The sequence below is a fragment of the Zalophus californianus genome, chromosome 9 (assembly GCF_009762305.2).
Source record: "Zalophus californianus isolate mZalCal1 chromosome 9, mZalCal1.pri.v2, whole genome shotgun sequence".
Taxonomy (NCBI): Eukaryota; Metazoa; Chordata; class Mammalia; order Carnivora; family Otariidae; genus Zalophus; species Zalophus californianus.
The window spans coordinates 5,096,186-5,167,619 of record NC_045603.1 but is presented as its reverse complement, the minus strand read 5'-3'; the positions used below and the strand labels follow the sequence as shown (position 1 = coordinate 5,167,619).

The following is a 71,434-nucleotide window of genomic DNA, read 5'->3' as shown; positions in this document are numbered from 1 at the left end:
CACCCGGGGCTAAGTCAGGGTTTCGACTCCTGGGTCTCCCTTGCCCGGAGGGAGAGCGAGGTGCTGACCTCGCCTACCCGCAGGTGGGCAAGCTTCTCCTGAGGATGCTTGGGGACACTTGGGGCCTGGTGGCCGAGGGGTCGGGGGGAAGGGCCCCCTGACCCTCTCTGTGGGTGGAACAGGGGGCTGCAGACCCTGCTCTCTGCGGCAAGACCACAGCAGAATGCCTGCGGGACACCTGTGCCCAACCTCGACAGCCCTGCCCGCGATGATCCCGCCCTGCCCGCCACCGCGAGCTCAGCAGCGAACACGATGCTTGGCACGCGCCAAGTGCTCAGTGCTGTTTGCTGCTAATCTAATCTGGGGGGACGGGGGACAGACAGCCCCGGGGTTCTAGAAGGTGACCCCTCTCCTGGCTCCTGGACCCCTGGCCCTGCTCAGGTGGCTCCTTCCAATGGCGGACGGCGTGGCTGGATCCTGCTGCCTTCCTCTACCGGTGCTTCCCGCTTCCGCCGGCAGATAAATGAGCAGCAGACCACCTTGAACTCCTGCGGGCCTGGTTTATCTTTTGTTCGCAGGGGCGTCAGGCCTTACCTCCAACTCGGTTTTCCCTGTAGAGCTGGCAGGGGGCTTGGTTTTAGGCTTTCTTAGGGGGCGTCCAGTGTTAACTCTTACCCTGAGCCATGCTCTGGGGGCTCCGCTGGATGCCGGGGTACTAACAAAGCTTTCAGATTTCTCCCTTCTGGCCACGCTGGATCTCCCCCCAGTTCAGCTCAGACCTCTCCTGTTTCCGTTTTCCTTTCAACCCCGTGGAGTCCACTCTCCGCAAGTCTTGGGTGGTCTTGCTCTGAGCGCATATGGCTCATCCCTCTGCCGTGGGCTCCACGGGGGACCCCCCCGTGGACTTCTGGGTCCCTCTGCACACTGCTCTGAGACCTTGCTCTGCTGGTCCCGGTCACACCTGCTGCCCTGACCTCCGACGGTGTCTCCCTGTCTCACGGCAGCCGCTGAGCTCTGCTGGGGCCCCAGGTCCCTGTGCTGCGCTCAGGAGGTCACCCCTGGAGGAGCACCGGGGATCGTGGGCTCCCCTGGTGGGCTCTCCTCTCAAGGGTCACAGTCTCACATGGCCTTTGCCCACTGCCTCCCATATATTGAACCCAACCTCATAATTGTTGACCGCGGAAGGGGTAGCTTGCTGCCAGATAGAGTTATCTTGGCAAAATGCAGAAGTCCCAAGTGGCTTCATTCCCTCTTTTTAATCATTCCTGGCCTCTGGTTTTACTTCGAATCATATTCAAATTCCTTATTTGGTCTTCAAGGCTCTGTAACCCCTACTCCCCATCCCGATCCCCCCTTCCACTCCCCACCTTCATTTAACCCCAGCCACAAAGACCTTCCTCTCATACATCAAGCTCCATGCCGCCTCAGGGACTTTGCACTTGTCCCCTCTGCCGTGTTCCCACCCCAGATCTGCGTGACCGGTTCCACCTTGTTATTCCCAGCACAGTTTAAAAATCGCCTCCTGGGAAAATGCTTCTGGACCTGCTTCTGTAACAAAACCCACCCCCACCCCCCCGCAGCCTCCCATCATTTATTTTCCTTATCACATGGATCGCCACCTGAAATTATCAACAGGTTTCCTTGCTTACTTCTCTGTCTGCCCAAACAGAGCATCCTGCCAGGAGCGAGAGCAGGTCTGTCCTCGGGCCCGGCACAGCCCTGGTACTTGGCTCTCGAAGAATTTGAATGGACTCCTCCCCAACCTCTGACACCTGCCAGCACCCTTGGGCTCTTGGTAACTATTTCCTGAATGGAGAGTCATTTTCCTTGAAAGAGAAGGTAGGAATCCCTCCAGCACCTCACGCCTTCTGCCTGCCTTTTGCCATCTGCCCGGCTCCCTCCTTCCACTAACGCCCCCCCCCCCACCCTCTCCTCCCTTTTACTCCAGATGGAACTAAGTAAACACCCTTCCCTGAGGCCTTAATAACGCTCCCACCGTGGGCCCAGGACAGAGGAACCGCCCCAGGTCCCACAGTCAGGCCTGAAGCAGGAAAGACCCAGAGCAGGACTGGGGTCCAGGCTTGGAGCCGGATTCAGAGTCCCCGATCCCAGGGGCGTGGGTGAGCAAGGGGAAGCCCACGCGGGGGGTGCAGCCTCAAGGAGGGGCCCTCAGGGGGGAAAGGATAGGAAGGAGGGGGTGGGAGGGGAAGCGGGCTGGCCTGGCGCCGGTGGGCAGAGGCTACATCTTCAGTCCACAGGGTTCCCTTCAGTGGCTGCCCCTTTCTCCGCACAGGGAGATCCCCAGAAGGTTAACAATAGGCTGCTGCCTGGGTCCTCCCCACTGGCCCCCGACCAATTACATAAAAGTCAGCCTGAGCGTGGCCTCGGTCTTGCAAAGAGAGGCCCAGGGGCCTGGAAAGTGTGCCTGGGGCTTGAGACCCGGAATGTGCTGGAGCCTCTGGAGTATTCTGCAGCCCCCTGCTCTGCTCGCTGGCACCTTCCCTTCCCCCCCACCCCCCGGGCCTGCAGGCTGGTGGGGGTGCTCCTCGGTGCGGGCTTAATGAACTGTTTGTAAATTTTAAATGGAGAGCAACAGTTTTCTTCCCACTGACAATTCTGCACATAACTGATATTTGTTTTCCTCTGTTCCCAGAGGCAGTCAGGAAATAAGAAATCTCACTCACTATTAAGTCTGATCCTGACCTGGATCTGGGGTCGGGGGACCGAGAGGCTGCCCGTGCCCCCCCCCCCCATCCTGCCCCTCTGTCTTCGGCTGTGGTCCCTAGAGGGGGCCAGGCCCGGGCATCCAGGACTGGCTGACAGAACCCTGGAAGGTCTGCCCGTCCTCAAAACATAGCAGCATCTCCCTAAAGATGAAAACGTGTCTCCTAAAAGCCATTCTCTACAATGTCCTAGAGAGCCAGCTTCAGCAACAACCACCTCCTGGGCCCTTGTCCCGGAGGAGTGTGAGGCAGTGGGTGGCCCAAGGATGGGGGGCTGTAGTTGTGTGTCGGTCCTGGGTTCGAATCCCACTTCTGCTTCTCTCTGAGCCGGATTCTTCCCGTCAGGCTGTGAGGGCAACAGCAAGGACACTCACCTCCTGGGGCGCAGCAGGGATGACGGGCTGTTCGTCACGACGCCCGGGACCATGCCAGTGGCCACTGAAACGCTGTTTGGAGCCACCGGCCACGTCGGCACACGTGGGCAGCTCATGCAGGACCGGGAAGGGAGCCCGCTCCCTGTGGTGGGAAATTTCTGGGGTGTGAGTCAAACTTTCAGTCACACTGCTTCACCCTCACACCCCACATTGTTCTCATTGGCTGCAGGGAACTTGGGGCTAATTATAGAAGTAGAATAATTACCAGGCCGGGCCGATTCCATGGAATGTAATCTGTGAAAAACGAGCCGGCACACTGCAGGGCGCCTACCCCTCCCTGAGGGTTCTGGAAGCCCTGGACCGTGGCTTCTTCCGGGGGGGGGGGCCCTGACCGCTCTGGATGGCCCCGTCCTCACCTCCTCCCAATGTCTTGGCTCACCTGAGCCTCAGAGAGGCCCAGGGCATGAGCGTGATCCTGGGGAGGTCATTCTACTTTTGGGGGGGGGTCATGTTGGGGGGTCTCGGGTGGTCCCCGCTTTTCTCCAGCCAGGCCTGGTCTGTGTCTCCCCTTTGCTCCGCTGATGCCCTTGAAGACCTTGCCAGCAAGCTTTCCCACCGGGTGCCCACTGGCCCTCAGGATCCTTCTCAACACGGTCCCAGCAGCCTGTTGCTCGATTTGGGTTGGGGTCTGTGACGAACGCCAAGGCTGTACACAGGGACCCCCTGGGGACCTGTCCTTAGAGAAGTTTGGGGCCCTCAGTGGAGGCAGGAACGGCGTCGCCCTCAGACTCTCCGCCCACTGCCCGGGTTCCTAGGTCGCCACTGACCCCCTAGTCCCCAATCGATCCCACTCAGGCAGGGGCTCAGGTTCTCACCTGTACCCTGGCGGTAGTGCTTCCTGCCTTACAAGACTATTCTCAAGAGTAGATGAGGAAGTAGATGATGGTGGACAGGTTCTAGGATCCATCCTGTAACACCTTGGAAATCAGAGCGTCCCTCACCATCAACGGAACGTTTCCAGCTTGTCTGTATTTTAAAAACTCCTAGTGGTGGGTAAAACACAGGTGCTCATGACTGGCGGGGTCCTCCATCACTGAACTAGGGCGTTGGGATCCTTGGAACCGGGTCACGCGTAAACGCTCATATTTCCGAAATCCGCTCTTGTTCGGTGGCCCTCTCCCCGTCCCCGCTCAACTACAGCAGGTAAACAACACTGAGAACAAAAGGCCCTGTTCTGGGGCTCCCAAGCATGTGGCCACACCGGGGGCGTCCTGGTGGGTCGGTGCCTGCCTCCCGTCCCCAGTGGGGTGCTCCCGACAGGGACCCCGTGCTCCCTGTCTTATGTCTTTTTCTCCCAACAGTGATATTTCTCTAGAGGATGATTTTTATTGGTTACATCATATTCTGTCATGTAAATGGTCTACACTTTTCCTAACAAGCCCCTATAGACCGTGGTTAGGGTTGGTTCCAAGTTTCCATAGTACGGAGTACTACCTTGTTCATAACACTATGCATATCATCAATGAGGCCCCCGGCTAAGAGTCCTTATGATTAACTGCTGAAGAGAAGTGATCAGATTTTTCAAAGCACAAGTCTTGAGTCCTTACCATCGACTTGCAATTTCTTTCTTTCTTTCTTTCTTTCTTTCTTTCTTTCTTTCTTTCTTTCTTTCTTTCTTTTTTTTAAGATTTTATTTATTTATTTGTCAGAGAGAGAGAGAGAGAGAGAGCACAAGCAGGGGGAGGGGGAGCCTGATGCGGGACTCGATCCCAGGACCCCGGGGTCATGACCTGAGCCGAAAGCAGACGCTTAATAGACTGAGCCACCTGGGTGTCCCCAACGTGCAATTTCTTATCCCCCCTTTAGGGAAGAGGAAAACGACCTTCAGCATACCTTGTTCAAGGTCACCTAGAAAGCCAGCTGCAAGGCAGAACTCTACAACCACTCAGCTGCTCTATCCCACCGCCCAGAAAAGTCTCACCGCCACTCCTGGCTTGAAACATTTGTCTCGAGGCCTCCGGGAGGCCTGAGAAATCGCAGGAAAGCTTAAAAGCTTCCCTTTGGTCAGACTTATTCTGGTCTCTGCGCTGATGTGCATTAAGCAGGTCGGAGCCTTGGGGACGTCCGCTTCTGCTGCCAGCAAGGCCAAGTTCCCGGCAAGCCGGGGTTTGTTAAGTATTTATTCCGGTCCTCGAGCTGCGGCGGGTCCGGGCGACGGGGCGAACTCATTCTCAGCCCTAACGGTGCCTTTCTGCTTCTCTCTAGAGCTTTCTCTCCCAGCCTGAGTGGCTGACTTGCCGTTCGCCAGGCAGTGAATTAATTACGGGCAGGCACCACAGACTCTGTCAGAGAAGACAGAAAAGCAATTTTAGAAAAGAAACTCCTTTTTTACCTCGCTTGGTGGCTTTCACTGTGGGAGAGAAGGACAATTATGAATTACATTAGAGCTGTTCTGGGGCATTGGGGTGGGGGTGGGGGTGCTGGGAGGAGCCCGGTCTCAGCTCTCCGAGCAGGTCCCAGGCCTCTGGGCATTTGCCCTCCTCTCGCTCCCAGGAGTCACTCAAGACCCAAGAGTCAAGAGTCAATGATACTGGTATGTGAGTACTGTGAGATCCCAGGATGCCAACCAACAACAAACAACAACAAACCCCTGAGGAGCATCTAACACAATTCCTTCATTAAAAGGCAGGAACCTGGGGCCTCTGAGAGGGGAGGGCCCTTACCGAATTCACATCGCCAGACAGGTGTAGGCCTGGGGCCTGGCCCCTCCTCTCCACAGTGTCCCTTAGTCCCAAAGGTTTGGGGGAGGAGCAGTATCTCAGGTTGCGATTTAGCACAGAAGGCTGGAGCGGAGTGGAGTGGAGTGGGCAGGGGCTCTTGGTAGATGCCTCTAGCCGGTTGAATGGTGGCCCCCCAAAAATGTGTCCAAACCCAAATGTGTCCACGCCCCCAGAACCTGTGAATGTGACCTTATTTGGAAAAGGGATCTTTGCAGATGTGATCAAGTTAAGGATCTCATGATGAGATCATCCTGGATTATCTGGGCGGGAGCTAAATCCAATGACAAGTGTCTTCATGGAAGAGAGGAGAGACGGCCACGGAGCCGAAGGTAGAGCCTGGGGGGATGCCCCCCCAAGCCTGGAAGCGCCGGCAGCCACCCGAGGCTGGAGGAGGCAGAAGGATCCTCCCCTAGAGCATGGGGTGGGGGCACAACCCGCAGACACCTTGGTCTTGGACTTCCGGCCTCTGCACACTGAGAGAATGCATTTCTGTCGTTTCGGGCAGCTAAGTTGGTGGTACTTAGTACCACCAAGTACCACTAAGTGGTACTTAGTACTTTATAGCAGCCACAGGGCACAAAGGGACAAGCCACGGGCAGAAGGCAAAGCTAGCTCTGCTGGTCCTGTGGGGAGCTATGTGGCTGCGGACCCCTTCAGAGGCAGCCTGACCTGGGGCAAGAAGCCGGGGGCCCTGTCTGTCTGCATGAGCCGGCGGGTCACGGGGCCGTGGACAGGCAGTCCTCCGGATGGACGGCAGGGGGGTCTCATCGCAGGGACAACGGGGACGCGCTTTTCTCCGCACAGAGGCCGACAAGATCATCTGCCCCAAAGTAGGAAACTCCTATGTGGTAGAAGAATGAAGCCAAAGTAAAAAGACCTCTGTCGGGGGAAGGAACGGCGCTGTGAGCAACGCAAGAAGCTGAACGGCCTCCTTCCGCAGAGCGTGCGCTCCAAGGCAGTGAGGAAAACACCAACAGCACAATAGGAAAGGAGTAAAATATTGAAGGAGAAAAAAAATAAAACATGTTCAGCTTCACGAGTGATGAGGGAACTGAAAATTCAAACGGCACTGCGTTAGTCCTCACTCACCAGCACGCCGGCGGAGCCCGGCGGTGGCCTGGGCGGAGGGGGGGGGGGGCGGGGGGGGACCGTACTGGCTCCGCACCAGCAGGCGGGGGCGCACACAGTCTCTGCCTCTAGGGAGGCCGGCCTATCAGTACTGGGAATGCGCACCCACCCTTCTGAACCAGCAGGGCCCCTTGTGAGGGCCCCTCGGATAAGATGCTCGGCAGGTACGCAGAGAACAACGTGCATTTCTCCCGAGTGCGGCTGGTGGTGAAGGGACGTGGGACACCATCAGAGTGCCCCCCACCCAGGGGTGAGGGGCTGCTCAGATCAGCTGCACTCACTCCATGGCACGCGTGCAGAAATCCTAGATCGGTTTATCCTGCTCGGGAAAGAGGCCCCTGAGATATTACATGGAGACGATCCAGAATGTATAGAGCTTCGTTATGTATAAAGGAAAGCACCAGCTCCGTCGGTGCGCGTGGGAGTGAGAACACGTGATGGAAACCGCATCCCCACCCTCCAAAAGGCCTGCTTCACACCTCCCCGCTCCCGCAGCCTCCCACACCCGCGCTCAGCCGGTGACCTGGCTTCATCCTTCGCTGAGGAGCTAGAAGCCACCGAGTTAGGCTGGCCCTTGCTGCCCACACGCGCGGTCCCGAGCCCCCGGTGCAGGCAAGCCCTCTCTCGAGTGCTGTGCCCCCATTCGGCGTCGCTCACACCCCCGTTCCTGGGTCTCCATCAGCACCCGCATGCTGTGCTTCTGCCACCAGAAAGGGCCATAGTATCCGGCTGCTCTCTGGTGGCTTGAAGGACATGTTCCGGAAGGTGCTGTCCCTGACCACTGCCCCCCGCGGAGGTTCTCAGCCCACGTGGTGGCCGTCCCGGCCCCCAGTCCTCTCCTGGCACCCCCCCCCCCGCCATGATGCAGACACGTCTGCACTCATGCCTGGCTGGGCCCCTCAGAAGCTCGGCTGGGCTCTCCCTCATCTTTCGCCCCCAGGCCTCCCGCCTGCCTGCCTCTCAGCTACCTCCCTGGCTGCCCCCTCTGTCTCCTCGGCTGGTGCCCCCCCATCACCCCAGCATCCAAGCAGCCGGTCCCAGCGCCTGGTCTTGGGATGTCTTCTCTGTTCGTCGCACACGCTCCCTGGGCACCTGGTCCCTCCCGGGGCCCTCTCTCCATCCTGACTCCTCCAACCGCCCACTCGGCACCTGCACCTGCATGTCTGCTTGGCTTCTACGTGCACACGTCCCAGACCCTAATCCCATCCCGCCCCCTGCCATCCCCTGGTTGTCACGTGGGTGGCCCCCCTCCCCTCTCCACCCACATTCATGACTGGGGAGGTGGTTACTAGAACAGTCCAAACTCCTGACCCTGGATGACAGCTCCTTTGTTGCTCTGACCCCGGTGGACCTCTGGTGGGCCCATCATGCTCCCACGGTCCTGGACCCTTTCCAACCTTCCAGCATGAACGCAACAGACTAGTTAAATTCTGGGAGTAGCACTCAGCAGCATCTTACCAAGGCTGGTTACCACAGCTCCCTCCCCGGGAGGGCTTTGGCAGGCCCCTTCTCTCCTTTGGGCCTTGGTTTCCCCACCTGTAAAGTGGGGCTGGACTCTGTGATGCCCGTGGGCATCCGGCTCTGATGCTTCTGTGTCTACACGGATGCAGCAGTCAGTGGTCGCACGCCTGGGTTTGCGTTCAAACCCACCCAAATAGAATCTTGGCTCTGCCGCCCCTCCGCCCCGATCTCGGGGGCTGAGATCTGCCATCTGTGGCCTGGACGTCCCAGACCACGTGACAGCACGACAGTCCTCTGCCCCTTGGGCTTTGTGCCGTCTAATGACTCACAGACTGTTCACGGTCCGGCCTGTGTTCCACTCCCGGGCCCATTCCATCTCTGCGTGAAGAGCCTGGGAGGTGGCCTTTGACAGCCCAGTGTCCCCTCTGCCTCATGGGGGGCTGGTCAGAGACACCCCCCCCACCAAGCTTCTGCTGGTAACTAGTGCAGAATTGACAGCTGGGAGAGAGGGTTCTCTGTTGAGCGGGGGCGCCCAGCAGAGCTGCCCGGGCTACAGGGCCAAACGCGTGAGCTGAGCTCCAGAAACGGTGGCCCGCTGGGGGAGGGTGACAGGCAGCCCTCTACGTGTGCACGTAGAAGCCAAGCAGACATGCAGGCGACAGAGCTGGTGGGGCCCGGTGCCCCCGGACTGCCTCACGCAACACTCGGGGACTCACATGGCCTCGGAGCCTGGAGGCGGCTGCGTGGGGGGTGTGCAGGCAGCCTGTGATCCCTGCCCCCACCCCGGTGCTGCGCCCCACACTCTGCGCTTCAGTGGACCCTCCCAGCGGGGGCCCCATTCTCAGCCACTTTCACACGGAGAGAGTGGGGCTCCGGGCAGTGGCCTGGCTGGGCTGTAGCCCGAATGTAGGACTCGGGGTGCCCAACCCTCCCGCTGCCCTGGGCTGCCCGCATCTCACTCCTCACGGGCGGGCCGGCGGCACCCCCTGGATCCTGTTCCTGAGACTCGCTCATTCATTTATTCCATCTGGGTTCGTTGTGCTTTGTTTTTGTTTCTTACCATTTTTAACTGAGGTATAATGTGCCCACAGAGAAGCTTACAAATCATCGGGAACCAGCCCCCTAAAGCTGGTGAGTGTGCCCCATGGACCACCCCAAGGTGGAGAAACAGAACACTCTGGAGACCGCTCGTACTCCTTCCAGTGACCACCTTCCCCCTCCTGTTTCTCTGAAGTTCACCGGCTCCCTGTCGTGCCTGTTTTTGAACCTCACGGAAGGAGACAACACTGTGTGAAGGGCGCCTATGTCTCCTCTCAGCCCAGTGTCCGCAGACCCCGCAGCCGGCCCGGGGAGGCACGCTCGGCTCGTCCCGGTTGACGGGTATTTGGGTGTGTGCCACACTTGAGCACCTTATCTTGTGGGTGGTTTTTTTTTTTTTTTTTTTTTTTACCATTTCAACCTGTCCTTTATTAAAGTGCATCGTTCAAGCGCTTTGCCCAATTTTCTATTGATCTGTCTCTCGTTTCCTTGTTGGCTTCATCCAACAGCTCTTTAAGTTGCGGTGGCTCTCTGGCATGGCATTTGTCCTCAGGGAGTGGGCAGTCTTCTGGGGGAGCAGCACCCCGCCTCAGGACTCAGGAATGGCTGACACAGCCGTTTGGTGAGTCTCGGGGACCTGGACGCACTGTCTTCCGGACACGATTCTGCCCTCCTTAACTGTGGGTGCCAGGCAGGGAGAGATCAGCTGCGCCTTCAGGCCCTGAGACCCTCGGGCATGTGAATTTTTCTGAATCTTTCAGAACGGCACTGGGATGACTTCGAACTCATTCACTCACCATTCATTCATCCATTCGCTACTGAACCAACGTTCCCTGACGTTCCTCTGTTCTGGGCCCTCTGCTGGCCCAGAGCTGAATGGGCTATTGAGCCTGTCCACTGCTGGTTCCAGTGGCCGAACGGGGATCCGGACCAGTACACAGAAGACAATGACCAGCAGGACAGTGGGGAGCGCACGGGGCTGCAAGGGCCACAGGGAACAACTCATCCTGCTCAGGCAGAGAGGGCTTCCTGGAGGAAGCAATATTTGGAGAGAGGACTTGAAGGAGGCAAAGAAGGGCTGGAAGAAGCTGTCAGGCCACATGAGCAGCTTGTATGGACACAAGGAAGGTAGGAGGGGCCTGGAGAAGTGGGGAATGGCCAGGTGTTCACAGAAGCAGAAAGTGGGGGGAGTGGAGGAAGGCAGATGATGGGGGTTGAGACAGGGAGGCAGCCTGGACGACTGATGAGGGAAACCACACACACACACAGTATCACTGGAAACAGAAACAGGACAATGAAATCACATGGAGGGAGAAGCAGAAGCGCACTCCAATCCCAGGTCATACAGCAACTGAGGGTGAGGATGAAATTTTACCCCAAGCCTCCTAGCAGCCAAGGCAAAAAGGGAAAGAGGAACCGCAGGCTCCTCACTGTCCAATCCAAGGAAGAGGAGTGCTCCAGTGGGACCTGGAAGGGAAGGAGGGAAAGAAGATGCATGTAATGGCTTTAGTGTTGAAAGCTGCCCTGTAGTTTGGCCTAATGGTCTAGAGTCTACACTCCAGAAGCATCTAAAAATGAACCCATTTCCTGTTTGTCCCCAGGTTATCAAGCTGTGGTGCCTGGGTCTGACCCTGGCTCAGTGCCTGGCACTCAGTAGATGCTCTAGAAATGTCCTCATCCCTCCTTGTGCCCTGTGCAGCCCTGGTCCCGTTTTGTTCTCTTTTTAAAAATTAATTTATTTCTAATTGTGGTAAAATACACATAACATAAACATTGAGACTTGTAACCATTTTAAGTGTACGGTTCAGCAGCATGAAGTACGTTCACCTGCTGTACAGCCATCACACCCACTCGTCTCCAGAACTTTCTCATCTTTCTAAACTGAAGCTCTGTCCACATGAAACGCTAACTGCCCGTCCCCTCCTGCAGCCCCTGGCGGTCACCATCTCCTTTCTGTACCTGTGAATTTGACGACTCTAAGGACCTCATATGAGTGGAATCCTACAGCATCTGTCCTTTTGTGGCTGGCTTATTTCACTGAGCACAATGTCCTCAAGGTCCATCCACGTTGTGGCAGGTGTCAGAATTCCCGTCCCTCTTAAGGCTCCATAATACTCCATCCCAATTTGTTCTTGGACAAAGATGCTACTCAGCCATTACATTACCCACAAGCCCCGATGAGCCCCAGGGAATGTGCCAGACGCCACAGCAGCAGCATGGGGTCCCAGCAGAAGCAGACCCTGTGTTCCTCTGGGAATTGGGGAAGAGAGTGGTCACTGCCATAGGCTCTGGGTCAGGAGGTGACTTATACAGGAGGACTGTGAGCAGCAGGTGCTCAGTAAGGGTCCATAGTTAACGGTACTTTCTGCATGTCCCGGCAGGGGACCCGGCCCCCGGCCAAGAGCTTGGCATTGACTGGATGCTCACTAAATGCCCATGGTCAGCTGCATGCCGAGTGACCCAGTGGAAAGTCAGCCAGAGCCTTCCTTCTTGTCCCTCATTTGACCCCTACCGTTTCTGCAGGGGGGCACTCCAAACCCCATTTGACAGGTGAGGTCGCTGGGGCGGGGAGCAGAAGTGGGCTGCTGGGGTCTGTGCCGGCCTGGCTCTTGCCTCCCGCCCCCGTGTCCCTACCCCAGGGGCAGCCAGGGCTTGTGGGAGCAGACGTAGGGCACACTGCAGATGGGGACGAGCTACAGGAGGGGATGAGCTACAAAAAGGGACAATCTTCAGGAGGGGATGAGCTGCAGGAGGGGTAAATTACAGGAAGGGACAAGCTACAGGAGAGGGAAAAGCTGCCTGAGGGGATGAGCTGCAGGAGGAGACAAGTTATAGGAGGGGATGAGCTGTAGGAAGGGACAAGCTGCCCAAGGGGATGAGCTGCAGGAGGGGACCACCCACCCACCCACGCACCCAGATTTGCTACCACCCCTTCTATCAATGTTGGAAGATGATATTCAAGGGAGCGGAGGCCCGGGGAGGGCACCCTGGCTGGGGGGTCACAGAGCATGTGAGAAGCAGAGCTGTAGCCCCGGGTCAGGCCTGCCAGCCCCCAGAGACCCGGCCCCTCGGGACAGCACCCGGTGTTCTGGGGGCCCGGCCGGCAGAGACAGATGGGGAAAGAAAGGGAGCTTGGCATGCAGGTGCACAGTGGGCTGGCTGTGGCGTCACCTGGGGGCTTGTTAAACTGGAAGTGACAAGCCCGAGTGAAGGAGCAGATGGTAATTCATCCAGCTCCCACAGAGAGGAAATCTATCCAGCGAAGGATGGTCCCTCCTGCTTTCGAGGCTCAAACTACACAGGGAGAAATACGGAAGGAACCACCTGAACTCCTCCACCACAGGGCCTGGGGGCCACGGACCAAACACGGGGGTGGCAGGGGTCACAGGAGGGTCTGCAGGGGCGGGAGCAAGGAGACCATCCCCCGCGAAAGGTTTTGGGAGCCGAGGCCGGCCCGGAACCCGCAGAGTCCGGCGGACCCTCAGCCCGTGGATTGCCTTCCCCTCCCGGCCGGTGTCCCTCCGCCCCTGGCCTGGGAGGCAGCGTCAGGAATCAATGGTAATGATTCTGGTGATCATATGCAGGCTGGTGGATGCTGACCTCTCCAGGTCGATGGCTTGAGGGCTGTCCACAGCTGTGTCTGGGCTCAGGGAGGGAGTGATGGATTCCTCGTGGGGGAGACGGTGGCCGGTGGGGCCCTCAGGTCTGGCCAACCTGGCGCTGGGTGTGCGAAAGGAGTTAAAGCCAGGAGTCTCCCAAGCTCTGTGTCTCCCCAGGGAAAGGTCTCCTTGGAGAGCTGAGCACGACTCACCTGCTTCAACCTCCCAACGGGCACAGCACGTGGGGTCTGACCCCATGGACCCCATGCAGCCCCCAGCTTCCTGTCTGCCCCCACAGGCCTCTGCACCTTCGCCCTGCCCTTCCACCCACTGCTGCCCCTTCCCCACAGCTCTGCCCGCCCGTCTTCCTTGTCCTTCCCTCTGGGCAGAAGCACTACCTCCTCCGTCTGGTCCTCACTGACGGATCCATCTGTCTTATCTCTTGATTTGCTTATCTGTCCTGTGTCCCTCCACCCCCAGCTCCTGCACGGAAATTCCCTGGAGGCAGCATTTGTCTACTGCGCGGGCCTGGGTCCCGAGCACAGGGTCCGGCCCAGAGCAGGTGCTCAAGAAACGCCGGCTGAGTGAGTGAGTGAAGGATCTTTAAGGGCACTGACCTCTGACCCCGACTTTGGAGATCTCCTTTTTGACTCCGTTGTGCCCGCAGAACACCCAAAGGGGAAGGCCGGGCTGTGCGACAGCTTGGAACGTGGGTGCGAGATCCCAGCGCCACGTTTGTTGGCTGAGTGGCCTCAGTCTCTCCCTCTGTGCTATGGCGACAACCAGGGCAGCAGGCGCTGGGCCCTTCTCCGTGCCAGGCCCAGTTCTCAGTCCCAAGCACCTTCGTTTAATCCACACGCCGACCCGTTGCTACGCTTACCCCCATTCTTCAGGTCGGAGAGCTGAGCCCAGGGGAGTCCTCAGGCTGCCCCAGGCGACATGACTTGTAAGCAGACCCAGAATGTCCACGTGGGGACCCAGCAAGAACCCGGGACGGTGCGGGCTCGGGGTGTCCCAGGCTCTCCCACAAAGCACGGGACGCCCTCCCCGCAGCAGTCAGGCAGGGCCCCGCCCGGCTGGCCCCTGACATGCAGTCGATGCCTGGCTCATAGAAGGCTGGTGTTTGGAGGAGGAAGTAATGGACACGACAACCTCCCCACCGTGGCCGTTCCCCCGGGGCTCAGACGCTCCCCGTGGACGCGGCGCTCCAGCTTGTGCGGTCACGTCGTGAGTCCACGCACCGAGACCCCTAGAGCCTGGGCTGAGGGTCCTACAAGGTGTGCCCGGAAGAAAGCATCCTGAGGCCCAAGCAGACGGGGTACCTGCCCCCACGCCTCACTTAGGGGTCCACAGTGCACCCTCGGGCACGCCCCTGCCCCAGCTGGCATGTGGGCTCACAAGGCGCAGACTTCGAGTGATGACGACAGGCTCAGGAGACCATCGTGAGGGACACAGACTCGGGGCTGACTGAGCCCTGCGGCCAGGGCCTCCAACGCATTAGGTGCCCTCAGAGGACTCGCTGAATGAAGCCCTGAAAGAAGGAGGTCCGTGCTTCCAAACTCACGTGCCCCAGAAGCCACTTCGCAATGAATGGCCGTTCAATCACCATCAGAACGGGGTTCTGGAAGCACATTCTTTTCCCGAGCCTGTCGGTTGGGATACAGAGGCCCAGGCAAGTCACACCCCTCGGCTGGATTATCAGGAGCCAGGTTGAGCTGAGTCATCTTTTGAAGATGCAGACCAGAGCACGCTGCTTCTGCTCCGAATCCATCCGTGGCTCCCCAGCCCCTCCCAGGAAAGCCAAGCACCCCCACCTGTCCCTCCCACCGCCCCATCACCCAATCAAGCCACTTGTTTCCCCGCAGGTCTATGGGGACCCAGGTTGGAGTCCTAGATCTGGGCTTGGAGAGGTGAAGGGGAGCTGGCCAGGTGAAGAAGGGGTGACTCTTTCCAGGTGGAGGGAAGAGCAGAAGCACTGACTGGAGGGAGTATGTCTCCTCTCACTGGCATATGAGGCACCGTGGGGCAGGCACGGGGCTTTACTCCTGCTGCAAGCAGCCCCCAGCCCCAGCCGGGCACCCGGGAGGCCCTCACAGTGTGACTGGCCCGTGCTAGAATGAATGGATGGAAGAAATGCACTAATGGCCCAAAGTAGCCCAGACAGAAGCAGCCGGCCCAGTGCCGGGGGAATGCCCCGGACCTGGATGCAAATCTCACATCCAGCTCTCACCGTGCAACATCGAGAGCCTTCTGAGAGCCTCCGTTCCTTCACCTGTAAAATGGGATTGACCGTCCCTGCCCGGCCTGCCTCCCTGGGATGTCAGGAGGTTTGGATGACTGGCTGAGAAAGCACAGGGCCAGCCGTGGAGCGCTGTGCTGCGGGGTGAGGGGCTTTGTCCGGGCAGCTGACCTTCGGGGCTTTGATTGCCAGACGCCCGTTGCAGAGGGGTCTTGGGTCTGATACCTGCAGAGGGGGTGCATGCCCACCTGCTTCGCACGCTGGGCCTACAATCTAGCAGGACTTTCAAGCTCAATTAGGATCAGCTGGGAGTGGTTACGCTCCCTGAGACTCTTGCAAACGGATCCTGAAGAGCATTTGGCCAGGGTTTTGTGCAGAGAAGCTTTTAGAGCCTTCCTTCTCCCCTTTTCTGCTCCTAGAGCTCGGGTGAGACCAGGGTCCCCAAAACCTCAGAATTGTTGGTTCTGTGGGAAGGCAGGGCAAGGCACGCAGGGGGGCACCTCACCACTCCTGGCACTCCAGTACGTGGGCAGCTGGGTAGGCTTACCGGGCAGAAGAATCAGAATTTCTCAAGACCAGACTCTTCCCATACCTGCTTTATATACTTCCCCCACTGAGTCTCTGGAACCCCCAGGGCCCCTCGCTGTGGCAGACAGGCCAATCCGCACAGGCCTGGGCGGTCCTAGGAGCCAGCTGCCACAGGCTGGGCCCTGGGAGTTCTCACTGCCTCCACAGGGACACAGGGGGCCAAAGGGTGGGGTAGGAACACAGCCAGCTCTGGGCAGCCCCTGCTCACCTCACTCAGCCCCCTTCCTTCCAGCCTCAGCTTTGGGGGGCTGGGTGGGCAAGAAGGCCGGGGTTCTGGTTTCCAGAGCAACCACAACACACGGGAAGACTGGCTCGGGCTCCGAGGGGGTAGGGGCTGCCCCTTGGGGCCCAGCAGCTGGGCTGCCCATTTCAAACCCTCTGGGCCTTGGTCCTCCCGCCCTATGCTCCTGCCCGCCATTCGGACTCCTGGGACAGTGCTCTGTGGTGGGACAGGTGCGGGAGCCCGGGCTTGCCTCTGTTCCAGCCCTAGGCCCTGAACACCTGGGGACAGGCTCTGGGGACAGCCGCGCCCGCCTCAGGGTACGCAGATGCAGCAGATAGAGCCTGAGGTAGAGGTAGGATCAGCCCAGGGGCTACCGTGTGCCCGGAGTTGTCTGGGCAGCCACCTTGGATCCCCAGTCTGGTGCCTGAGCCCCCAGCCCACTGCTCCCACAGCCTGAGGGGTGAGGCAGTGTGGACGGTGAGTGTAGACGATATTCCCAGGGGTCTGGCTGAAGGAGGGGGAAGAGAGACACAGGGGAGACTGGGGATGTGCAGGTTCCTATAATTGAGGCTCCTGAGCATGATCGTGTGGGGACTGAACAGAGCTAGAATGTGAGTGGCTGGGGGTCCGGGGTGTGTGGGCCCCGGGGCCCCCTCCTATAGTCCAGCAGCTCACATCGTGGGTGGGAGAGACTATGCATGGGGTGGAGGCTGGGAAGACAGAACCTGCTGGATTCAGCCCTATTGCTCTTGAATTTAAGAAGGGGAAGCAAAATGAAACAGAGCCCCATGGGGGAGGCGAGTCTCACCAAAGCTCAGGGGGCATGACTGAGAGTCCAGCACTGCCCGTGTGCACAGGCCTGCGGGGCCTGGGGTGCCCTACGCCCTTCCGGACTCAGACTCCAGCCCGAAGCCCCCCCAAAGCCAACAGCCCCTGCTTCCAGGGCCCCAGGCCTGCCCCCCGCCCCCACCCCTGCCCCGCAGCCCTGCCACCCGGAGGAGTAATTTTTCTAATAAACTTGTCTAATAGACGGTGTCTCTGACTTGTAGCATCCAGCAGTGGCTTCCAAGATTTACTGGGATTTCCCCCGACACGGTTGGACGGTTTCTTTGAGGAACTGGGCAGTTGAGCTGCAGAACACAATTTATCCGCAAGCAGCGTGTTCCAGCCAAGCCACCAGGCACCTCTTCCCGCCAGCTCTTGGGACGGGACGAGTCACACGCGGGCTCTGCTGTTGACACGCTAAGTAGCGCCCAGAGTGGGGAGCCCGCCAGGCAGGCCTGCGCGCAGTCGGAGGCTTCTCTGGGGACGCCCGGGAGGCACGCAGTGGACGACTGTGCTCCCCGTGAGGAGGGTTTGGGGAAAAGTAATCCTGGAGCGGACCCAAGGAAACAGAGATAATTTCGCAGGGAGGGGAGAGCTGAAACGCGGCCTGCAGCATGCGGAACCTCTCCGGGGAGGAGCCTCTTCCCGTCTCTCCCGCAGACGGGCACCAGCGGCCTTTGTGAAACAGGGACGGGGCTGGGTTTTAGAGGAGCAGAGAGATTAAAATCCTGGCCATGCTGTTCGGTAGTGATGAAGCCTGTGCTCGTATCGGCAGCTGCTTCCTGCTGGATCCTGGGGCCGGAGGTGACCTGGGTCCTGTCCTCCTGCAGCCCAAAGTCTGCTGGTGGGAGTGACGGTAACCACGTAACCCCATTGCTCTCAGGGACTACAAAGGAGTGGGGCCCGGAGGGTCACCTGTCGCAGGGGATTGCCAAGTGGGTGATATCAGGACAGGCTTCCTGGTGCTTGAACTGAGGCTCAGAGGAGAGAGAACATACCCATTCTACTCATCCTACTCATGTTTTAAGGCCCAGACTACCTCCTCCAGGAAGCCCTCCTTGCCCTCTCCCGGGCTGGGCTACCGCCCTTTAGCTTCACATCTCTATCTGGGGGTGGCAGGTGGTGTGGGCTGAGGCCAGAGGGCAGCACAGCAGGGACGCAGTGGGCTCCAGGCATTCTCACCCCCTCCCCTGTCCCTGCCTCTAACTCAGAGCAAAGACAGCCTGACAGGACGCCGCCATGTTGAGGGACAAGTCCACTCCACCGGGGCATCTGAGCAGGGAGCCTACGCGGACGATTGTGCGTCGGGGGGGGGTGGGTCCCTGACACCTCTGTCAATAACAGCAGGAACAAATCCTGAACTCACCAAAGCTCAGGGGGCATGACTGAGAGTCCAGCACTGCCCGTGTACACAGGCCCGCCAGCTGGGGACTCGGGTCTGGTGCTCAGTGCCTTTGACCTCGGTCTTTCCATCCTCAAAAGGGGTGAGGCGATCCTAGTGCCTACCTCACAGGGCTGTGGGAACAAAGAAGTCAGATAGAGCATGTCCGGCACCCCCATGGTGCTTGGCACACAGTGGTGCTCGGTAAATGCTGAGCCCTGCTTTTCTTGGTGCTCATACTCGGAATGTTGCCGATGGGTCTGTCACCAACTAGCCATGGTGACCTGGGATGAGCCTCTGAAACTCTGGATGGCAAGAAAAGGGTCTAGACTGTGACATTACAGATGACATATGATTATTTTGTGACTGGAGGGGGAAAATCACCCCTGAAACCTTGAAACCACAAGCCGGGCCAATTCACACTTTTGGGCCCTGTCTGCAAAAACCTTCAGGCAGAGAATTTACATTCAGATGGCTTCTTCCACACTTCTCACAAATAAATGCAAATCCCCTCCGGAGGAATTCACCTTGAAGCCTACATGAAGGTAAAATGCCACGAAAAATGAGGGTCTTACGGAAGAAAGTCTCCAAACACACAAGGAATCGGGGCACCATGAACAAGAACCAGCAGAAACCGTGCAGGCGAGTCAACGCCGCGGCTTCGGGCCCCAGAATTATTAAAGGAGGATACCAAACAAGTTTGTTTCATATGACCGGGGAAACAAAAAAGGAGAAGCCTGAAAATGTGAGTTAGGAGCAAGAGGTTCTAAAAATGTCTTGAGCAGATTTGAAAGAGAACCAAATGGAATTTCTAGAAATGAATAAAACAGCAATTGTGTAACTTGGTGCAATCTCTCTGGAAAGCAACTTGGCATTATCTAGTAAATGTGAAGATGAGCAGGCCGGGAAATTTCACTTCAACATTTTTTTTAGAGAATCTCTTGTCCATGTGCACCAGGAGATTGTGCCAGAATGTTTCTGGGAGGATGGTTTGTAATAGCAAAATAAACAGACAACAAAACTGAAAAAAGAAAAAAAAGAAAGAAAGAACTTTTTGACAGACAGAGATGTTCAGTTCCGGGAAGACCTGGCTTGTGAGGTAGTGAGCTCCCCGTCACTTGCAGGAGGCTGAGCTGAAACTGTTGACCACCCGTGAGGAGGTCTCGTTTTGTTCTAAGGTCCTAGGAGCTGCCTGATCACAGGGCCCCCATCTGATTTCTCTCCCAAGACCCCAGCTTTGGGCCAGACACAGCAGCCAGGCTCAGCGGGATGTTGAATGAACAAATTAATGAAATAATGAATGAACAAATGAATTGAATGAATAAAATAACAAAGTGACTGCAGTCATCTTACTTTCGTGCAGACGGCCCTGCCACCAGCGCGGCGGGGAGCGCTGGCCTGTGCTCACGTCTCCCAGGAGATCTGACTCACACATTCCCGGGGACATGGAAGGCATCCAAGTCATGGAGGTGGCTAGCCCTGCAGACTGAGCAGCCTCCCTGGAGAAGGAGAGTGCCGCCACCCTGCTTCCTCTGGTCACGTGTGCCCTGCCCTCCCCTCTCTGTGCCCGCAGCTTGGGGGGACCGTCCGCTCTCCGGGGTGGGTGTCCAGGCCTGGGGGGGTTGCAGCTGGGCCACATCATGGTGGCAAGCGGTTGGAGCTCTCTGAGCCGCAACCCCCTCATTTGTAAAACGGAGAGAAGACAGCTCCCTCAGAAGGCTGCTGGGGGCGTCAGTGCAATGTTCTGGATAAGAAGGTTCTATGTGAAGATTAAGGCCAGGACCCGGGGTGCGGGGGTGGGGTGGGCGGGGTGGGGGGACATTGGGGTGATTACACTTGGCAGCAGGGCAGACCCTCTCATCCCACTCATTTCTCACCCAACCCAATAACCCCGGTACTGCTGTGCCTTACAGATGAGCGGACTGAGGTTCACGGAGGTGAGAAGCAAGGTCACCTGGCGGGGGAGGGGCGCGGCCCAGGCAGTCACACTGGGCCACTCCCGAAGGTGCTGTCTATGCGCTCGAGGCCAAGCACCTTGTGTTCCGATGCTCTCACCTCTACGAGGCGTGGGGAGGAACCATGTGCTTCACACAGGATTTCCAATGAGAGGCCGGTGGTGGCTGAGGGTTGTCTGCCAAGTCAGACAGGCTTGGGTTCAAATCCCAGCCCTCTGCTGGGCCGTGTTGCTTGGGTCGAGCCACAGACCCTCCTGTCCACACAGATGGAGCATAATTGCCAACCCCCAATTCCCTAACCACAGCACCTGCCTTGGCCAGTGCGACGGAGTGAACACCGCGTGAGCAGAGGTCTTGAGTGCCTGGGGTTTGTGCTCCAGGGATCTGCCCGTGAGAACATTGGCCTGGGCAGCCAGGGCCGGGAGCCAACCCAAAGCTGACCGCAGCCTGGCGCGGAGTCGCCGGCGAAGCTGGCCTCGATCACCCCAACCACGGTTGACCTGCAGACCTGGGGCGCGAGAGTCCGCATTCACTTGTGTATGCGCCCAGTCAGTTAAACCAGCTCATTTTGGAAATAGCTGACTGATTCATTCTCTGTGCTTCAGATTCTTCATCTGTAGGACAGAGATGAGGCCGCCCACATCATAGGGCTGGTGGAGAATGAGAGAACGCACCCGAGCTGGCCTCGCCTCCTCTGGTCCCCCGGGGTTCCCTGTGGGAACAGACCACTGACAGCACCTGCCAGCCAGGATGTCCTCGGGGCAGAGCTGGCCTGACCCCCATCTCAGTGCCCAGTGCCCAGCACAGAGCCTGGCATAGAGAAAGTGCCCAGAAAATGATGCTTTCCCTCCCTGGCTGGGTGCGAGGTGTGACACTCTCCTTGCTGGAGAGACAGCCTCTGCACGACCTCTCCTGGGCGGCAGGGAGGGGCGTGGGCACCTTCCCAGACCCAGGACGTTCACGCACAGAGGCAATTACTCCATGTCTGGGAGCTGGATGCCGTGTGATTCCAGTCCGGGAGCATCTCTTAGGATTCGGTCCCTGAACGTCGCCACCAAACCCATCACCGAATCTGAGCGAGGAAACCAAACCCTTAAGGGTAAATTCAAGTAGAGAAACACCTGGTGTGCCTATCATGTGCTGGGCTCTCGGCTAGGCCTGCTCCATCGAAACAAATGTGTTCTTGCAAGACATGTATTGTTACCCCCATTTCACTGATAAGGACTCTGAGTCCCAAAGAGGTGACTAATTTGCCCAGGAACAGATAGTAGTCAATGAATGCCAGGACCTGTCCCGTTCACTTGCTCATTTATTCATGCATTGAATCATTCATTCAATATTTAGTGAGTGTCTGGTCTATGCCAGACACTGGTGGGACCTGAAGGCCCATGCCCTTGGCCTCCGACCGTGCTGCCTCCCAGCCTATGGGCTGCTTGGTCACACATTTGCTGCATGCTTGCCGAGCACCTGCTATGAGCCAGAGTCCAGACTAGATCCACAGGTGCAGAGCCCGGGAGCTGCAGCCCTGCCCTGGAGGACACCGAGGCTGCAGCAGGAAGGCTAGATCCACGGGGCCCCTGCAGCAGGAGAGCATGGTGGTGGCCTGGCTGGGGTGGAGAAGGTGCTCTGCCGGTGTTTGAAGGCCAGAGCGGTGGCGAAGTCCTCTTTGGCATCCTGGTCATCAGAGCCACCAGCCTCAGCTTGCAGAGCTCATCACCTCCCCGGGGAGCCACGCCCTTGCTGACCGGGTCAGACCTCTTCCGTAAGGGCTCCGGCCCCCCCTCCCGGACCCCCACCCCTGCTCTTCAACCTGCTGCCCACAGCCCCTAGCCGAGATGGGGGCTTCTCTGTGCACGCAGGAGTCCCTAGGGGATCGCACAGGCCACGTCCCTACAACCTGAGCCCTGCCCCGGTCCCTCCACCTATCTCTCTAGGGCCCGTGTCATCTGACTTCGGGGTCAGGCTCCCTCGGCCCACTCCTGGTCCTACTGCTACCTGGCTGGATGAGGCCGCTCATCTCCCTGGGCCTCAGTGTTCCCCATCTGTGGACTGGGGATGCAAATGCCCAGTTTGCATTAGGATTGTGGGAGCACGTGCTCCTGGCCGCCACATCCATTCAATAGGATCCCACAAACACTCATGGCACCCGTGCAGGCAAGACCCTGAGCAGCAGGGTCAGCGACACGGACCTGACTCATGAACGATGCCGCTCTGTCTCCCATTCCTCCCTGTGTGGCTTCCAGGCCTTCTCCAGCTCTGAACTTCCTGAGTTCTTAACCACTGCCTGGCCCAGGGCACGTACCGCACACGACGTGGGGACTGCAGGCGAGGAGCTGGGGCGGGGGCTGCTCTCAGCACTGGATGCCTATCTTGTCTCCCCCCCACAAGATCCTGCTCTGCCCCTGACTTCTGCCTCGCCCCAAGGAGGGCCCCGGGGAAAGGGGGAGCCAGTATGTTCGACATGCAAGCTTTGTTAAATACACCAAGTCCTGCAAACATGAGTTAACGGTAAAGTATGAGTAACTCAGGCGTCAGCAGGCATCTCCTGCCCCTTAGCACCCAGCTGAACCTGGCCTGAGCCCCCCCCACTTCCTATGGGATGTCCAGCGCCCTCCCCATCCCAGCCACCTGGGCTCCCAATACATATTCTCTTTTCCCCTAAGCTGATCTGAGTTGGGTTTCTGTTACTCGCCATACAGAGTCTGAGGCTGGCTTATCTACACTGACAATCAAAACTGCCGATTGCTTTCCTTCTACCATTGTGCACGGACACACATAACCCTGGGAGCTGCTGGCAACCGTGTGGCTCGTTTGAGGAAAACCCACTGAGGATAAAGCCCACACCTGGGGGAGGAAAGACAAGGAGAGTGACAGAGAAAGATCTGGGGCACCGATGACACTGAGAACATCTCACACTAAACCGCACCGGAGGCCTGCTCTCCCGCGGGAAGCTTCGGTCCCGTGACTTAGTTTCCCTCTGTCGTCCTGTCCTTGTACCATGATGAGCTCCCTCCAGACTCGATGGAAGAGCTGTGGGTTTCCCTGGCACCCGAACCAGGGGGTGGGGGTGGCTCTCTGGGGGGAGATCATGGTCACCTGGCTTTCAGGACAGAACAGGTGCGTTTATGCAGGTGTAGGCAGCACACACAGATGGAAGAAGGACCTGTCTGTGGAGGAGGACCGATCACTGTTGGGTAGCTCCTAACACCTGTCCCCCTTCCACAAGCCCCTGTGCATTTGCATGTGCAGGTGAGCTGCCTTTCCTCCCAGAGCACCTGATCTGAGCTAAGTCATTCTGGGCAGTCCAATCCCCTGACCTTGTGATTGGTTCAGGGCTGGGGGTATGACTGAGGCTGGTCTGAACAGTAATACCAAGGCCATTTCCAGGAGCGCTGGCACAGAGACTCTGTCTCTCTCCAAGGATATGAATGAGGAAACGTAGAGCCCCCACGCTGCTGGAAGTCCTCTTAGGACTGTGAAGGGAGTCAACTTCAAAATGAATCTGCTACCAAGGAGATTGGGGAGACTGCAAGAAACTAGAAATTCCATTACATCACTGAGCAACTGACACCAACTTCACCCGAGCCTTTCAGTCTGATGAAGGCATAAGTTCTCTTTACATTAAAAGCCCATTTGGGAGGCGCCTGGGTGGAGCTCAGGTGGTTGGGCGTCCAACTCTTGATTTTGGCTCAGCTCATGGTCTCAAGGTCCCTGGGACTGGGCCCCGCGTGGTGCTCCCAGCTCAGCTCAGAGTCTGCTTGTCCCTCTTCCTCTGCTCCTCCCCACACGCTCACTCTCTCTGTCTCTCTCTCTCAAATAAGTAAAAATCTTAAAAAAAAAAAAAATAAAAGCCCATTCTTTTTCTTTCTTTCTTTGGAACTGAAAACCTCCTCACTGATACATTATCCACGTTCTGAAGATAAGAAGCTGAGGCAAAAGGGTAGTAAACGATGTGCCCAAGGCCACAGAGCGGGTAAGTGGGCGTGGGCAGCTTTGAATCCAGAAAACACGATGAGAGCCTGAGCTCATTGCCCCGATGGCCACTTGCTATTTCCTTTTGCCTTTTAGGAGGCGAATGCTCCCTGCTTCTGGCTTCCTCTTAACATCCCAGAGGTTGTACCATCAAACCCCAGGAGCCACTGGCCGATGTTTCAGCCACAACGGCCTCTGCGAGGCAGGCGAGCTAGCCATCTTTGTATGTGTGCGCACCACCGCACCCTCACAGGGGAACGTTGCTCCTAGAGTTCCTCATGCACGAGTATCATTTGGAAGCTTCTACCAGCCTCTTAGACTCGGGGTCATGAAGACCTGTACCCATTGCAAACTGCTTTCTTGATTTATCTTTATGTAAACAAGCTCATTGAATGTTCCCACTCTACAAGATGAGCAAACCGAGGCTCCACTGTTCACTGAGTTAGAAGTCAAGTCTAGACAGCTGGTCCAGCACTTTCAACTCATTCACTTGATTGTTGGCTGTTCGTCCCAAGGCCACCTTGGCGCACAATGAGGGCGGCGAGCGAGCTGGCGGGAGAGAACTGGGATCAAGTCTCGGTTAGGAAACAAACAGCGCTCCCTTCCAGGGGGAGGACCATGGCTTCTGGATGCCCCGGACATTCTTTACCTAGACAGAGGGACCGCTCAGGAGGCTGGAGCGTCAGTCTCCCCTTGACGCTGTTAACTTCCTCCTAAAGATAGAGACGTGTTTCTTTCCAGAGGCCCAGAGGGAGCATATGAACCACTCATTCCTGGAAACTGGGTTTCAGGAGGCCTTCTGGAAAAGAAGACCGGAGCAAAGCATGATGGGGAAGGTACAGGTGTTGGTCAGGACCCCTCCAGATATTCTCGCAGGTGGGTGCCCTCCAGAAGGGAAGGGGCGGGGCCTGGGGCCCCAGGGCAGACCCCCCCCCCCAGTGGGCGGAGACTCCCAGAGAGGGGCTGGAAGTCTGTCCTCAGACTGTGCTGGAGAACCCTACCATCTAGTTCCCATGAACCCCCAGCAACTGGGTAAAACCCATTGTGAAAATACCAAGCTTCTTTTGCTCACTTGATGTTATTGACAGCATCCCAAAAGATGAAATTATTGATTTTGATCTGAGGCCATATAGAAATATTATCATTATGCACTGAGGTTTGGAGCAGCCTAAATTATCGTTGTGAAGAAAACTGCTGAGAAGATTTTCACGTTTCATTTAAAAATAACAAAATGCATGAAAGAAAAACAAGCAAAATGAGCAAAAAAAAAATCCTTATCCTTTCCAAAAGGAGAGGCAGAAGAAAGGGCACCTATGAAACGTTCATTGAATTTAATGAACACTCAGTGAGACCCTGCCATGAGTCCAGTACCGGGTATCCAGTGGAAAAGCTTCCGTTTTTAGAACGAGTTTACGTTCTAGGCGCGCATTCAGCTGCTGCATATGTGTATATGGGGTCTGGTAAGGGGACCCCATGGTTTCCCAGCTGGAAGGGTTTCAGGGACGGCCTTTCTGATCAAACTGACATTTAAGATGGGACCTTTGGGGTTTGCTGGACAAAGCAGACGGGGGTGTAAATAAACCCGGTGTGCACACGTGTGTGTGTGTGTACTCAGGCCCTGTGTGTGTCTGTTCTCCTGTGTGTGTGTGTATCCAGGTGAGTGTGCCTATGTCTCCCTATGTCTGTGTCCTGTGTGTGAATGTGTGCATGCACGTGAACCCCGTGTGTGCCCGTGTGTGCACAGTAGTGTGTGTTGGCACACGGGGAGATTACCAGAGTGGCCCGGTGAGCCCTGTCCAGCTGACATCCGCGGACGTCCTTCCCGTGGTGGTAGTGTCTGTTTTCCTGGGCGCATCTTCGTCACCCACGGTCCTCCCGGGCTGCATCCGGAAGGAGGACCCGACAATGCTCTGTCAGTGCTTGGTCTGAGGTCTGGGCTGTGTCAGGGCTGAGTCCCCGTGGTCCTGTCTGTGGGATCTGGACTCCTGCTCCCCTAAAGCCTTACACGGCCTCTGGGGATTTGGGTCTCTGAAGACTCCGTGGGCCAGGGAAGAAAGCTGGGGTTCTTACTGGGTCTTAGCCTTACATTTGGACATCGGCCTTTAGATGTCGGTTTCTTAGCAACCGCCTTCCGAGCTGGGCCGCCTCCATGCCTGGGGTTATCTGTGGGCCCTGGGGCAGCCCCTGCAATGGGCTCCCAGGCAGGCTGCACGTGGGGGGGCCTTTCCAGGGGGGTTCAGGGTCACCGCTGTTGGCTCAGCCAGGAGCGCGGTGCAGGGGTATCCGGAGGGCCCCAAGCTTCCTTCCCCTACTGCCGCTCTCACCTCCCACCTCCCTCCCAGAAGCCCTAGCTGGGGGGCGGAGATTGGCTTTTGCAGCCCTGCTAAGCACTTGGTTTTCTCAGCCCCAGGCAGAGGGAGCCCCTTGGACGAAGCTGTACTTTCTTCCCCCTGGCTTTGCAGGGGCTGACGGACGTCGTAAGGAGCAGCCATCGCGTTCTCAAGTCCAGACGTCTAGATGTTTCTCCACGGAACACCCACGGGCTCCAGTACTGCCAGATGCCAGGGGACAGGTCAGGTGTGCTCCCACGGGACAAGGGCTGGTGGCCCCCCACCCTGCCCAGGGTGCACAGCAAACCTCCGTCGAGCAGGGCAGTCTGTGGAAGCTCGGAAGACGGTCCACTTGGCCTGAGCCCCTGCAGGTGCCCCAAACGGCACCCCGCTGTGCTGCCTCTCCTCTCTCCGACGCTTGCTCCGTGGCTTGGCCTTACTCTGCACCCACGGCTTCCATGCCTGGGAAGCTGGTCCAGGAGGCCAGGGGAAGTCCCAGAGAAGACGCTGACTGGCCAGCTGGGGTCACGCCCACCCCCAAAATCACCTCTGGGGGCCAGCTGTCGGCGGGATTAGCGAGACCATGACTCACAATCCTCCCAGGAGCACCACCGTGTCAGCTTATTCCTGCTCCTTCCAGATGCTTCCCCGGGTCCTTTCTCAGATGTTATAAGTGGTCTTGCTCTCAGCCTTCTGCTCATGCCTCCACCCACGGCACCCGGGACTCCAAACCAACCCCTGCCTTCCTTCCCAGCCCCAACCCCCTGGCCCTCTGCACTGGTGTCTGCCCGTCTTCATTCTGCTTATCCTCCCAGTTCATAGCCACCTCCTCCAGGAAGCCTTCCCGAGCGCCCATCTGGAACTCTCGCCTCACCCAGGTCTTACTCCTCTGACCGTCCCGCCCCCACCCCCACGTGCTCGGAGGCTTGAAAATACAGCGTGTGACCCACTGCCAGAATTCCAGATGCTTGAGGGGAGACCTTGTTCCCCATCTGGCCCTGAACTGGCCTTGAGTTCGCTCATCCCCTTCTGTGCCACCTCTGTTCCCACGTGATCCTGGAGAGACCATGTGAGAAAACCAAAGGTGCCCCGGGCTGGGTGGGAGGCATCCCGGAGCCTGATCCGAGCCGCTACCACACATCTGTGGCAGTTCCAGACTCTGAGAACGTGGTCGTCCACAGAGCAGTCTCTGTCCTCATGGGGCTGACATTTTAGTTTGGAAAGATGGACAATAAATCATAAATAAAGGTTTAGGATGCAGAAGGCGCTAAGTGTTATGGAGACAAATAAGGCAGGGGAATGCGTGCATCCAGCGATCCGTCCCCCTGTCTTTCTACGCATCCATCATTGACTTACCAAGTGCCATGCAGAGCCTGGGGCTGGTGCTTTAACTCAGACATGACATCAAGGAGCTCACATGCTAGTGGGGGGCCTACGCACAGACGAGATTCACTGTGGCACAGTTTGCTGAGCTCTGCGACTCCCCTGGATCCAGCAGAGTGCCACAGATGGAAGCGAAACTGCAGATGACTCTGACCCCAGAAGCTGGATCTCCCAGAGGACGAGCTTGGTGGGGCTCCCAGGGGATGAGTAGGAGCTCACCCCCCAAGGCCAGGGGAAAGGCACTGGAGGAAGACGGAAGAGCAAAGCCCCTAAACCTGGGAGAATGTGACTTGCTCAGGTCATGGAGCATCATCTGAAATGCCTGCAGTGCTGGCTAAGACCGGCATGGGGAGGTAGGCAGGGACCAGATCATAAAGGGTCTTGCGGCCAATGCCAAGGAGGTTGGGCTTCATAGAAGGGTAGTGGGGGAGGCACTGAGGGTTTAAGCCGAGGAGCAGTGTGCAGACTTTGGAAAACCATCTGTCAGCGTGCAGAGCAAGGCTGCATGGGGGCAGGGCGGGGGCCGTAGGAGGAGTCTGCAGTGGGCCAGGCAGGACCCCATGGCAGCTTAGACTAAGGCAGTGCCAGAGGGGTAGAGGAGATGGAGAGAGAAGAGCCGCAGAAGGGAAATGATTTGAGGAGCCCAGACCAGTTGTTGAGATGGGGGCAGAGGGGGAAGAAGAGGTCAGAGGGTAGAGGGTGAATTCCAGCCCCTGGCTATGGAGAGTGACGCCCCTATCATTTATTCAGGAAGAGATGCCAGGAGTGGCCAAAACAATAGAAGACCCCTGGCTTCTGCAATATCTTCTTCCCCAAACTCTTCGTCCATCTTCCCCCACTCTCTGAAGGGATCTGCTCCCTCGAAGTGCCCTTCTCTAAGGCCCACATTGGGCTTTCTTCTGGGCCCTCTTCCCTCATCCCCAGGAGGCCTCACTCATTGCAGATAGGTGAGTGCTGATGAGCCCAGACTGCCAGGTGTCTCACCTGAACTCCAGACAGATGGAACATCCTGCTGTACCAGTTAGTGCTGCCTGGGACGGAGCCCTTAGCCCAACTAAACAAGTGAGGGGCTTGTTTTGTCTTGTGGAGAAGTCCAGAGGTTAGGTTCAGCTGATTCAGTCCAACAATGTCGTCAATGCTCAGGCTCCTACTGTCCTTCTGCTCTGTCCTCCTCAGCCTGTGACTATGATCCTCATGGTCACAAAATGGCTGCTGAGATCAAGACATTACCTCTGCATTCCAGTTTGGAGGAAGGACACACACACACACACACACACACACACACACACACACACACCACACAAAAACAGAAAATGGCAGCAAACTCTGGTACTTTTTCAAAGCTTTCCCAGAAGCATGCCCCAGTGACTCGCTCACACCTTTATAACCAGAATGGTGCCACCAGGCCATCCTTGCCTGACTGCAAGAGAGGCTTGGAGATCAGGTGCTTTGTGGGCTATTGTGGCTCTGACCAGAGGTGGCTATTGGCTCAGCAACCAGCAGCATCTACTAGCACCTCTAAGATTTTATTCTATGTTTGATCACCTCAAAGGTGGGGAGCTTATTCTCTCCCAGAGTTGGCAGACAGCAGCCGGGACACCAGGGAGGAGGCAGCAGAAACCCCAGGCGTGGGCCCCAGAACCCACTGAGTCCTGCTTCTAGGGTGAACTCGGTGTCTGGCTATTTCAAGGACACATCAGGGTTCTCAGACTCTTATCAAGAGCACTCAGTGCCAGTCATCAAACCGGACACATTCATTTTGCACAACATGTCTGAGTAACGATGCTTCCTTAACCATAACCGTAGGGATTGTCTCCAAGACAAATCACCTCCAGAACCACACAACAGCTTCTCCGTTATCTCTGTGTAACCGGCCTCCACGGGGTGATAAAGAGCCTGGATTGAAATGTTGCTTCTGCAAATTGATCTGTGTGGGGCTGAAGGACTACCATTACGTTAATTAAATTCCAAAAATTTTCCATTTATCTCTGGCCTACCGCTCCAGTTCCCGGGTGGATGCGTTTGTGTGCGTTTGTGAATGCACAGTGCTGGCCCAGCCCGCACAGCCTCCGGAACCTCTGCTCTTCCTCCCTCCAAGCGACAGTGAGCACTGTGCAGGAAGGCTGGCTTTGCCCAGGTGCGAACGCTTTGCTTTAGATACTTGCCGGTTTGACTGCTGGAGGCTCCAACCTGGGGACACAGCTCAAAGGCAAGGGGCCTGATCTGGCCTCAGAGCCAATTACCATATTATGCTAATCCGGGCCTTAACATATTACGTGCATAATGGCTGGTCTATTTTTAAAGCCACCAAAGGGATCAACTGGAGCCTGAAGTTCTCCAGCCTCAGCATGCTCTTTGATTCAGGGCTATTCATAGAGAAGCGACCTCTTTGGACAGAGGGGAGTCGGGGCTGGAGAAATGCCTGTGTGGGCCATCCCCCCCACCCCCGCCCTGGGTCCCTGGGGCATGCAGTTGGTGTGGGGCAGTGAGGAGGGTCCCAGGAGTCAAGGGCAGTCTGCAAACACCTTCGGCTCAGCATGCAGTCTGCAAACACCTTCGGCTCAGCATGGATGTGCAGTCAGGCTCCTCTCTCTCCAGGCCTTGGAGGCAGATAGAAACCTCTCCAAGATGCTCAGAGAGCTCAGACTGGGAGGGGACGTCAATTCTGTATTTGCATGTAAATGTGTATGAACGTTCATAGCAGCACTATTTGTAATGGTCAGAAAGGGAAAGTAACCCAAATGGCCATCCACCGATAAACAAACAGAATGTGCTGACACATGCTGGCACACAGATGACCCTGGTAACCATTATGCTAATGAAAGAAGCCACAAGAGACTGCCTACCGTGTGATTCCTTCTGTAGGAGCTGCCCAGGACAGGCAGATTTGTAGAGATGGAGTGCAGATTAGTTGTTTCCTTGTGGTGGGTGTATTAGAAGGTCATAGCGAAAGGGTGTGAGGTTTCTTTTCTGGGATGATGAAATGTTCTAAAATTGATTGCAGTGATGGTTGCACACCTTGTTGAAATGCTAAAAACCACTGAACTCTTTACATAGGTAAATTGGAGTGTATGAATCTATCTCACAGCTGTTACCAAAAAAAATTCCCCGACAGAGACAGCAATCTTCCAGGGAAATAAAATTGATGGTGTGGGTCCTCCTAAACGACACTGCGGCATGGACAGATAATAAACGGAGTTTCCAAGGGTGGCTTTACAGAGGGACGGGAGGGTATGGGCCAAAGGACAGAAACAGCCCAAATGCCCATTAGCTGATGAATGGATACACAAAATGTAGTTTTCCTGTACAATGACATATAGTAGCCATGATCAGCTATACAATTTGCAAAATCTGTCTCCATTCTGTGGCTTGTCTTTTCATTTTCTTGGTGGTATCCTTTGAAGCACAAGTTTTGAATCTTGATGAAGTCCCGATTTCCCTGTTTGTTTCTTTGATTGCCTGTGCTTTTGGGGTCAGAGCAAAGAAACTATTGCTGAACTGAAGGTCATGAAGATTTACCTGTATGTCTTCTCTTTAGGTCTTACATTTAGGTCTCTGATCCATTTTGAATTAATTTTTTTAGTTATAAGGTGTGAGGTAGGGGTCCAGCTTCATTCTTTTGCATGTGGATAAACCAGTTGTGGTGGCATTGTTCATCAGAGAGACAATTCTTTCCCATTTATTGGTCTTGGCACCCTTGCGAAAAATAGATTGACCACCATTGTGAAGGTTCATTTCTGGACTCTCAATACTATTCCATTAATCTGTATGCCTATACTTACACCAAGACCACACTGTCTTTGATCACTGTAGTTTTGTGATAAATTTGGAAACCTGGAAGTGTAAGTCCAACTTTTTTCTTCATTTCCAAAATTGTTTTGGATATCTGGGTTCCTTGAACGTTCATACAGATTTTGGATCAGACACCAAAGAAGCCAGCTGGGATTCTGATACGGATTACACAGAATCTATAGATAAGTTTGAGTACTGCCATCTTAATAATATTAATTATTCTGATCCCTGAACATGGGATGTATTTCCATTTATTTAGATATTCATTAATTTCCCTCAGCAACGCTTTACAGTTTTCAGAGCATACGCTTTGCACTTCTTTTGTTAAATATATTCCTAAGTGTTTTTTCTTTTCAGTGCTATTATAAATGAATTTTTTCCTCACTTTATTTTCAGATTATTCATTGCCAGTGTATAGAAATACAACTGATTGTTGTATAGTGATGGATTTTTGTATCCTGAAACCTTAATGAACTCATTTCTTAGTTCTAAAAATTAATTTAACTAATAACGTAGTTCAGTGCGTAGTAGATTGCTCAGGATTTTCTATATATAAGATCAAGTCATCTGTGAATAGAAATCATTTCACTTCTTCCTTTTCAAGCTGGACAACTCTTTTTCTTGCCTAATTGCCTGGGCCAGTCCCTCCGCCCCCAGTACAATATTGGATAGAAGTCGTGAGGGTAGGCATCTTCATCTTGTTCCTGATCTTCAGGGGGAATCGTCCTGTCTTTCACCATTACATACGGTGTTAGCTGTGGGTTTCTCACTGACGCTCTTTATCAGGCTGAAGAAGAAGTTCCCTGAAATTATTAGCTTGCTGAGCATTTTTGTCATGAAAAGGCATCACATTTTATCAAAAGTGTTTTCTTTATCTATTGAGATGATCATGTGGTTTTTGTTTATTATTTTATTGGTATGGCATATTCTATTAATTAATTTCTGGATGGTAAGCCAACTTTGCATTATTGGGATAAACCCCACTTGGTCACGGTGGGTAATCCTTTTCATATGTTATTGGAGTTTATTTGCTAATATTCTATTGAGGATTTTTGCTTGCATATTCTATAAGCGATATATCTTGTGACATCCTTGTCTTGTTTTGGTGTCAGGGGTAATAATAGCCTCAGAATGACCTGTGAAGTGTTCCCTCCTCTTTGATATTTTGAAGAGTTTATAAAGAATTGCCAGTAATTCTTTAAACATTTGATAGAGTTCACCAGTAAAGCCATCTGGACCTTGTGGAAAGTTTTTTGGTTACGAGTTCACTATTTTCACATTTTTATTCAGATTTTCTATTTCTTCTTGAGTCGGTTTAGATAGTGTGTATCTTTCTACACATTGTCCATTTCTCCTGTTGTCTCATTTATTAGCATACAATTGTTGCCAGCGTTTAAGTGGCATCTTTTAAAATGTTCGCTTTCTGTTTGTTTCGGGCATATAGAAATCCAACTGATTTTTGTATACTGACTTCCTAAACGGTCCTATTCGTTCTGATAATGTACCTACAGCATCCCTCTATGTTGCCACCTACAAAATCATATTCTCGGTGAGCGACGACAAATTTGTTTCTTCATTTCCAGTTCCTGAGTTCATTCCTTTTGCTGCCATATTATACCGCCTGGGACCCCCCCCCCCGCCCCCCCCAGCCAGCGTCGGACAGAAGTGGGTCGAGTGGGCTTTTTGGCTTTGCTGCCAATCTTAAAAGGAACGCTTTCAACATTTCCCCAATAAATACAGGTTTTCTATAGATTTGGGGGTAGGGTTCTTTTACCAGGTTAAGGCAATTATTTATATTCCAAGTTGTCCAAAAGGTCCTTTATTTCCTGAACAGATATTGAACTCCATCAGATGCTTTGTGCCCACCTATTAAAATAATAGCATGATTGCTCTCCTTTAATCTGTTAATATGGCAAATGACATTGGAGTTCCTACTGTTAAATCTACTTTGCAGTTTGGTTGTGTTTTGCTACTTTTAATGTTTTGTTCAGAATTTTTGCATCACATCCATAAGTGAGATCTGCCTGTAATTTTTCCTTCTATTGCCCTCTTTTCTTTCTGTGTCAAGGTAAACTGGTCTAACGAAGTGAGCTGGGCAATCTCTTTTCCTCTTTCTCTGCAGGGGCTGGTGTAAAGCAAGCAGTCTTGTTCCTTAAATGTGCGGTAGAATTCTCTGTTGAAGCCATCTGGACCTGGAGTTTTCTTTGTGGGAAGGTTCTTAGTTACAGATTCAATGGTTATAAGATTGCTTAGATTTTCCCCTTCTTCTTTGTGCCAATTTTGGAGCATTGTATTTTTCTAGTAATGTATTCATTTCATGTTAAATTACACAGTTTTTTTCCACAGCAGCCCCTATTTGGTTTCCTACAGCTGCTGTGACAAGTCATGACAAAGTTGGTGGCTTAACCAAACACAGATTTGTTCTCTGACAGCCTAGAGGCCAGAAGACCAAAACGGGTCACACTGGGCTGTAACTGATGTGTCCCCAGGGCCATGCTCCCTCTAGAGGCTCCAGGGAAGATCCTTTTCCACCTTCTAGCGGCCCCCTTTATTCTTCACCTTCTGGACACTTCTCTCATCCTCAAAGAGCATCATCGGGGCTCTGCCTCTGTCATCAGCCTCCCCTCGCTGTCCAATCCCCTCTTATAAGGACGCTTGTAATCACAGTTCGGGCCCACCCCCTAATTCAGGAGACTCTCCCCATCTCAAGATCCTCAATCCCATCTGCAAAGTCCCTTTGCCATATAAGGTGACAGGTTCCAGAGAGTAGGACCTGATGTCGCTGCAGGTCATTATCCAGCCTACCGCTCCCTCTTTCCGTCTCGCAAGATCGGCGGTGTCTGCTTTCCTGTTGCCTATTTCGTATCTGTGCTTTCTCTTTTTCTGGGCCCGTCTTTTCAGGGTTCTCTCCAACAGTCTTGTCATATGAACAAGGGGGAGTGGCCAGACCAGGCTGGCTGGAGCAGCTTGTACGAAGGGAAATTCAGAGACAGGAACCATCACCAATGGGTAGGCCGCCTGCTGCTCAATCTGCGCATGTGCACAACCATCTAACCTGGGTGGATGTCAGGTTCTGGGATAGGGAACCTCAACCCCTGGGCTGTGAACTTTGACACTACAGAATTAGAAAAGCATCTTCCTTGGGCCGGTCACAGGGCAGGATCGACAGCAGTGTGCTGGGCAGACCTTGGGCTCCTGCTCTGTTCTGCCCGCTCAGCATTCGTGTCCGAGCCCCTCCCAGGGGTGCTGGCATTGGGATCCTCGCCGGGAACACCTGTCTTAAGCACCTGGCTCTGTCTAGCTGTAATGGAGCTGTCGAAAGGCCTACATTTTCCTTGGAGGCCAGTTTCTGGTGAAGCAGGCTCAGACAAGTTAACCCTTTTGCATCAAGTATTTTCAAAGAATTGATAACTGTTTTTGTGAATTTTCTTGTACTTTTCTATTTCATTCATGTCAGAGCTCGTTTTTATTATTCCCTCCTATTTGTTTTGGTTTTAGTCTTGCTTTTTTTCCTTTAGGTCCTTGAGATGAATGCTTAGCTCATCAATTTTCAGCCTGGTTACTTTCTAAATCATATACGGACAACTATAACTCTCTCCCTGAGCCCTGTGCCCCTGCTTCACTCATATTTTGATGCACCTGTTTTTCTTTCTGTTCAGCTCAAGTATTATCTAATTTGCATGATTTTTTTCCTTGACCAGTGGGTTACTTGGATGAGCATTTCTTAATTCATAGCTATCTTTTTGTTACTGATTTATAACTTAATTACCTTGTGTCCGTAGGTCGTGCGTGACTTTAATCTTCTGAAATTTTATTAAGATTTGTTTTATGGCCCAAAATATGGTCAAGTCTTTAAAAAAAAGTCTCATCTGTGTCTGAAAATAATGTGTACTCTGCAGTTGGACACAGTCCTCCTTATGTGTCAATTAGATCAAGTCGATTGCATATTTCAAGTCCTCTGTATCCATAATGATGTCCTTTCTGCTTATTCTATCAGTTACTGAGATCTCACACATGACTGAGTTTTTCTGCTGCTCCATGTACTTCTGTTTATATATTGAGGGTATGATACAAGGTGCATACAAACCTTGAATTGTTATATTGTCCTGGTGAATATAAACTTTATCATTATAAAGTATTTCTATCCACCAATGATTTCTCCTTTCTTGCTATTTTGTCTACTATTGATCAAGTTCTACTCACTTTCTTTTGGTGAATGTTCACCCGATAAATGTTTTTCTTTCTGTCTCCTTTCTACTTTTCTGCATCCTTAATTTTAGATAGATCTCTTGTAATTTTTGTTTTTTATTAGAGTTTTGAAAAATCATGCTGACAATCTTTGCCTTTCAACTGGAAAATTTGGCCCATTTAAGTTTAGTTTCATTTCTGGTATGTCTGATTTAAATCATTGTCTTACTATGTGTTTTTATTTGTCTAACCTCTTCTACACTTTTTTTGCTCTCAGGGCTTATCTTTTGGAGTTGATTGAGGTTTTTTAGAGTCTATTTTTGCCTTCTGTTAGTTTGAATATTCTTTTGTGGTTTTTGTAGTAACGTCAGTACCTCTCCTTTACTTATTAGAACAAAATATTAACTGCTACTTTTCCACCTTCTCAGACGATGCCTGAGGTCTTTTTAACTTTTTTTTACCACCTTCCCAATTTACATGCTCTGTGTTCGCGTGCTATTTCCATACATACATTAAGTTCTATAAGAATGTATATAGAGTCTATAGTCATTTCAATTTTTAAACAAATTTATTTGAGACACAACAAAACATAAAACAAATTTATTCAGATATAATTTGCACACCATAAAGCTCTCCTATTTAAAGTGTACAAGCCAATGTTTCTATTTATGGAGTTGTGTAACCATCACAATAATCAATTTTAGAACATTTGTATTGTCCCCCAAAGACACCTGGTACCCATTAACAGCGACTTCCCATTATTCCCACCATAATTTGAGACACAGATAACTTTATCTGCCTCCAGAGAGAATTTCCCTTACTTCTGCAGGCGCCTGGGGACACCAGTGTTCTAGATTTACTTTACTCCAAATTCAGAGATTGGGATTTTTGACACCATACTGACGACTTGAAGAAAGCTATAGGGCATGTAAATTTACTCTTTACACTAAGACATACCCCAACCCCAAATGCAGGATGAGGGATGTTTGGATGTTTGTCAGGACTCCCGGCCTTGGCCAGCCACAGACCCCGATTCTCGTCCCCCTAGCCCTGTGAGGCTTGCACCGTGCACCTGGGTCTCTTGCTGTTCTCTTTCATACCCCTGATGCTCTTGGTGGGAGAGAAGCCCTAAGTGCAGGCTTTGCTTTCTGGATTTCCTTCTTCTCTCAGATTTTCCTCACCATCTTGTTACTCTTTGGTGCTTCTAGGAAGATGTTTAAAACCTTCCCTCCAGCTGTTTCCCTATCTTTGGTGGGAAGGAGGGTTTCCATGACCTTGTCCACTATTATTTGCAGGGCCAGGAAGCCTTATCTTGTCAGATGCAAGCATCTGCTGTAGCTCTGCTGGGTGACAAAGCACAGGCCCCCCTCTGCTCTCGGGGATGTCTCTTTTCAGGATACAGCGTTGCCTTCTCCCTTCTTGTGCTTCCGAATCACACTGGGATTACCTGGAGAACTCTCTTCTTTATCTGGACTAGGGTTGAGGAACAAAAGCCCGAAAGTGTTGCTGGCAAATTCCTGCTTCCTGCCAGGTATAAAGGCCTCTTCCACCCTACAGCCCGAACAGAAGCCTGACTGCTTGGTTCTTACCTGAGGAACAGGGGAAAAAATACCAAAGAATGTCTTCAGTATTCTCCAGCCACATGTATTCAACTTGCGTGGAATTTCACTTAAGGAAAGACAAAAGGTAAAATACTATGACTCTTTTAAAAATTATGAAGGCAAAATTCTGGAGCCAGCCTTGCCAGGGCTTGAGTCTGGGCCCCACCACTGGCCAGTGGTGGGCTGGGAACCTGATCCCGAACCACTTTACGAGTCTCCTCCCCCTAAATCCTCCAGGTAAACGTCTGAATTAGGCGCTGTGATTATCCCCCAATTTACAGGTGTGAAGGGCCGGGTCCAGGTATTACCAATCCCTCAGGACACCATTCCTGCTGCAGAGAGAACAAAAGAGAAGTGGAAAGTGAGATGCTCTGTAACCCGGCAGGGCGTATGGGCGTGACGTCAAGAGCATCCCTCCACCGGGGAGAAGGGGCCGTCCTCAAACACCCGCTGGCATGCGCAGATGGCAGATAGGGATCCCCGGCTGATCTGGGGCGGGGGAAGCAGAGCGAGACTAGGCACTTTAAATGACAGACACGAGGGAGCGTCTCCCAGAGCAGATGCTGGGACACCTCAAGCCTCAGAAGACCGAAGGGAGAGAAAAGATGCTTTATTCTAATAAGTCAGTGGGGGAGAGCTTAAACTAAATGTTCTTGGACATTCCGGATGAGTACTGGCCCTTCTAAGGTTCTGAGAAGAATTGTGGGGAAGAAAGGAGTGAACTTTTTTTTCATCCTCAATTTCCTGGATAAAAGTGCGTGGGAACCCTGTTTCTTCCCGATGTCTCTACAGCCTGCACTATTCTTAATGTGCAGGCCGGACAGTGGGCTCTTTCTCACCTATTAGGAAGTGCTGGTGTGGGAGGAAGGAAATGAGAAAAATATAAGCAGAAATCAATGACTGAGAAGCAGAAAAACAACAGGATGTGTTAAATCAGTAGCTGATTCTTTAAAGATAAGCGAGTAGGATAGTCAACCTCCAAGCTATCAGTTTAAAAAAAAAAGGAAAATAGATTAATTTAAGAAGAAGGAAAGGGACATAACATACGGAGAGAGGTTCTTAAAGCCTAAGAGAACACAATGCACGATTTGATGCTGGTAGATTTGAATATGTCTCTGAAATGGACAATTTTCTATCAAAGTCTCCAAAATGATGAAAGTAGAAGTAGCTGATCTGGGATCAAAATGCCATTTATCGTCCCTGTTACCTCTTACCAGAAATCATAGCCAATTAAATTTAACGAGAATATAATCAGTAGATGGATATTCTCAGCAAGGAGACAGACGTTGGTTCTCATCCGCCCAGGAAATGTTGCTCTAACTGGAAACCCAACAGGAAGCTACTTGAAACCATGGCTAATTGGGAGTTGTGGCCAGTAGAAAGAGAGAAGCACCTTGCAATCATCAGAGAATAGGAGGTAAATGGGACGCAGTTAAACCAAGGAAACATAAGAAAGGCACAGGTCCCGAGTGAAGGAAAATCCAGAACCTGACTGAGGAGCAGGGCTGGGATTTGCACGTGGGGTACGCGGGAGCCGTGGCATCACAGAAGTGTCCACACAACAGAAGCTCTGAAAGCTGGGCACGAAATTCCAGCAGTGACGCACTTACCTTGTATTTTTCTGCCTTGCTTACATTCCTGTAAGCGTACATTACTTTCTGCTTAAGCAATTATGTGTAAAACGAAAATGAGAGGAACATATATAAAATGTTAGAGCTCTTTCTCTAAGTAGGTGGAAAATGCCAGGTTCTTTTATTGTTTCCTTTATGCTCCATTTTACTGTTAGAAAATAGAACAAATCAATAAACGATTTATGAAAAGTGAAATTCGTGAGAAATAATAAGTGGGTATAAGTAGCCCGCCATCTTTTGAAGGGGGACAGTGATGAGGAGTACCTCGCTCTGTCAACTATTTAAAATCAAAAGCTGGGGGCGCCTGGGTGGCTCAGTTGATTAAGCATCTGACTCTTGATCTCGGCTCCGTTCATGATCTTGGGGCCATGAGTTCAAGTCCCACATTGGGTTCCAGGTTGGGCTTGGAGCCTACTTAAAAAAATTAAAATCAAATCAAAAGCCATATGAATCATGAACATAAAAAGGTATTTTTCTTTCTCTTCTTTGTTGTCTTTAAAAAGTCAATTCATGTTTTAGGTTGTAGAAAGCTGCAAGAGAACACCACTCCAAATCTAGCGAAGAGAAAAAGCAGCATAATCTGCAAACCAGTTTTTCTTGAGCCCGTGAGAGAGCTAAGGCCAGAAGGAAATGAAGGGAAGCGAATTTGAATTGAAGCCAGCCCTTCCACAGAGAGACGGGACTCGGAGACTACTGACCCTTTCGCAGAGCACAGAGAAAAGAGCCATACAGACAGGTAAGGAGGAAACAGCTAACGTTTTAATAAATTCTTAAAGGCCACCCATGGGGTAGCATGACGGTTTAGCATAACCGGGAGCCCCAGACTCAAAGAAGCCCCCCGCCCCCACAGTGCTCACGAGCGACCCTTTCTCTCGTACTCGACCATGCGGAGCAGCTCCCTTCCCCAGACCCAGCCACAGAAGACCCACTGGTTCCAGGGAAGAGAACAAAAGATCTCTTCCATCTGATGACACTGGAGGAAGATCAAATTTAACCCAAAGTAAGCAGAAGGAAGGAAAGAATCAAGGCAAGAGCAGAAATCAATGACGTGGGGAACAGAAGCACGGACTGAATCAATGAAATTTAAAAAAAAAATGGGACTTTGCAAAGATAATACAATTGACAAACCTCTAATTAGGATGACCAAAAAAAGAAGACACAAACCAGGAATAGGGTGCACCAATAGTGTACAGACTTCAAAAAGATAATAAAGGGATATTAGGAAGAACTCCGTGCAAACAAATTTGCTAATTTCCATAAAGTAGATAAATTCCTTGAAAGACGCGCATGACCAAAGCTCATTAAAGAAGAAATTGATGACCAAGTAGTCCAATCGACCCACTAAAGCAACAGAACCTATCAAACACCTTTTGACTATGAAGACAACTTCAGGCCCAGATGGTTTCACTTCAACTTTCTATCAAACCGTTAAGGAGGAAGGAATCCAATCTTACACAAATGCTTTCAGAAAACAGAGAGGGAAACAGCCCCCAGCCTGTTTGATGAGGTGAGCATAACCCCATTTAGAGACATTGCAGAGAAGACAATCACAGACCAATATCTTTGCTGATAAAAAACACAAAAGATACTTAAAAAAAATATTAGCAAGTCAGATGCAACATTTTACAAAAAAGATAATTCTCAATTACCAGGTTGTATTTAACCCAAAATGTAGGGTCAGTTTATCACCGGAAATTCACTCAGTTTAATTCACCATGTTACCAGAAGAAAAGAGAAAAAAATGATTGTCTAAATCACAGAGAAAGCATTTAACATTCCTTCAAGATCCATTCCTGATTAAAAAAAAAAAAAAAAACTCTTGCAAATTTAAAAAAGTTTCTCTTACAAAGGGAGAGATGGAAATTTCATGAGTCTGACAAAGAGTACATATGAGAAACCTTCTACTTAACGTCATCACACCTAGTGGTAAAATACCAACCACGTGACCCCAAAGATCAGCAATCAGGCAAGGCTATCCACTCTCATGACTCAGGTATAACACTGTACTAGAATTCCCCACAGTGCAAAATGGACAGAAAAAGAAATAAAAATCACACAGAATGAAAAGATGGACTGAAACTCTTTATTCACAGACGACATGATCATGTATGTAGAAAATCCTAAGGAGTTTGGGGAAATACCTACCAGAACTACTAAATGAATTTAACAGAGTCACAGAATAAAAGCAAATACAAAACTCAGTTTTGGTCGTATGCATTAGCAACAAACAATTGCAAAATGAAATTTTTCAAAAGATTCCATTTGCAAGAGCATCAAGAATCGTAAAATCCTTAGGAATACATGTGTAAGGGCCACTGACTAAAAACCACAAAACTGCTGGGAAAAAAGAAAGAAGTCTTGAATTAAGTGGGAGAGAAACCACATTCCTGTATCAAACTCAATATTAGTAAAATGTCAGTCCTTGAGCACTTTCCTCTGCAATTCAATTCCTCGCCAATCATTGTCCCAGAAGGCTTTGTTAATAGAAATTGACGAAATGATTCTAAAATGTATATGGAATTGAAAAGGACATAGAAATGTTCTACTGAGCATTGTAAATGTGATTATTGTATCTGAGGAACGAATCTTTCATTTTGCTTAATTTCAATAATTTATTTTTTTTAAGATTTTATTCATTTGACAGAGAAAGAGAGAGAGAGAATGAGAGAGAGCACCAGCAGGGGGGAGCAGCAGACAGAGGGAGAGGGAGAAGCAGGCTCCCTGCTGAGCAGGGAGCTCAACATGGGGCTCAGTCCCAGGACCCCGGGATCATGACCTGAGCCGAAGGCAGACACTTAACCGACTGAGCCACGCAGGCACCCCTAATTTCAATAATTTCAATAGCCCCGCATGTCTGGTGACCTGTCGCACGGCACAGCACAGACCTAGAATATCCAAAGCAATCTGGAAAAGTGAGAACAGAATTCACACTCCCTTGCTTCAAAGCTTACTACAAAGTCACAGTAATCGAGAGAGCATGGAACAGACAAATAGATTTTTGGAATAGAACAAAGAGTCCAGAAGCAGACCAACTGTATTTGCTCCCTGGATTTAGATAAAGTCACTAAACCAACCCGATGGAGAAACGAAGTTTTCCAACAAGTGGTTCTAAAAACCACTGGATATCCATATGGAATAAAACAAATTTCAACCCTCATATCATCCACAAAATATTTACTTGAGATGAATCAGAAATCTATGTGTAAAAGTCAAAACTGTATTTTTTTAGATGAAATCACAGAATATCTTTGTGCCCTCGGATTGACAAAAGTTTTTAGAACTGGGGAGGGAGAAGACCTAGGGAAATTTCTGGACGGTGATGTTCTGCATCTTGTGAGGGGCTTGACTGGCAGCTGTTTATTCATTTTCCAAAACTCACCAAATACTGTACTTAAGACTGATGGTTTCATTGCGAATTAATCCCCCTACCTCAATAAAAAAAAAAAAAAAGAACTGTAAACAAACATCAATAGCTAGTCGGTGATGGATCTGCTGAAGTCCTTCCAAGCGAAGTGTCCTCATATCTTGAACCTACATTACTACACATAAAAAGTGAGATATGTTAAGGATGGGTAGAAGGATGGATGGATATGTGATAAAGGAAATGTAGCAAAGTGTTAATTATAGAATTTAGTTGGTGGATACATGGGTGTTTACTCTCCAGTTTTCTTTCCAACTTTTATGTATGTCAGAAATTTTTAAATACTGAGAAAATATGGGGGAAAAAAGAAGGTATACTGATGGTTGGGGGAAAAAAAGCTCAGCATCATTAGAAATCAAGGAAATGTAAACTAAAGCCACTATGACATGCTATTACAAGTCCACCAGAATTAGAAATTAGAATGACTGGCAGTACCAAATGAAGAACGAAAGTACATCAACATGAACTCTCACACACAGTTAACACCAGCATTAAATGGTGCAGCCACACTGGAAAACAGGTTGGCAGTTTCTTATAAGTGGCACACCTCACCTATGACCCAGCAATTTGGCTCCTAGGTATTTACCCAAAAGAAATGCAAGCATAGGTGCCCAAAAAGACTTCTGTGGAACTGCTCATAGCAACTTGATTCATGTTTGCTCAACCTGGAAATGACCTAGATATCCATCACCATGGTCTACCCGTAGAAACACTGATCAGCAGCAATAAAGCGAGAATGAATGACTAAGGCATGTGCCAATGTGGAAGAATCTCAAATACATCATAATGAGCAGAAGACACCTGAGTACAAGAGTGCAGGCTCTAGGATTCCATGTATATTAAGTGGCAGAACAGCCAAAGCTAATCTATGGGTCTAGGAATTGAAACAGCGGTTGTAGGGACGAGGAGAGGCTGCCTGGCAGGAGACACAGGGAACTCTCTGGAGTCAAGGAAATGTTCTATTTCTTGATTCTGGTGGCGGTTACATGGGTGATATATTTGTCAAAACATATCAAAGAATGAATTTGTGTTCTGTTTGCTTCACTGTAGGCAAATTATATCTTGATTTAAAAAAAATGAACACTATATATCTCTATTTATATACATATGTGATTATTGTATCTGAGGAACTAAATCTTTCATCAATAATTTATTTTTCATTTTTTCAATAATAATTTATTCCATTCCATATATATATATATATATCTCACAAGCCAGGGAAGAGTAGCTATGAAAGTTACATACTTCCATATTATGATATATTATGAAATCATTAGCTTATTTTTAACGTTAAATAACATTTTTAACAGCATGGTAAAACGTGCATCATAGTAGGTCAGTCTTATGAAGGACATAAAATCGTATATTCAGTATAATCCCAAATTGGAAAAAAATAGCTATTTCCTTGAGTCTAAGATGCTATTGATTTTAAGACTAAACACAGATTTTAATAACTTTTCCTCTTTAGAGCCTCAACCAAGTTTGAGTCCAAACCCCCTTTCACCTCCTTGGGCCTTTGCTCGGGTATCAAGCCCTTGGAGGCCACATCTACCCTCCCTCCCTAATATGACATGCAGGTGGCTTTATTGTTCTTCCCTAACGAGAATGAGTATTCCATGAGGACAACGTCTCTGGCTTACCACTATCTCTTCAGTTCTAGAACAGCGTCTGGCATATAGCGGGTGCCCAGTCAATGTGTGTTATCCTGGTTGTTTTTCTCATTCAGATTCTGAAGTTTCTTTGGAACCACTCCAGGGAGTTGGCATGCTCAGGGTAGCATCCCTTTGACATGCTGTTTTTCATGCCCTCAAAGCTCCTGTAGGATTGAGAACACCAGTGTTTTCTCTGCTTTCCCTACTTTGTTATTTTATAGCTTTGTGAGGTTTTTTCATGATTTAAGTAGATTATGTGTAACGGGTTTATTGAGGAGTCTCATCTTGTCAGGAATGTAAATAGAAACAATTTTATTTCTTCCAAACCCCAATCCAAGTGGGATTTGCTGAACCCCTTCCCCGCTAGGTAGGAGGTCCCTTAATGACATCTTGGCCAGACTCCAAGGTTTTCTTGTCATTTTTGTCTGTAGAACAGTCTCTTGGTGTTTAAGACTAAGTTCTGTTTATTTCTAAAGAATGTTCAGCTCACACACAATGGGGCTTGTCCCCTTCCTTCTCCCCAGGGCTGGTTAGAGCTTTCTGGGGGGCCTGGTGACTTGGGAGGAGCTGTCGAGACCTTCTCTCGACTGGACCTCACTCAGCCTCGCCAGGCCACGTTCACCCAAGTGTCAGGGCAGCTCAGGGGAAGAGGGCACAGGGGAGTGACAGCTCCCTCCACCTGGGCTGGCCACCCCCTCCCTGCCCCCACCTACCCACCTCTGCTGGCTGATGCCCACAGGGGCATCAGTCACACTCACTGCTCCGATGCATGCTTTCTTCTATGCCTGAGAACACCAGGTGGCTCGCCCCCAAAATAGTGACTCAGGGCCCAGGTCCCCTCCATTGTGTGCATCTGCCATCTGCACTACGGGATTTTCAAGGTCACCTTGACTATGACCACTGATCAAACTGGCAGAAGGGGAAAGAGCATGGAGGACCCCTCTCACCCAGCGGGAAAGGAAGCTTTTTTGTCCAGAAAGAAGAGAAAACAGGTTTGATAAATACCCAGCCAGTCTACACAACCTGTTGGTCGTGGTAGAATGGCTTATCTAAGAAATGCCTTCAGGTGTGGGTGCTGATGGCTTGTCCGCTGCTGTCTGAGTTCAGAACATATAGTTTATTCATTGCCTTTTATTCTCATATTTGGGTCTTGGCTACAACAGGAAAAGTCCAGCTCAATATCCTGCTACAGTGTATACCTAGAAATTAAATGGCTTTCCTTGACAGGTGGAGGCTTTAGCAGGTGTCCTGAACCTGAGATGGCCATTGGAGACGCATGGTCAAATCGCTCGAATCTTGCCTATCATTGAAAACGCTGAGATATGACGTGAGAGAGTGGGCAGTTTCTATCAGTTTTAACTGTGGTGCCTGGTGTGTGACGATCAGGTTTCTGGGGACACGTTACTACTTGGAATCTAGAAGACTCCACAGCTAAATCCAGAAGCCATGGAACTTAGGGAAGGACCACTGAAAGAGGGGCAAGAGTTGCCAAGTCCACGGAGCCGTTTGTGATGAGGACGTTAGTCAGTGGCCCCGGGGTCCAGGGAGGCTGTGGAAGATAGCCAGGCTCACAGGCTGCTTCCTAATCCCAGGAGGTCCCCCAGTGGGGTGGGGGGAGGTCTCAGGAGCGGAGGCTCGGGTAGACGAATGACTGGGGAACGGGGAGAGAGCCACACTGCCCTGGAGCCAGCCACAGGAGACAGTGATGGGTTTCCAACGGCGTCTGATGCAGACCAGCAACCAGACAGAGGAGCGTGGGATGCTGAGCTGCAGGGTCCGACTGCCCGGGGGGCCCCAGCAAGCCACACCCTGTGGTTCGCCAGCTGGAGCAGCAGCACAGGGACCAGAGTTTAATCTCGGTTCCAGGCTCTGCCCTCCCAGAGCAGTGTGAAGTCAAGCATGCAGAGGGGCTCCTCCCGGCCTCTGCTCATCGGCTAAGAAGATAAAGTTACAAAATGTTAGAAAGTCATGGATAATGCTCTCATTTGGAAGAGATGAGATTATATGAAAACCCAAGAAGATCAACTTTAAAACTTATAAAAACATGAAGATTTCACTAAGATGACAGCATAAAGAATAGTACAGTATCAGTATCTCTAATATATACCACACATAACCCATTTGAAAAAAGAAAAAAAAGTCTTCCGCCTGTAGCTATGGCGGAGGTGGAGGCCGGCGAGCAGACGGGGCGGGCCTCTGAGCCCACGAGCCAGGGGCGCCCAGCCCTCTGGGGCTCTGGGCCGCTGTGGGCCGGGCGAGGCACCTCCCGGACCGCGGGCGCCGCGCCTCCGCCCCGGCCACAGGGGGCCGCGCGCCCCCAGCCACACGCGCAGACACGAGGCTGGAGGTCTTCCATGCCCTGCTCACCGGCAGGCGCGCGCGGTTCCCAGTTCTCACTGCCTTTCGCAGTTGTGAGGTATCTTCATTTCTGGTCCAAAGAAATGTCCTTTCGTTATTTTCACATGTTTCTATACACACATCCAGTGGTGTGTGGGTAGGTGTGTGGTGTGTGTGGTGTGTGGTATGTGTGTAGTGTGTGTATGTGTGTGGTGTGTGGGTGATGTGTGGTGTGTGGTGTGGGTGTATGTGTGCTGTGGTATGGGTGTATGTGGTGTGTGTAGTGTAGCTGCATGTGTGGTGTGTGAGTGGTGTGGGTATGTTTGTGGTGTATGTAGTATGTGTGTGTGGTGTGCAGGTGGTGTGTATCTATGTGTGTGGTGTGGGTGTATGTAGTGTAGGTGTGTGGTATGTGTGTCATGTATGTGTGTGTACGTATGGTTTATGGATGGTGTTTGGTGTGTGTGTGTGTGGTGTGCAGGTGGTGTGTATATGTGGTGTGTGTGTGTGATGTATGGTGTGTGGTATGTGCGGTGTGGGTGTGATATGTGGTATGTGTGTGGTGTGGGGCGTGTGTGTGTGGTGTGTGGTATGTGTGTGGTGTGTTGTGTGTGTGTGTGGTGTGGATGTGTGGTGTGCAGGTGGTGTATATATGTGGTGTGGGTGTGTGTGTGTGGGGGGTGTGTGGTGTGGGGGGTGTGGGGGGTGTGTATATGGTGTGTGGTATGTGTGTGTGGGGTGTGTGTGTGTGTGTGTGTGTGTGTGTGTGGTGTGGGGGGTGTGTATATGGTGTGTGGTATGTGTGTGGTGTGTGTGTGTGTGTGTGTGTGTGTGTGTGTGTGTGTGCTGGCGGCAGGGGTCTCACCTCATGAGCTTGGAACTGAAGGGAGAGGGTCCAGTACAAACCAGGTCGTGACCCAGCACAGGGCCCACCTCGCAGCAGAGTGATGTCTGCAGGTACAGGGAGAGACTAGACGGACAGTGGTTAAGAAGCAGATAAGAGGAACCCAGGGACCCGGTTCAGGTCCCAGAAATGGCCCTACCGGCCGTGTGACAGTGGACCAGTCGCTTACCCACTCCGGCTGTTTCCTGGCCTGTCGGGCGGCATGGTGACACACCCAGTCCGAGCGGGCGGCGGGAGGATGAAATGAGATGGAGACACGTGCTGTCATAGGGAAGGAGGCATGGCCCCAGGTGAGGCAGTGCCTTCATCTGAAGGCAAGTCTGGGGAAGAACCGCGGCTGAGAGGATCGGCCAGCAACACTCCCGGCTCTGGGACGATGAGCACTCCAGTCGTGGCAAGGAAGCTGGGGGCCCGCTGCCTCTGTTCCTGGAGCAGAAAGTCACCATTCGCTGGAGACGCTTCTGGGGTCTGTGAAGACTGGAAGGAATCACCTGGAGAGCCCCACAAGCTACTCCACACTCAGTGAACCAGCCAAATAGTGCCAATCTCTCCCGTGGCTCAGCAGTGGCCTCGCAGTCAATATAGCACAAAGTCACGACAGGAGCAGACTGACCGAAGAGTCACATTCCCAAGGAAACGTTTAGCTGCTAGGATGCTTACTGCAACACCATTTAATGATGACAAGAATTGTAAACGAGTTACATCCCAAAAGCAAGGGGGGGAGGTTGAGTCAAGGGTGGCAAATCCAGAGGCGGGATATTACTCATTTATCAGTCACATTTTCAAAAAATGTCATGACATTGGCAAGTTCTCGTCATGTATCATGGGGGTAAAAAAAAAAAAAAAAACAGGCTAATAAGGAGTATGTACAGTACGATCCCATTTTGTGAAAAAGAAAACAGGACAAAGGGGTGTCGGGCCTGCTGGAGGTTCCAGTTTTCCTTGGCAGGTGGCCCGGGTGTCGTGGACCCAAGACTCCCTGCTGTTGTCGGCTGTGCTGTCCTTCTGGTCAACCACTGAACAGCTCCCCAGGTGGCTTCTCTGTTAGCCCCCCCGGGGTTAGGTGCTGGGGACACACATGCATCGGAGATCAGCTCCGCCCTCAAGGAGCACACGGTCTAGTGGGGGAGAAAAGCAGCAGCTCACTAACAGAGCGTGATGGTTTTCAATAGCTGTAAGGCTGGGGTGGATGTTCAAGGAGGGTTTCTAAGAGGAGGAAATTTGACCCTGGTCTTTCCACAGGACTAGGAGCATGAGGGGAGGCAGGGGGACTAAAGGGGGCGGTGGTGAGGACACAGAGCCAGGCGGACTGAGGGTTGTTGGGGAGAAGCTTTGGAAGGCCTTGGTGGGATGAAGGAGAGAAGGCCAGATGACGCCCAGGTTCCTGGCCTGGGGACCACACGGGTGGAGCCAGCGCTCCCTGAGAGGGAGACTCAGTGGGCTCCGGGATGGAATCCGACCAGGCTGGGTACGTGGGAGCTCAAAGCAAACGCAGGCGTCATGCAGTCGCTGAGCATGCAGGCCCTGTTCCAGCCCGGGCTCCTGGTCTTAAGACTCAAACTGGGCCACACCGTGGGGTTGGCCGGGGGACCACAGCTCCATGCCTCCACTGGCAGGCGGAGCGGGTGGCTGGATCCTTGTGGACCTCTTAAGACCGGACATCTGGGGCCCGCCAGTGGCCACTGCGTGTACCCTATAGACTTTGCCATAGCAGAAGACACTGACTTGGCAACAGCCTAGCCAGTTGGGGGGCAGATTTTAACCCTTGTTCCTAAACCACCACCTGTCTTAGAGAGGCCACCGGTGGAAAACCCCAAGGTCTTGGGCTGGTAGGAGGAAGGCACGCCCGGCTCGCAGCGCTCCACCCTGCACACAGCTCACCACAGCAGCCATGCCTGTCCAAGCTCTGCACTTGTTACCAAGATCTTGGGAAACCTTAGAATTAATTTTTAAGCTCACCTGGTGGGAAAGATTAAGAAAACCTGAAGAGGGGAACCCTCCTAGATAGGAATACGAGTTGTAAAACCGACGTCATTTTAAAAAGGGAGGAAGAGGGAAATCAGTGGATTGATAGATACTAGAAGTCGACCCTATAACAGATAAGACTTTCAGATGTGATGAAGGAAAACATGTCAATGAGACGGAAAGAATTAATTTATGATCTTAGGATGTTTAAATATTTGGGGGAAAAAGTCAGTTTAGAGCCTCACCTCACACTCCATGCGACTAATTCCAGAACCAACTTTATTAATTCTAGAGGGAAAGAAAGCCCTAACATTTAAAATACTGAAAGCGGGGCACCTGGGTGGCTCAGTCAGTGAAGCGTCTGTCTTCGGCTCAGGTCATGGTCCCAGGGTCCTGGGATCAAGTCCCCACATTGGGCTCCCTGCTCAGTGAGGAGTCTGCTTCTTCCTCCCTCCCTCACCCCAACTGATGTTCTCCCCCTCTCTCAAATAAATAAAATCTTCCAAAAATTAAATAAAAATAAAACACCGGAAGAAACCACAAAGGACCAGATGCAAGTGTCCGCAGGCCTGCCTCATCTCTTCTTGACCAGCAGTTCTGAGTGGGCATGACCCTCGGAGGGGGCCTGTGAGGTAGAATTGGCTTTGTAATAATGCCCAAATATTCTCTGCTTCCCCCACTCTAACTCATGAGTCCACAGTGGAATTGTTCAGAGGCTACATGAGAAGTGATCTTGCAAAAGATTGAGTGCAGAAGTGGGTGTGAGACTCCAGTTGTCTTCTATCAATAGAAGAGCCAGGCATTAAAGAAACCTGCAAAAATGGAGAACAATGCCACTCTTTCTCACTCAGTTTTTTGTGTTGGGAAACAGAGAGTTTTCATTAAAATATGCTATTTATGTTGTCAGGTAATGAGTTTATTTTCAAAATAATATTTCCACACATTCTCCATTTTAATATGGTAAATGTTGGTAAGTAAAATCTACATAAGCAAAAGCTCTCGGGGGTCCCTAAGTGATTTTTAACGGCGCAAAGGTATTCTGAGACTCAAAGGCTAGGGAACTGCTCTCCGTCCCCACACATGTGGGCTGGGCCTTGTTTTACTCATCCACAAACCCCCAGCACCCAGCCCATCCATCCATGCAACAAGCTGGCAAAGGTTTAGAGTGCCCACCACATGTGGTTACAGGTACAGCCGTGAGCTAAAGGGACAAAACGTATGTGCCTGTGTCGTGTTGTCGTGTTAAGAGTCCAGTGGGCACCGTGCCCAACGAGAGAGTGGACTGGCTGTGTAAGAAGTCAAAATGTCAGTAAAACACACACAAAAGTAAAGCCGGACACACGTGCAGCAAATATGACACACAACAGGTTAATACCTTTAATATATAACGAGCTCATACAAATTTATCAGACCCCAGTAGATAAGAGCAAAGGACACTGACGATCCACAAAAGAGGAAATACAACTGCTTAACATGGAAAGATGTTCAACTTTGCTAGAAAGCAAAGAAATGCAAACTGAAACACAATGCTGTTTCATTATCAGATCAGCAAGTATTTAGCCAGAGGATAATCCTCCGAGCTGGCGAGATGGTACAACGGGCACATACATCCTTGCTGGTGGCAGTGTTAATGGATACAAACATTGCTGGGAACCGTTCTGTCAATATGTAATAAGGGGCTCAAAGGTTTTCATATTAATTCAATAACTCCACCTCTGAGAATCTATCCTAAGGAAATTAACTTGACATTGGGGAAAAGCGTTATGCACGAAGAAATTCTTCCGTTTCTGGCGGTGAGAAATTAGTAACGAATGGCATGGGTGATCGACCATGGGCACTACTGTCCATCTACGTGATGGAGGACACAGCCATTTCAAACTAAAATTAGTAATAACGTGTAACGGGGAAGTTCCCTCATGGAAGTGAAAACACCCACACAATATTGTATCCTTACAGAAGGCAGAACCACCACTACGTCCCAACAAAAAGAAGAAAAACCATGATGGATGGGGGAGGGGGGGCGCACCTGGCAGGAGAGCCACCAACACGTTAACACTTCACTCTTCTCGCTTTCTACCTTATTTTGTAAAATTTCTACAAGGTGTGGGCTTGCTCTGATTATGAAAAGACCTGGTGCGTTGTTACTTGCTCGTGGAGTTAGTGACACTGCAGTGAGGAGCCAGGGTCCCTCCCACCTCCTCCACTGCGTCTGCGCTGCACCAACTGCCACCACCCCCCAGGTTAGGACCCCAAGAGACGCCATGGGGTCGTCAGCTCTCTCCACACAGTGGACCTGTCCTACACCCAAATCCTCTCCCGACGCCGGCAAGCTACCGCTGTTGGTCCAACAAGGTGCTCTGCACTTCCTTCTGAAGAGTCCGGTCTTGACCTCAGCTCTAAGCCCCCCGTCTAACATGCCCCGGGCACTGGGGTCTAACATGCCCCAGGCACTGGGGATCTTAGTTTTTCTCCAAGGATCTCGGTCTCCTCCTCCTCCTCCTCCCACCGAAACTCCACTGCTGGCGGTGGCCCACGGGAATGTCCTTTTATACAACGATAGGGCTTGCCCCCTTAAGGCAGCCTAAGTACGTGCCCAACTCTCCCTCACACTTCTCTCCTATGGGCCGAACGGCCAGGACCGCGGTGACCCAGCAAGTGGCCTGTCACACTTGAAGGCAGGGACCCACACACCGGGAAAAGTCCTACCAGCACCTTCTTGGGGGGCTGTGCACCCCTGTCATTACTTACTCATCATATACTTACCTGGGACCCACGAACCAGGTCTTTGCTTTTTCCTAGAAGTCAGCGAAATGCTTTAGGACATTAAAGTAATCCCAAGGTCACACTATACATTCAGCCAGGAAGTCACCCCTTATTCTAAATTCCATCTCAAATGATGCCCTGTTATGCCAGGAGGCTTACTTACCAGATGGGGTATCAGGTAGACCAGAAAAACCACAATATATTTCAAATAATGTCAACACCATGAAAAACATAAAACTTTCCCTCACGTGCACTGTTTAACACTACTAACTGCCTGTCCCTTTTACAAATCAATACCTGTTCTCTTAAATTGAGAGAAACCACAACCCCGAAGTCTGTACAAAGCCGCTCCCCTCCCCCACTTCCTTCTTCAGCTTGACCCTCCCCGACCCGCGGTCTGGCTCTGGGCTGCATGGAGCGCGGGTCTCCTCCTCTTCCACTGGGAACTCGGGTGTCTTTCCCCTGGAGCCACAGGGGGGCTCCCAATGTGGGGCCTCGTCTGAGTCCGATGCGGGGCAACCCCCTGAGCCTCTCGTCTACTCACTTCCAAGACCGCCGGAAGCGGTCAAGGTCACAGATGTGCAACAGCACCAGTCCCAAGCCCAGGAACAGAAGCACCAGCGGCTGAAACACAACTCACCGAACCAAAGGGGGCTGGAGGCTGGAGCCTGGGGCGGCAGCCTGGACGGGCCGGGTCACGGGGGGACAGGCAGCACGGCCAGCCCGGCCCTCCGCAGCTCAGGCCCTGCTGCACACAGCGCACAACTCCAAGGCTGCGCGCAACGCAAGCACAGTAGGACTTCTACGTGCCACGTGGGCGGGCCCAGGGGTCGGCGAGATGGCACGGTTCCCGCCCTGCTTCCATGGGGGGGTCTCCTGCCCTCGCCAGGCTGGGCCACGTGGAAACATTCAGGGTGCCACCTACGCCCGGCGGGCCTCCTGTCCCCCAGGTGCCTGCACCCCTTCATCCGTGGGCACCTCCACCCAGCAGGCAGACAGTAGAGCACTGAGCACAGAGAAAGTGATCTGTACATCCCCCACTAGAGGTCCCACCCCCCAGAATGGTGGCCCCACTGTGTCCCCCCCCATTCATGCTTAATGAGCACCATGGTCCCACCTGAGCAGCCTTGGCTGGAATCCAGGGGGGCCTGAAGCCTGTATTCAGGCAGTTCTTCAGCAGGGCGATTGGGCTAACAGAGTTTACAATGAGTGGGTGGCAGTGGTCCACGAACCCCAGCGGCCACTGAATATCCTTGACCTTGCAAGGCAGTGGTCACTTCAAGAACGCAGTCCCTGTCCCCAGCATCATCAAAACTCTTAGGAACAAAGGCTGGACCCTAGGACCCAACCTCTGGGTATCCCAAGACACTGGTCTCCGGGTGGGTGCAGAGGCTATCCTTCTGCAGTCAGGCCAGGACCATTCGGACGGGGCAGGTGGACCCAGGGTAAGACACCTCATCTTCCCCATGGTCCAGGTGGTCATGTAAATGCGGTCCGTTTGGCATTAAATATGGCGAGATCATCATGGTCCAAAGGGCTTGACCAAGTCTCATTTAGAAAGTGATTTCTGGGTGTCCCCTGTGAGGAGCCCAAAGGCCACCCACCATCGGAGGTGTAGCTTTGTCCCTCGGAATTCAGACCCAAGTGTCAGTTTTGTCCCGTCCCCACATTAAGACCAAGGTAGACTGCAGCTCTTTCCCTTTACAAATGCCACAAAGGCCCGGGTGGGGCCTTCCTTAAGTGCTTACTGATGCATCCCAGAGGATCTGGGTCTCCGGCTAGGAGTCCCTGTTTTCTTAGACAAAGGCTAGACACCCAATGGGACAGCCCAGGCATGGGGAGGACATGCTCCACGCCGCTTTGGAGACCTAGAGGTGGTGCGGGTGGCCGAGGGGGCCGAGGTGAAGGCCACATGTCACCTGAATGAAGATGGGAACAGGTCTCAAGCTAGACAGGCCTACCGCCGAGTGATGAGCGCAGAGAGCAGGGGGTGACTACACACTAGCTGGTGGTGGTGGTGTTTCCCACTGGCGCACCCCCCCCTCCTCAGCCCGCTGTGGGCCTCGGGCAGGGATGTACATGAACGTGCTGCCTGTGTTGGCTCCGTGGAACCGCTCAGTGATCCACAGTCACGATGACCTATGTAGCAGGGAAGTTCCAGATTCCCAGAAGGCCCAGCGCTGTCAGAACATTGGCAACTAAAGCCAAGCATTCCTGCAGGTGCATCCTCTGGGGGCTTCTCCCTTTAGCTGCATTAGTGGTCTTTCCCAGGGGCGACAATGGGACACACTGATTCCGTGTTCATGCGCAGAGCAAAGCCTGCCCACCAGAAATGCTTGCACCACACTCCCAGCAGTGAACACCTGGCCACCGCAGCAAGATCGAGGCCCCCGCCTGCTATCCCGGGGCCTGGCAGGGCTGGTGATCACCTACAGGTGCGAAGCCAAACTCCCCTCCCCCACGTACCCAAAACACACCACCAGCCTGGCCAAAGTGGCTCCCCTCTATCATCAGCAGGGAGTCGCCAGGGGGGCCTGCACAGGGTGGAGTAGGAGCGTCCATGAATCTAGTCAGGCTGGGAGAGATCAGCCCAAATGATCGGCAGCAGGCTGTGGGGTCACTGTGGCCAAGCAGCAGAGCTGTGGTCACCAGGAGAGCTGGGGCGGCAAGCAAGAGAGGGGAAGCATGCACGGTGGGGACAAAGCTATAGCACAGATCACTAGGAAGCAAGGTGGGTGACAGGGCGCCCAAGAGTGATGAAGGAAGATCTCCTTATGGTACAGGTCTGGAGAGGCAGGGACGAATGTCTTCAAACAAGGGTGATGCTGTCCTATGGACATTTCTTCTACGTAGCAAAGGGTGTATGCTGTCTGCGTGGCTGTAGATGCGACCCGGGTGGTGGCCGACTCTTAAAGGTTCCGAGCTCGGCTGGGCAGAGCCGGAGCTGGACTAGTCCCGCTGGAGGCTGGGTGCACCGGGCAAGGCCCCGTGCCTGTCGCAGCCAGCTGGCGGCACAGCATCTGCCGCTCCCGCACGGCCCGATTAGAGGCAGAAGTCTTCCTGATTTGGGCGCGCCGTGCATGCCGGAGTGGAGACTTGTAGGTTCTCCGCAACTCTGCCAGGAATCCCTGATAGTTGTTTCGCAAGGGGCTGTCAGGTTGCATGTGGGGGATCGCCCACTTCTCTGCCTCCCCGGTCAGCCGGGACACAAGGAACGCCACTCGTTCCGCCTCACCCGGGAAGCGGGAGGCCTGGAAGATCATGAACCTGTCCATTTGCATCAAGAACCCTGCCAGCTGCCCGGGGTCTCCAGAAAAGGGCTCGGGCAGAGAGGTTGGAGGCGTGGTCATTGGTCGGGTCCCGTTGGAGGTAATTGCGGAGATGGGCGGGGTGATCTGCAGCGCCCCCGGAATCCGGGCCCTGGTGCGTAACAAGGTCAGCTCTGCCATCACGCTCTCCAGCATGTTGGTGAGATTGGCCTTCTCTGCCCGCAGGGTAGACGCCTCCCGCCTCAGCGCGGAGTTGGTGAGGCGCAGGGAGGTCAGGGTGTCGATGACGTCATCCATTTGGGCATTGGTAGATGCTGCCGAGGCCGGGCTTTCAGCTTTTGATGTCTGGGGTTGGACCATGTTGGCCAGAGGTCAGCCTAAGGCTGAGACGGGTGGGCTGGGAGAAGGGGGTGTGGGTAGCCCAGAACCTGAGCACCTGTGATGCTAAAGTTGGGTAGACCCCGACAGGAATCAGGGAAAGGGCGGGGTTCAACACTCAGAGCGGCTGAGAAGGCCAAACAAGAAGGCAGGGCAGACGGAGCCGAGGGCCGAGCACAGCCGGGGCCAGGCAGGTGGGGCAGGCCCTGGGGGATGCCGATTCCGGAAGCGGCTCTTTTAACGCAGACCTCACTAGGCCAGGGCGGGCTGCACAGGGGGGTGGATTGTTCTGGGCCCTGAAGGAGGAAAAGATGTTTTCAGAAACGTCTGGACTGCGTAGAGAGGGGTGGAAGGGAAGGCCGCGGAGGGGGGGGGGCGGAAAGCGGGTGGGCAGGAGCGCCCGGGCCCGAAGCCCCCTCCCCGCGCGGGGCCCGGCGCCCACCTTGCGCAGAACAAAGGGCGGATGCACCTGCGGCGGCGCGGGGACCCGGGACGGGCGGCGGGCGCGTACCTGGGTCTCCGCGGCTTCTTCCGCGGCTCCGTCTGCCGCGCCGGCCGCGACCAAGATGGCCCGATCGGGGGACGCGGGCGGGCCGATGAGTCACGGCAGCAGCGGCCCGCGGAACTGCTTCCCGGTCAGGTCAGACCGGGGCGGCGGCGGGAGGCGGGCGCGGGCGGCCTCGGGCGGGAGCACGAGCGAGGGCCGGGGCCGGGGTCGCAGCGGAGGGAGGGCGGGTCGCGGGCGGCCGGGGTGCGGGCGGGGCGGGCGCGGCGGCAGAGGCGGTGGCGGCGGCGGGCGGGCCTCGCGCGGGCCCCGCTGGTTGCCATGGAGACCGCCCGCTCCCGCGTGCGCGGCGGAGGCCGAAGCCCCGCCCCGGAAATGGCGCACGCAGCCCCGCCTCCCAGGACTACAGCTCCGCGTCTTCCTGCAGCCGCCAATCAGTGATGTTCGGGGTTGCTGTTATTTTATTAGTAGGATAGATGCCTTCCTGTTTTCGTAATTCTTTCTAAGGTTACGAGCGAGGCTCTTTTTGTATATGTTGTAATTATATTTTTTTAATGAAACATGCTTTTCATATTGTAACTTGAATGCAAATTCAATATAATACATACTCATTGTAGCAAATTTTGATGCCACAGAAGTCTTATAAAAACAATTTTGTATCACTCAAAAATCCCTGCACCTGAAGAAAACAAATAGTAATATTCTTGTAGTTCCACCCAGTCATTTTTCTTTGCTATATTCTATTTCAAAATATTAGTTTTTGTACTTTATGAACTATTTTGTAACCTTAATAGCACACTGAATTTTGAGCATTTTCCCTTTAAAGTTATTTCAAAAGCATGATTTTTCAGTTACTGCCTAGAGTTCCACTGAAATCGCATACCATGCCCCTTTTGATGGATCTCTATCTTAGTTCCTTGTGGAAGTTCTATAAACCTTTCTTGTATATAAATCCCAGACTTGCCTCTGCCAAGTTCTCCAGGGTCATAGCCAAAGAGTGAAATTACCAGGCCAAAGAGCACGAAGATCTGGATGCTTTTCCTGCCTGACCCTGTTGAGCTGCTTCTGGGTGGTCAGTTCCAGGTTGGGGCACCACCAGAGAGAGAAGACACCCACCATGCCAGTCCTTCTAGGACACATCTTCAAGGAGGCTGAACCACTTGCAGCCCCTGCATTCCTCACTCAATCCTGGGACAAAGTCAGCTTCTCTCACACCTTTCCCATTTTCACTTGTATAAAATGGGAATTGGAGCATGAGGGTGTCAGTACTTGAAGAGGATAGCCTAGCAGTGCCCACTACTGCGTGTACCCCAGTATGCCAAAGGGTACACTGTTGGTGACCAGCTGAAAATTCTAGGACATAAGGCAAGAGAGGAAAGAAAGGAGATGGTGTTTCTTTAAAATGCCTCCACGAGACCTCGCAAAGGAGATGGGGGCAGGAGCTGCATTCATCTCCACTGAGGTCAATGACTTTAAATGCAGAAATTGGCCTGGACCGCATTACCCCTCCCACTTCCTCCAAACACACACAGGAATCCCCATCTACTCCTGGGAGTCACCCCATCAGCCTCTTTGCCTCAGCCTCAGGGTTGTACCTCACCATATCCCTGAGCGCTGTACACAGGAGGGAAGTGTCCGCTACAATTTCAAGTGTGGTTGACACTGTAAATCCTAAATCCCCAGGTGCATTTAATAGAAGGTACACCCTCATTTCAGAAATGATGAAACATGAATTTGAAGAAATATGTAATTTATTTGGATTTCTCATTATTTCAAATAGGATGTAAATTGGCATCCCATAAAAACAGTGAAATAAAAATTATAAGAACTTTAAAAATAAGAAAAACAGGGGCAGAGTATTTGGCTTCTGATCCAGATAATCGATGGTTCACGCTCTGAGATAGCTCTCTCTGCTACAAACATAGAACAATGATAAACTATACAAACAAAGTATTGAGAGGATCTGGCTGGGCTCAAAAACAAGATGAACTCCACTGTGGTCCAGAAACACAAACTGCTTCGTATTGACAAAGCCGTGGGCTTGCTGGGCCCTAGGTCCTGAGGCATAATGAGGACGTAATGGTCCTGGCAACAGTATCAGGCTTTCTCTTTGAAACCAGGGGACAGAGGGGTCACCTCTATGTCCGAAAGGAGTCTGAAAAATCTGCTTTGACCATTTCATGGGGGCAACAGCTTCTGTGAAGGTGTAGCCCTGGGACAAGGAAGAACACACAGTATCATGAATCTCATGCCCCTGGCTTGACAAATAGACCCTGAGGGCCAGGAAGCATAAAGTACCACCACCCATATAAAACATGTTCTGTATTGCAGACCGGGCATCACGGGAACAGCCCCAAACTGCTAGACTAGGGAGGAAGGGGGCTCCAGAGGATTGAGTACACAGAGAATACAGAGAGAGAGAGAGAGAAAGTGAAAGATAGCCTTTTACCCCAAAATGAACCTAAAACTCAAAACTAAAGCCCATGAAGACATCTAATGCTAAGAATAATATCCACTAAAATTAATAATCATAATATAAATTAACTCCAGATGAAATTAAAATAATAGAACAGTCTAGAGGGGAAAAAAAGACTTTAAAGGAAGCATATTTAGGATCCTCAATGAGAATAATGAAGGAAAAACATTTGTAAAAAGAACAGACATGGCGGGTGGGATCAGAAGGCAAAAATGTAACAAGATGAAGGGGCTATGGAAAAGTATCTTCTAAAAAGCAATAAAGTCAACTTCCATTTCCAGGAAGATGGAGTTGGTGCACTCCACCCTATTCTTTCAGCAAAGCACAAGAGAAAAGAACTGAAAAAGGCAAAAAGAGAGACTTTAAAAAGTGGAGAGAGAAAGGCAGATTGGCTAGGTTGTTCAGGACCCAAGGACTGACACAGCAGTGAGTTCCTTGAGTATTCTTTTGTGTCATACATCTCAGAGCTGGAGAAGTTGGCAACCTGGATGTGCCCATGGGTATATACAGAAATCTCCCCTCAGAGGCCTGCTCTCTCAAGCCAAAGAACCAGGAAAGGTACAGCCTAAGAAGACAGAAAACTTTTAGACAATACTCAAATTCTCAAAAGTCAAAGGCAAAGAGAGAATCTTGAAAGCAGCAAAAAGAGAAGCAGGTGATTATGTATAAAGTGTCATCGATAAAATGAACATCTGGTTTCTCATCAGAAACCATGGAAGCCAGAAGGCAGTGGGAGGATAGATTCAAAACACTGAAAGAAAAGACTGTCAACCAAGAATTCTATAGTCAGCAAAAGCAGCTTTCAAAAATGAAGGAAAAATTAGGACACTCTCAAGTAAACAGAACTGGAGACCATTCATCACCAGCCGTCCTGCTCTATGAAAAATAATAAAGAGAGGTCTCAAGAAATTTGTAAAAGAAATAAGGAAATTAAAAGTGGTACACTAGAAAATACTTCACGTGAAAGAAGGCAGTGGTGAAGGAATAGAGAAACAAACAAAAAAATAGAACATATGGAAAACAAAACAGCAGATGTAAATCCTACCTTATCAACAATATGTTGAACATAAATGAATTTGAATGAAAGAGAAATGGATTGGCTATACTAATATCAAACAAAAGAGACTGTAAGTAAAAAAAAATGTTACTAGACAAAAAGGACACTTGGTAATTATAAGAAAATCAATCTACCAATACAACAAATATGAACACATACACATCCAACAACAGAGTCTTCCACTTCAAACCTTATCTACAAATATATAGCAATCAAGAATGGGGGGCACCTTGGTGGCTGGCGGTGCCTGGGTGGCTCAGCCAGTTAAATGTCTGGCTTTGGCTCCAGTCATAATCTCAGGGTCATAGGATTGAGCCCCACATTGGGCTCCCTGCTCAGTGGGGAGTCTGCTTCTCCCTCTGCCCCTCTCCCTGCTCGTTCTCTCTCTCAAATAAAGAAATAAGATCTTAAAAAGAAGAAGAAGAAGAAGAAGAATGTATAGTTTGGTCCAGTAGAATAGAATTTAAAGTCCAGATATAAACCCTAACGTTTAGAGTCCATTCACTTTCAAAAAGAGGACCAGGACAATTTAGTGACCAAAGAATAATCTTTCCTAAAAAAACTAGCTATCCATAGCAAAGAATTAAGTCAGACTCCCTACCTCACACCCTATGCAAAAATTAACTCAAAATGGATCAAAGACCTAAATGTAAGAGTTAAAAATGTGAAAGTCCTAGAGGAAAACCTATCAGTAAATCTTTGTAATCTTGGGTTGTGCAATGGTAGCTTAGATATGACACCAAAGTCCAAGTGACAACAGAAAAAATTGATAAACTGGATTTTACCAAAATTAAAAATTTTTGTGTTTCAAAACACGCTATCAAGAAAGTGAAAAGATAACCCACAGAATGAGAGAAAATATTTGCGAATGATATATCTCGTATGGGTCTAATATCTGGAATATATAAAGAACTCATAACTCAATGATGAAAAGACAACCCAATTTCTCGAATGAGCAAAATATTTGAACAGACATTTCTTCAAAGAAGATATACAAATGGCCCATAAAGAAATGAAAAGATGTCAAACATCATTAGTCTTTGGGGAAATGCAACTCAGAACCACAACGAGCTATCACTGTATAACCCCCTTGTATTGCTATCATTTAAAAGATAGACAGGTGATTAACATAACAATAAAAAATTAAAAAATGATAGACAATAACAAATCCTTGTGAAATATGGAAAAATTAGAACCCTCATCCGCTGCCGGTGGGAATGTAAAATGGTGCATTTTGGCATTTCCTCCAAAAGTTAAATATAGAATTCCCACATCACCCAGAAATCCCATTCCTAGGCATATGCCCAAGATAATTGAAAACATGTGTCTACACTTGAAACACTTGAAAATGAATGTTTGTAGAAGCATTATTCATAGTATTTTTAAAAATGTAACCAACCCACATGTCCACCGATGGATGAATGGATAAACATGCAGTATCATCGTACAACAGAATATCGACTGGCCATAAAAAGGAAAGAAATATATATGATCTGTGCCACAACGTGGGTGAACCTTGAAAGCGTTACCCTGAGTGAAAGAAGTTAGATACAAGGACCATATGTGTATGATTTTATTTATATGTGGTGTCCACAACAGGCAAATCCATGGAGACAAAGTAGAGTCGTGGTTGTCAGGGTCTGGCGAGAGGAAGGGAATGGGGAGTGACTGCTGATGGGAACACGGTTCCTATTTGGGGTGATGAAAATGTTCTGGAGTTAGTGTTGAAGGTTGTGCAACGTTGTAAATATACTAAAGCCCACTAAACTCGGTTCTTTTTTAAAGATAATTTTGTAATATATGAATTATATCTCCAAAAAATCAGTTGCTATTCATGATCAAACTCACAGAAAAAATGAGCACAGAGGGGCACTTTCTCAACTTGGTAGGGAGCATCTACAAAAACCCTATCACTGACTTTACGCTTAATGGATGAAGACTGAATGCTTACCCCTCAAGATTGAGAGAGCAAGGCAGAGATGTCCTCTCTCACCACTTTTATTCAACATTGTGCTGGAAGTTCTGGCCAGAGTAATGAGGCAAAAAAAGGAAGTAAAATACATGCAGACTGAAAAGGAAGAAATCAAACTGTCACTATTTGCCGTTGGTGTTTACATAGAAAACCCTAAGGCATTTGTCAAGAACAACAGCTACTTCCTGGAACTAACAAGTGGGCTCAGCAAGTTCACAAGATATACAAGATGAATGTACACAAATCAATTTTATTTGTATACACTACCAGTGAGCACATGGAACAGCAACATTAAAAATATAATGCCATGTACAATCACTCAAAAAATACTCAGATGTAAATCTAACAAAATATGCACAGGATTTGTATGCAGAAACGAGCAAAACACCAATGAAAAAAATTCTTAAAAATTTAACTAGAGAAAGAGGCACACTGTGACATAGTTTGGAAGAATCCACATAGTAAAGATGTTGATTCTCCCCCCATTGATGTACAGGTTTAATGCAGTGTCTATCAAAGCCCAAGCAAGATTTTTTTGTAGATCTGGGGAAGATTGTTCTAAAATGTATATGAAAAGGCAAAGGGATGAGAATAGCTAAAATCATTTTGAAAAAGAATAATAAAGTGGGAGGAATCATCTACCCAATTTCAAGAATCATCGTATAGCCACAGACTATGTTATATCGGTGGAGGGATAGCCACATAGATTGACAGAACAGAGCAGAGAACCCAGAAGCAGACCCATACAAATATGCCCGGCTGATTTTTGACAAGCACACAAAAGCAATCCAATGAAGGAAATATAGCCTTTTCAGCAAATGGTGATGGAATGATTGAACATTCATAAGTGTATTTTTTTAAAAAAGAACTTCAATCTAAGCCTCTCATCTGCTACAAAGATGATCAAAAGCGGATCACAGAGACTTAAATCTAAAACATAAAATGATAAAACTTGAAACATATATATGATAAAATCTTTGCAATGTGGGGCTAAGCAAATAATTTTTAGATGTGACACCAGAAGCATGATCCATACAAGGAAAAGTTGATAAGTTGGACTCCATCACAATTTAAAACTTGTTCCCTGTGAAGGACCCTGTTAAGAAGAGGAAAATACAAGGTGGAGATGGGAGAAAATATTTGCGAACCACATATTCTACAAAGGACTAGTATATATAACATGCAAAGAACTCTCAAAACTGAACCGTAAAACAGCAAAAAATCCAATTATAAAATGGGCTGAAGACATGAAGAGATATTTTACCCAAGAGGATATGCAGCTGGCAAATAAACACATGAAAAAATGTCTACCACCATCAGCCATTAGGGAGATTAAAATTAAAACCATAACGAGGTATCGTTGCACACATGTTAGAATGGCTAATATAAAAAACAGTGACAACACCAAAAGCCAGTGAAGATGCAGAGAAACGGAAAGCATTGCTGATGGGAATATAAAATGGTACAGCCATTCTGGAAAAGTTTGACAATTAAAAAAAGAAAGCTAAGTGTGCAACTGCTATACAACCCAGCGATTGCCCTCTGGGCATTTATCCCAGAGAACTGAAAACGTCAGGAGGCATTAGGGTGGAAGGGAAGTGGGTGTGGCTATAAAGGACCACAAGAGCATCTTCTGTGTCTTGTCTCTATCAATGTCAATATCCTGGTTGTGATGTGGCCTTATGATTTTGCAAGATGCCACCATTGGGGGAAACTGAGTAAAGGGTACACTAGGTCTGTCTGTATCATTTCTTAAAACTGCATGTGAAGTGTGCTTTGGTGGGAAGGACATCACTGAGAGTTGAGTTAGAAAGACCTTTTTGACACCTTCAAGTGGGACGTCAGGCTGGCTCTGGATGTGATTCTGGAGTTCTGGGGGCAGGTCCATTGAAAAGTCAGTAGGAGATCAATGGTATCCAGAGCTAGGAAGAGAGCGTAAACAGAAATGAGAAGAAGGTCAGGAATTGTGCAGTCCACAGTTTAGTAGTCTAGGAAAGTGGGGGGAGCCTGCTGAAGAGTGGCCCAAGGGTGGGAGGAAACTCAGAAGCCAAGAATTGGCTTCAGGGAGGAGGAGAGGCGGCCAGCCATGTCGAAGTCTTTGCATGGGTAGGGTCACCATACAGACTGGGATACTTCTGAGAACAAAACACGTTGCTGAGCATAATTAAATCAACGCATTTTCTGAAACATTATGTATAGTCCAATAAAGTAGTTTGTTGTACTGGTGGACCTATAACTACGGCCATGTTGCTGATACTTCCTAAAGCACTCTTTTTTTCTTCAATGTGGTCTTACTCTTCTTCATTTTGTCATGAAATCACTTGCAGTCTTACTCAAAGTTGCATTCTGTGGTTGTAAATTTAAATCTGCTGACATCTTCAATTAACTCTTCTTTGCAGACCATATAATTAAGAAACTCCTGTTCCTACAGGTACTAAAGTACCAGGTAAGCTCAGAAAAACTCTAATAAGTGGAGAACATTCTCAAGTCTATTCTTTATTGAAATATATAAATATTCCAGCTCAGCTATCTCCATAGGTTCAGTCATTTTGACTCCATTCAGGGCACCGTCCTGCAACAAATATTTTTATAAGCCAAAACTTGTCCCCCTCAACATTTGTTTGCTATTTTTTTAAATGTTTTTATCAAATTTAGATGCTGCAAAATTGTAGACCTTCTTGATTTCCTTCCATTCCACTACAGAATGTAAATTTATCCAATTAAAATTAGGAATCTCATCTAGATTCTTCCCACATGTTGAGATATTCCAAGAACAATTATGGAATTTGAAAATCAGACCTCGTACACCCCTGGAGCTCTCAGCATTTAATTTTTTCCAGCTCCACCCTTGCTTTTGTAGGGATGAATTTCAATGTTTCCCTATCGGCAAGGATTGTTTCTGATAATTAACAATTCGCTAAAGTTTCAAAGCTCAAAATTCTTGGCACCCATTTAATGGATACTTTGATGAAAGCTTTCCAACAGATTTTGAGCTGAATGCAACTAAACTTTAGAGGACTCATTTACAAAAAGTTCAATCCCACTCTGGGGTATTGGGTTGCTATGTAAAGTAGGTCTTAGAGGACTCCCAACATTTCAAGGGTCTGATTAATGACAACAGCAAAGACAGGACGGACACACTGGGAGCCTGAAGTCTGGTTTTATATTCAACTCTAACTTTGTCACAAAAATGTTTGCAGCCTAATTGCTCTGCATATATATAAAAAAATATTTGTAAATGTTGACAACTATAGCTCCTACTTTGATTGAGAACATACAACCAATTATTTGGACGCAACTATGAATAATGGGTTTGCTCACTGCAACCAATCCTAAATACATCTGTGTTCCAAAGGTTTTGTAATTTAGTGAAAACATTGCTTTTTCTCAGGACACTGTGGTCAGTTTTGTCTCTTATTAAACTCTTGCTGTTTACCTGGGATTGAGCATGCCTTTTGTCTTCTGCTTGGACCCAGGCTGATATTAATCCCTTTGGAAAACAACTTGGCATGAACTAGGAAAAATGAGACAGACAGAGCTGATGTCTGGCCCCTCAGTCTCATGCACAAGTGCCCTGGGAAACCGGTGTGACCCTGGTCATAGAGGTCCAGGTCTAGCATTTGTTTATCTTAGCAAAGACCTGGAAATAACATAAATGTCCATCAACAGAAGACTAGAAAAACAAAGTGCAATAACGCATAGCAGTAATTCTCAAATTTTATCTTATATCAGAATCACACAGAAGGGTTGACCCCACCCCCAGGATTTCTGATTCATTCCATAGGTCTGGGGTAGACCCAGGAATCTGCATTTCTAACACGGTCTCCGGTGACACTGGTGCTGCTGATCTGGGGACCCCAATTTGAGAGCCACTGCTGCAAAGCAATGACAGTCAATGAGCCACCCCTACAAGGATGGGACTGCCAAACATCATGAGTGAAAGACACAAGAGTACATACTGTAGAATCTCTTTACATAAAGTTCAAAACCAGGGGAAATCACACTTTATTTCTTAAAGGGACATACATAGGCAGTGAATGTGCTAAGAAACGCAAGATAATTGTTGCTGCAAACGTCAGGATAGTGACCCCCTGGGGGTGGGTCAGGGGTCGTCATAAGGAAGAGACACATAGTCTTGTGGACCACAGACAACAGGCTGGTTCTGAGCCTGAGTGGATGTTTCCCTTAGCAGTTATTTAGGAAATTACACACTTGTGTTTTGTGTACCTGTTTGTTTGTGCATTGTATTTCACAAATGCTAAGTTTAAATCAAGATATGAGAACCCTGGGCAGAGAGAGAGAACACTGGAGGAGAGAGATCGGACTGGAGGCAGAGGACATGGGCTTCTCTTGCAATGACTTCTGTCGTAAAAGGGAAGGAGAGTGGGCAGTGGGTGGCAGCGGGGGGGGCAGTGGGGTCAAGAGATGCTTTGTAAGATGGGAGAAGTAACATTATGCTCATCCAGGAGAGCAGCAGAGATGCAGGGTGTGGGCAGGAGGGCAGGCGAGGTGGCAGGAGCTGGTGGCAGACCTCCTCTGACCGCTTCTATTTTCCTGGTGGAATAAGGAGTGTATTTGTTTGCTCAGGCTGTCATAATACAGCACCACAGACTGGCAGCTTGAACAACAAAAAGTTACCATCTCGCAGTCCTGGAGGCTGGAAGCTCAAGATCAAGGTGTCGGCAGGGTTGGTTTCTCCTGAGGCTCACGGATGGCATCTTCTCCCTCTGTCCTCACATGGTCATCCCTCTGCGTGTGTCTGTGTCCTGATCGCCTCTTCTTATAAGGGTGCCACTCACTGAATTTGGGCCACCCATATGAACTCATTTAACCTGAGCCACCTCTTTAAAGACACTGTCTCCAAATACAGGCACATTCTGAGGTCCTGGAGATTGGAATTTCACCACATGAATCTGGGGTGGGGGGCGGGGGGCACGCTTCAGCCCATGTTGGGAGGAATGGGGTGAGTCGGTGAGGAAGACAAGTGGGGGTGGAACCGTGGTCCGGGACAGTCGGAGAATCACAGTCTGAGCAGGTGGGCGTGGCTGCAGGTGGCGGTAAGGGCCTGTCCTGAGCACCTTCTCTTTCCTCCATTTATTTTGTCCTTCTACTGACACCCTTAGTTAGGGGCTTGGTTCGTCCGTTTCCACCTTTCTTCTTGTGGTGTTATGGCAGAGAGAGGGAAGGCAAATACCTCCATTTCATCCACATGGGAAAAAGGATCACAAGACCAGGGGCAGTAAGAAAAGACTCAGTGCCTAGTATTCTCATGACCTCACAGAGGCCCCATGAGCCCTGAGCTGGCCTGCTGGACGTGCCCTGGAGGTACTGACTTTAGGGAGGCATGCTCCCTACCTGCTTCTCCGTCTTCTCGCAGTCAGCCATGTGAAACCAGCATGGGCACAGGGAATACACTCTTGGGCCTTAGGCAACAAGAAGCCCAGGTGAACAGTCTACGCAGGGATTGTCCTGGAATGCCAGCAGCTGGCCTTGGAGATCAAGTGAGGTGTCAGGTTTGTCCTCTGGCAGAAGGGGAGCCCCTGTTCCCAGGAGTATCTGTTGTAGACAACACAAATGTCTAGAGTCATTTACCAGTCAATCTTGCTTGTCCCTCCAGATAAGATAAGCATTTGAGTTTATAGATTTCCCTCTACATACTGCTTCAGGTGCATCCCTCAAGTTTTTATATTTAGTAGTTTGGTCTTCATTCAGTTATTTTCTAAGTTTCATCATGGTTTAATCTTTGACCCATGAATTGTGTGGAAGTATATTCTTTATTTCCAAACCTGGACTTTTCTAGTTACCTAGAGATTATGTATTCAAGCCTAAAAGCATTTTGATCAGACAATGATCCAGTTTGTGGTCCATTTTCACAAACGCCCATGTGTGTTTGAAAAGAATCTGTATTCTACAGTTGTCTAGTGTTGGATTCTACATATGTCCTTTAGGTTACGTTTCATGATTTTGTTGTTCAACCTTCTCTATCTTTCCTAAGGTATTTTCATCTCCTTAATCTAACAGTTGCTAAGAGAGGTGTCTTCAAAGTTCCCAATGTTGATGGATTTAATCTCCTTGTAATTCTGTCCATTTTTGTTTTATGTGTTTTGTTCCTCTATTATTAGATACATACAAAATTTTAATTGTTGCATATTCCCAGTTAATTGAGATGTTTATCATTATGAGTGGCACTTTTAAACATTGGTAAAATATTTTATATTAAAATCAATTGGTCTGGTGTTGATATGGCTATAGATTTCTTTTAGTGAGTGACACTCAAATTTTTCTGTGCCCTATGTCTTTGATGGATCTATTGTTAATAACATGTAGCTAGTTTTTTTTTTAATCCAATATGATGATCTTTATCTTTTACCTATAGAGTTTACAAGATTACTCCATTTATATTTATTTTATTACAGTTCTATTTGGATTAATTTCTGCCAATGTGTCATGTGTTTTCAAGTTGTCCCACCAATCCTGCCTTTTTCTATGCTTCCTTGACTTATTTCAGATTAAGTTCTTTATCCTCTTCCCATTTCCTCCCTGTATTAATTTGGAAGTTACACTGTTTTTTTTTTCTTCCTTCAGTGGTTACCCTAGTCATTGTAAGAAAGAATTCTGAAATTTACCACGATCTGTACTTTGTGAACAACACAGGAACCTTAACCCACCTCAACTCTGATCATTGATCTCCTGATATTATTACTGATGAATAATGTAAACCCATGCAAAATTTTTAAACCCCACAAAATGTTCTTTTCCTGTGTAATTAGTTTTGTTTATATTTACCCCCATATTCACCACTGTCTTTGCTCATCATTCTTTCCTATTCACCTGACCTTCCATTAAAAAGCCTTTCCTTCTGCTTGAATTCTCTCTAGTAAAGGTATACTGGGGCAAATTCTTACAATTTTTTGAATGTTTGAAGATGTCTTTATTTTACCTTCATTCTTAAAAGGCATTTTTGCCAGATAGACAATTAATTTCTTTCTATGTATTGAAGATACTTTCCACTATTTTCAGACTACCACTTTTGCTGGTGAAGGCCAGCCGTCATTCTCATTTTCTCCCTCCCTCCCTCCCTCTCCTGCTCTCCCTTACTCTCCCCTGTCCCTCTCCTTCTCTCTCTCTCTCTCCCTCCCTCCTTCGTTCCCTCCTCTTCTTCCACTTTATCTATGTGTGACTTTCTTGTCTTTATTCTGTTTGGAATTGATTGGGTTTCCTGACTTCAAGGATTGGTGTCTCACATCAGTGTTGGAAATTTGTCAGCAAACACCTCAAATGTTGTTCAGCCACATACAGTCACCACCCCTCTTCCAGAACATAGAGGTTGCTAATCCTTCTCAATCTATGATCTCTATTATCTGTGTCTCTCGACATCTCTTTCCTATTTTTCATCACTTTGTACCACTTCGCGGGGTTCCAGAGAATTTTTCCAGGTATATTTTCCAGTTCATTAACTTTTTCACTTTTTCCCTGCTGTATTTATTTCCATACATTATTCAAAATTCAATTGCCCACAGATTAAAGACCTAAAAGTAAGTAACAAAATTTTAAAACTTTTAGAAGAAAATATAGAAGTATATCATTTTGGCCATAGAGTTAGGAAGAATCCCTTAAATAAGATACTAAAACTCAAGCTACATGGAAGAGATTGATGAATCCAGTTCATTAAAATGTAAGACTTCTGTGCATGCATGCATACACACACACACACACACACACACACACACACACACACACACACACTCAATGTAAAATGAAGACAAGTCAAAGTAAAGATGAGAGCAGATAACTGCATAAGTTATGACTGGCAAAGATTAGTATCCAGAATGTATAGACAGTGCCTACCAATCGTTAATAAAAAGAGAATTATTCAATAGAAACATGAAGAAAGACTGTGAAGAGGAGTTTTTAGAAGAAACCCAACAGACCAGCAAACAGAGAAAAAAAATACAAAAAACATTCAGCCTCACTAGCCATCAAGAAAATACATGTCAAATCCACAATGGCCTGCCATATTCCTGTGCTGTGTCCATGTGTTCCTGAGTGGGTCCTCTGTTCAAGGCTTTTGCTTTTGTCTAAGTTTTACGTAGGTTAAAGAATCAGATCACTGTACAATTATTCTTTACTAAAGACAGTAATCCTCACTCGCACCCCCGTCCCCACTTCCCAAAATATGTCCTCCTGCCTGATGGTTCCACATTTACCTTATATCTGTGAATAGCATCCTATGTTGTTACTGATTACTTAAATTTGGGTTTTCTTGGGGCACCTGGGTGGCACAGTCGATTAAGCATCTGACTCTTGATTTCGGCTCAGGTCATGATCTCAGGGTCCTAGGATGGAGCCCCATGTCGGGCTCTCTGCTCAGCAGGGAGTCTCCTCTCTCCCTCTGCCTCTGCCCCTGACTTGTGCCCGCTCTCTCGCTCTCTCAAATAAATAAAAATCTTTCAAATAATTAATTAATTAATTAATTTTAAAAAACCTCAGCCTTTCTCTGTCAACTTCCCATTATGGAAGGTGATGATTTAGCTTCCCGTCATGGCTGCAAACACCACATCTCTCTCTGTCTCTCTCAGACACACACACACACACACGTGTGCACGCACACACACATGCACAGGCTTCCTCTCCCTCCTTCCAAGATTTTTATATTGTAATTTTGGTTAGATTAATATGCTTTTGCCCATCTTCCTTCCTGCTTTCAAAATCTTATTTCTGTTGCCTCCTCTCCTGTTCTCTTTGTCCTTCTGCATTAATGTCCGTTAAAAATCCATCCTTTTTAATGGCATGCTAGCAAGTTTGAAGAGGAAAGGTAGGAAATAGTGTGGGTTTCACAGACCACCCCCCATATCCTAATCTCCTCATCATTTTTATCTTGTTTACTGAAGGCACAGTATTTCCATAATCCTGAAACACATCATTTTTCAACATGTAAATGTTTCTGAGATGAGTGAATTCATCTCATGATGGGTGTCATAGATCTAGCCAGTCCCCAGGCCTAGGGTGGGGCATGGGTGACCAACTGTCCCAAGAACTTTCCATTTTAGAGTGAGCTGAGTTGGCCATTGTGCACAGGGTGACCGATTTGCAGAGACCAGAGCTGTGAGAGCAGCCTTCCTTGGGTGTCTGCCCATCCTCGCCACCTTGCAAACCTATCGACATTGGTAGCACCACAAGCATTTAGGTTTGAACCTAAACATGCACCCCTGATTTCTTGTTAACTTTTCTGATAAGTGAAAGTCAAACTGTCTGTTTCTCCTCTCAGTACTCAACTCCAGTGGCCAAGTCTGTTTCCTTCTGCTCCTCTCCACACTCTGGCCACCAGAAGTGTGGGGGTGTCCCACACCAACCAGTTCTCCAGTTCTTGGAGGACACTTTCTGCATGCCCTGCAATTTAACTGGATTCTGACACCCCCTACCAGAGGTAGCATCAGACCCCACAGGTTCAGGACTCAGTCCCTAAGACTACCCCCACTTTAGATGCCAATTACCAGGTCAAGTTGTCACTCATGCTTACGACT

At 50.3% G+C, this 71,434-nt stretch overlaps 1 protein-coding gene across 2 annotated transcripts; it reads right to left on the bottom strand.

Annotated features, from left to right (window-relative positions):
- Positions 1-50,844: 50,844 nt before the first annotated feature.
- Positions 50,845-56,599, bottom strand: RTL6 (retrotransposon Gag like 6). Of its 2 annotated transcripts, none has more exons than XM_027593416.2 (2): positions 56,343-56,599; positions 50,845-56,196 (listed from the first exon to the last, which is right to left on the bottom strand). In XM_027593416.2, exon 2 carries the CDS (start codon positions 55,880-55,882, stop codon positions 55,163-55,165), a length of 720 nt encoding a protein of 239 aa, XP_027449217.1. In that variant the 5' UTR covers positions 55,883-56,196; positions 56,343-56,599; the 3' UTR covers positions 50,845-55,162. The 2 variants fall into 2 exon arrangements, with proteins under 2 accessions (XP_027449217.1, XP_027449216.1); XM_027593415.2 differs by having other exon boundaries at positions 56,412-56,599.
- Between the last annotated feature and the right edge of the window lie 14,835 nt (positions 56,600-71,434).

Excerpts from the sequence above, each read along its gene's own strand:
- RTL6 (XM_027593416.2), bottom strand. The coding sequence starts at position 55,882 with ATGGTCCAACCCCAGACATCAAAAGCTGAAAGCCCGGCCTCGGCAGCA.